This window comes from Eleginops maclovinus, chromosome 7, assembly GCF_036324505.1.
Source record: "Eleginops maclovinus isolate JMC-PN-2008 ecotype Puerto Natales chromosome 7, JC_Emac_rtc_rv5, whole genome shotgun sequence".
Lineage (NCBI taxonomy): Eukaryota > Metazoa > Chordata > Actinopteri > Perciformes > Eleginopidae > Eleginops > Eleginops maclovinus.
Genome location: NC_086355.1, coordinates 21752638 through 21824726, shown reverse-complemented (window position 1 = coordinate 21824726; position 72089 = coordinate 21752638).

Below are 72089 nucleotides of genomic sequence, written 5' to 3'. Positions count from 1 at the left end.
AAAAATAATTTATCTGCTTAATGGCTTTTGATGCCTTTGGCTTCCCCGGGCTTTTCTTGCCTGTCCACAAATCCTTTTGTAACTCTGACTTCACCTTTCCAGGAATGTCACAGCCCACAGCATTCCTGTCACTGTTCACTCTCTCCCAGCTTCATACTGGGAGGGATTCCCACACCTGATTTCACATGGCTTCAATTTGGCCCCTTCAGTGCGCTCTTTCCTTCACTCTTTGGCCTTAGTTCCCCTTAGCCCTTGGCAGGACGGACTCTTCACCTGTCCAGAAAGGGCAGAGAGAACTTTATCAGCAGGTTAGAACATATTTCTCAGTATAACCAGGCTGATAAGATCCAACATGGGTAATTTTAGAAGAAAAACACTCACCTCAAGCTAAATATTAGTCGAACCCCCTTCCAGTTACACGGATTGTAATTCCGTGATATATCAGATTAAACTAAAAAAGAAAACATGAGTGATCTTGAAATAGGAGATGAATAAAAAAAGAAGGCTGTGAGAGTGTTTTGAAACTTTGACAGAGTTGGCAAGTCCTATGTTTTTCCTCAGGCAGAAAGCAATCATTTTTAGGAGAATCGCATATGCCTTCCAAACTGTGTTGTGTGTGTGTGTGTGTGTGTGTGTGTGTGTGTGTGTGTGTGTGTGTGTGTGTGTGTGTGTGTGTGTGTGTGTGTGTGTGTGCATGTGTGTGTGCTGGAATCGGTCCACACACATATTGCCACCACAGATATCATGGATAAATATTTTGATTGTGCCATCAAAACCATATGTAATCAAACAATTGTGGCTTTTGTTGCATCCAGTCCCATTTACCAGCACGGGGTAAAATCCACAAATTTCCCTCAGGCCTGTGGGACACGTTCAGCAGTCTTCTATGAATTGCGTAGCTTTGGGCTTGATGACTGCTTAAGCAAATCCAGCTCTGCTCGAGTGATAATCCACACATGCAATGTGCAGTAAATTGTTACAAGCCACAAATTTTGATTGCTTTTCATTGTTTTGTCAGTTGAAGCTGAACCGGCCTGCTTTGTGGCCAGCAATGCTAACAAACACAACAGTGCAAGCAGCTGTGCAAGGAAAAGGCCAGTTTGTAGTCTGGGGAGAACATGAGGGATGCAAACATAACTTTGAATGTAATCATAGTCTTGGTAAAAATAAGATTGTAAAATGTGTGGTAGGGGATCATATACCCATGCAGTGTGTTATGCTTGGCGCCTCTTTATGGAGCTGGTTAACATTTTATTAAGTCACGCTGAAGCATTGTTGTTGTTTTGTTTGTTCCAAAGACACATGCACAATTATGCAAATGCAACCAGAGGATCATAAAGAAAGAAATACACATTCTAGCCAACAATTTCATATTTTTCTGCATGATATTTGGCAACAGTCACAAACAAGGTTGCACCAACAAAGGAAGTAAAAGAGTTAGCTGACAATGGTCTCTTCTCAAGTCCCACCCTTTTCGCTCTGCCACTGTTAACAGTCAAGCAAGATTGGTACCAGCAGAACAGCGGTCAAGTTATTCTTTTCCTGTTATACTTAGTCATGCTACATGTTTGGCTCATCTGTATTGAAAGAAACCACATTTTGAGGATGGTTTAAATATTTGGCTAGGGTAGCTTGATGTGTCGAATGCATTGTGTTTATTCCAAAAGCGGAAGAAACCTCAGGGAAAACAGAGGGATCCCTCTCCCAAGAGGAACAGACATGCAATCAATGTTGTTTTACATAATAAACAGCGTAATACAATTACAAAATTGACAATTCAAATGACACAGGGTTGAACAACAAAATAATGTTTGCTACATAAGAAAAACAAGACCAAAACACGGACACCTGAGTCTGTATAAAGCCAACATAACTATGGAATTACTTTATATTGTTCATCTTTAGTTATCTAGTATCTAAATGCTAGCTATCTGGCTAGCTAGCCAGCTAACTGGGATCAGCCGAATGCCAAATAACAACGTCAGACAGGTAAGCTTCGTCCTTATTTATGTGTTTACACTAAGGACACCTAGCAAAAAAATAGATGGATTTTGACATATTTTTTGGATGAAATTATTATCATTACACAAAATAAAACAAAATAAATGTTACATTATGTTTCTTTGTTAGGCAACCTGCTTGCCGAAAGTAGATGTGATGATTGGGATAAACATATAGATTGATGAAATATATCAATATATATATGAAAATACATCTTTAGTTTCACAATTGGCTTTGCTGCCTTATTGTGAAGAAATACAGTACTGTACTTAAGGATGCAAACATTGCATTTACATTAAAACATACAGTTTTTAAACATTGGTGAGTCCAGGAAGCAACTGTACTTTGTCCGATGCGGGGCTTCGCTACCCTGTAGCCGAAAGACAAGTACCCAACAGAGCATCTGACACCCTGAATACAATTCCAAATGTACCTTTACATTATTTTTGTCAAATTCAAATCAACTTGTTATGGCACTCGAGTAAAAGTTGAATGCTGTTGTATAACAGACTGAACAAACTATCTGAGATCCTACATCAGACATTTCCATACCATATGCATTGTATCAAACCAAACATCCAAAATATGGATGTCCCTGAACTCAGACATAAACGTCCTTCTTATAGCAAACACCTTACATCACCGTTCACAGTGAGCAGACATCATTTATTTTGTATGGGGAAAGCCCCATCAATATGGAGCAGTGAGGCCTGCAGCCATCTGCATATGATTACAGCTTGGGAACAACATTACAACAATGGTCACTTGGGCATGGCAAAAAAGCAGGGGAGAGCCCAGCAATGATCACACACAACAATTACTGGGGAACCAAATCCCCCGAGTCGGCTGTTTGTAGAAGTGAAACTCAGAGATTTGGCAAGCCAGAGATTGTGAGGCATCCAACAAGCAATTGAAGCCAACCAGCACACTCCCGATCAGATCAGCGCCATGTGTTGTGTCACACTGGGACCTTATCAAAGCCACAAACATTTTTCCTTATACTTTACATAATATTAGACGAAACACATGACAAGCTTTGCATGACCTAATGTTGTTTATCTTTTTTTTATTAATGGAAGAGTTTCTAAGAGTGTACTGTTCTTAAAGCTAACAGCCAGCTAAACTCATCTCTTCAACAAATCCCCCAAGGAAGAGGCAGGTCTTGTAGTTAGCAAGGTTTATTGAAAAGAAGGTAAAACTGAAATAAATACAAATACAGCAGGTAAGTGTAAATAATATCTAAACATCAGATAAGCACCAAATAATAAGGTAAGTATTACAAATATCTATACAGATAGATAGGACAGATAAGTAACTAAATGCTATACTTAGCTTAGCTTCCATGCTAATACGGTCAATGGTAAATCACACACAGGAATTGCTAACATTAGCTGAGTCACACATCATTTAGTACAATAACTGCATTACTGTGTCCACATGAATTAACTTATTTTCTCATGAAAAGTTCGCCTAAACTATGTATTTACTCATTAACTTCTTCTTTCTACAGGTTAATCAACACAAATGTACTTACTGGCAATGCCACCAAAATGGAAAGATAATGTTCAGAGGAGCTGAGCTGACATGTGACCTTCACCTTGAACAACTGAAAAATGACTACTCCCAGAACAGGAAGTGACATCATACCCCAATCTGAGAAATTAGTGTGTCAAAATAAAAGTCACTATCAAAAATATATTTCCTGTGACATCACACTCCCCGCCTGGCATCCCTAGATGCCACACCCCCTTAACCTAAACAGTCTCTGGAAGTTGCGTTGCAGTGACATAAAGCGTTGGTAGGCATACCGCTTGTTGTTAGCGAGGGCTTTCCTTGGAGTCCGAAACGGCAGTGGGGCTACCCAACTTCCGCTGTCATCCTTGACAAACTCTTTGTCCATCAGCTGCAGGAACGTGAGATCATCAATAGATGGCGCTAGATGATTGTCCTTGTCAGACCTTGAGAAGACTGTTGTGCCCAGGTGGTCCTCTTGTCGTACTGTAGCACATGACCAAGGGCTATCTTGTTTGAAGCTCTGACTCAAGTCTTCCTTGACTTTGACAACATTCAGGCAAGGATTCATGCAGCTTGGACGGCCATTTTCCATGAAGCATGTCTTGAATGTGTTCACTGTTTTCGGAGAGTGAGCTCCACTCAAACATACGTCGCCGACAATCACCCACCCAAGGTCGTGCTTCTGAGCGAAGGGTGCGCTCGATGGGCCATTGTATTGCTGACGCACTTTGTGGATCTGGAGTATGTCACTTCCTAACAGCAGCCAAATCTCTGCAGAGTCATCCAGAGCAGGTATCCTATCAGCAATGCGTTGCATGTGGCTGTGGTGGTATGCTGCCTCTGGAGTGGGAATTTCTGCTCTACTGTTAGGAACATTGTTGCACTCTATGAGAGTAGGAAGAGGAATGCTCAATTCTCCTGTAAGTGGTTCGACCACATAGCCATGGGCCCTCCTTCCTGTGACATTCGTGGCTCCTGCACATGTCGTGAGGATGTATGGCAGTGATGGCCCTTCAATGTGGAAAGCATCGAAGAACTCTGTCTTGGCTAAGGAAACGTTGCTTTGATCATCTAAGATCACGTACATCCTCTTCATCTTGTCACGATGACCTTGCAGATATACATTGGCTAGGCATATCTTTGAACAAGACTTGCCTTTGAAGCCCTGACCACACACCTGCGTGCACAGGGTCGTTGCAGTTGAGCTTGGTGCATTATCAGATTGCTCTGACACGTCCCTTGACTCCCCGCCATGATCTTTGGAGGGGCTCTGCCACTTAGGTCCCTTGGGAGTAGGCCCTGGATGCAGTGCGGCAAGGTGTTTCTCACTGTTGCATTCTGCACACTTAATGGCAACATCACAGTTCCTGGCCATGTGTGAGACTGACGCACAGCAGCGGAAACATACACCGTTGTCCTTCAGGAACTTCTTCCTGTCGTCGAGCATCATGGCTCTGAAGCTCTTGCATTTTCTAAGTGGATGGAATCTCTTGTGTATCGGGCAATGTACATTTGGGTCCTCTGTTTGGTTTGTTCCACTTTCTGTTGTTTCCTTGGAAACGTTTGTTTTGTGAACTGTAACTTGGTTTTTGTTATTGAGGTTTCCTGTCCTTTCCTTTGTCAAGGTAGGTGCTGCGGAGCTGCAGGTGTTGAAGCTCGGGTCATTTCTTGCCTTAGCCTCCCTTCTGATGAATTCAGAGAACACTAAAAACGGTCGAAATGCAACTTTTTTCTCTTCCTTATACCTTGATCCAAATGTCATCCATTTCTCTTGAAGATAGAATGGCAACTTTTCCACAATGGGGCCGACTCCTCTTGCTGTGTCCAGGTATATCAATCCCTGGAGGTAGCCATCTTGTTTTGCGGCTTCAAGTTCTAGCACCAAGTCTGCCAGCTCACTAAGCCTGTGGTTGTCCCGGTTGGAAATCTTGGGAAAGTTATCCAGTTTAGCAAAGAGCGCCTTCTCAATGGCCTCTGGAGCTCCATATCGTTCCTCCAGCCTGGTCCAAATCAGTCTGAGAGCAGCAGATGGGTGGCCGATACTAACCGATTTCATCCTGCGTGCTAACTGACTTGACTCAGGGCCTAACCATTTAATGAGAGGGTCAACTTCGTCGTTGGCTGAGATATCTAAGCCCTGTAACACACTAGTGAATGTTGCCTTCCAGCTGAGGTAGTTTTCAGGCTGGTCATCGAAGCGGCTCATTCCACTTGTTATCAGTTGACTCCTTATCAGAAACTTAGCCAGATCTGATATGTTGCCGTTTACATCCTGGCTGGGTGTATGGTGTGGGGTGTAAGAACTGACCCCTGGTTCTCTTTTGGGTTGAGGCTGGTTCACTCTTTGTGAGTATTGGTAGGACGAGGTGTTAAGCTGTGACCGACGTTGCTCTCGGTCGATCCGTTGTGATACAGGGGGCTGAATACGTGCGTGATGCGGTACAGGAGGCTGAATATGTGGCTGCTGTGGGCCGAAGCGTTGCTGTATCCCATTGTCTGGAAGGGTGCTCGGTTGTGCTGGAGTGGAAGCATTGTGCCCATGAATGTGTGTGGGTAGAGCAGGTAGTTGTGGTAATTGAGGGGTTAAATCCAATTCTTCTTCATAGTGGCTATCTTCTACATGATTGTGGTTAGCAACATATTCGCTGACTCTCTCTTGCACACTGTTCTTTGGGTAATGACTCAAAATCTGCGAAGCTGGCACGAGAGCTTACTTCACCAGCAGCGGCGTCTCTGTCTTGACGGAGTGCATCCAATTCAGCTTCAAGGCGAGCTTTCTCAATTTTTAGTTCCTTTTCTTTCCTGGTGTAGGCTGCTCTAGCCTTAGCTGCTTCAGCATTTGCTCGTGCCTGCGTAGCTGCCATGCTAATTGCTGAAGTCCGTGAGCCTTTGGTTCGGTGAGAGCCGAATACATGGGATCTTACCTCCAATGACTGTTCATCAGTGTCCTTTTGTTGCACTTCTTGCGCAGAAAGCTCTTGCTGACCTCTTTATCTTTCTCCATCTTCTGATGAGAGGCTGCCATTTTACTGTACTGTTCTTAAAGCTAACAGCCAGCTAAACTCATCTCTTCAACAAATCCCCCAAGGAAGAGGCAGGTCTTGTAGTTAGCAAGGTTTATTGAAAAGAAGGTAAAACTGAAATAAATACAAATACAGCAGGTAAGTGTAAATAATATCTAAACATCAGGTAAGTACCAAATAATAAGGTAAGTATTACAAATATCTATACAGATAGATAGGACAGATAAGTAACTAAATGCTATACTTAGCTTAGCTTCCATGCTAATACGGTCAATGGTAAATCACACACAGGAATTGCTAACATTAGCTGAGTCACACATCATTTAGTACAATAACTGCATTACTGTGTCCACATGAATTAACTTATTTTCTCATGAAAAGTTCGCCTAAACTATGTATTTACTCATTAACTTCTTCTTTCTACAGGTTAATCAACACAAATGTACTTACTGGCAATGCCACCAAAATGGAAAGATAATGTTCAGAGGAGCTGAGCTGACATGTGACCTTCACCTTGAACAACTGAAAAATGACTACTCCCAGAACAGGAAGTGACATCATACCCCAATCTGAGAAATTAGTGTGTCAAAATAAAAGTCACTATCAAAAATATATTTCCTGTGACATCACAAAGAGGTTTAGAAAAAGGTTTCAACTTCACTTACAGCTTGGCTTTGATGTGGATTCCAGTTGGTCAGGTGGTTTGTCTTGGATTGTTGTGAAATCCTGTACAAACATTTATGGTAAATGATTTAACATAATGACTTTGACAAATCCCAGAATCGTATCAAGTGACATTTGTCAAACTTTCAAGCGTTCCACTGGTCAAAGACACCAGTCCAATATCTAAAACTAAAGCATTGTCCTTTAGTTTCAGCTCAATACAAAGGCTAAGTACAGCTAATGCTGATAAAGCACAACTGAGGCTATTTAGAATATGACTAATGTTTGACCTTCTGTAAGGATTAATTGACAGGCAACACATTACTTGTTAAACGTACAAATGTAGGCTTACCTTTATAAATGCTCTTTTACCATTATGACAGAATACATAATTTATTACAATTTTTCATTGTATAAAAACAGCTGAAGATAGACTGGAAAGGGGGACAGAGATAGGACATGCCTTGAAGGGACGCTGTGGTGAGGCTTTGGCCTCTAGACACTATACATACTTGTCAAATCATGATTAAATGTTGCTGTTTTTTTTTCATTTGAATGTGAGCATTTTAAATTTTAACATAGAATATTAAGCACCATGGTGAAAACCTGCAACAGATTTTTTTGGAGGGTTTCTAGTGAAATCAAAAGACACACCCTGTCGAAAAACTGGAGGATAGTGGCAGGGTCTGGTAGATTGGAGTCTAGTCTAGTAAAGTCTAGTTGGGGTTAGCTGTAACTTTATCTTATCCTTTGCATTTCTATTGTTTTTATGAGGACACTTTGTTAATAAAAGTGCTACATAAATAAAGTGTAATGCTGTGTATTTATTGTTATTAGAAGGCTTTACTTCTATTGACTACATTTGCTGTTAACAATGATTCAACATCCACATAAATGGGGGTAAATGTTCCCTGTAGTGCTCCCATAAACTGCAGTGACAAATAATATATATTTATATGTGTCAGTACTTTATGACGAGACTGTTGGCCATGGTCAAGGAATGTAACAAATATCTACTGTTGTTCTGTTTACAGTATTTTGGTGTTATTGCCTATAATTTTAATTGTGAAATGCTGGTGAACCTTTATGTAAAGCCAGAGATTTTTCTAAAGTTATACATTAAAAACTCTATATCACACGGCTGATGACAGGCTCTGTGAGACGAGGCAGAGATGTTCAGATTTATTTATTATTTCATGGGAGTGCCGGATACTGTGGAAACCACCCTGGTAGAAGACACCTGAAGGCAAACATAAAAGGCTGTTCACTGCCGTATTAGGTTCCAGATTATAAAGTAATTAATCTTCATTATTTTTGTACTTATTAAGATGCATCATTCACGTCTTTCAAATTATTTTTGTTTGTTAGGGTCGTAGGCCTTTGCAACTACAGCATTGTACAGTGCATGCATGTTTCTTTGTGTGGGAATGATTATATTTGCGTGTAATGTGTGTCCCTTTCAGCATCGATGCACAGAAGCTTCTCACTCAGTAACAGATAGCCCGAGATCATCACTGGATATATGCCACTGAACCCATTAAAACAGAGTTGTGTAAGAGTGGCTTGGCACACAACAACACTCATTTGAACGGATAGGCAGGATTAAATGCCCCTATGCTTTAGTACAGTATATCTCTGAGCAGACAAAAACACCCCAATATAGCAAAAGAGAGACTTCCCTACTAATCCTGAAAGCACAGAGTTATCATACTTAAAAGTAAACATGTACACACGGCTCTTTTCCTGGGAAAAACAATAAAATCCTCTTAGAAAAGACATCCAAAATAAGAAAAAATTCAAATATAGCAGAAAAAAGGGAACATTGTAATGCTTTTCCAAATTGTAACTGCCTTCATGTGAACAGCTTAATCAGTGTAACAGCTCACGCTACAAGTGTTTTGCCAAGCAGGTCTAGTCTGGAACCGATTTAATGAGCGCTGTTGGAGATATGACTTAGGCAATATTATCACACCTGTTTCAATGTGTGATTTCACCCTCAGTGGAACAATTAAATTATACGACTGCTCATCTACAGATTAGAACTACAATTTTTACGAGACTCCAACTACCCAACTAATGTCTAGTACATCTGTGGCTAATTGAAGATGACCATATGACCATTTTTTTTTCAGTTTTAAGTTGTAGCTCTTACAGGGTCGACATTTGGAGTAACACGCTTCAGCTTCAGAAATGATGCATATATAAAAACACAATAAAAACAAAACAAATGCAGATAAGGACACAGCTTCATTCGCTTGACATGCGCACGCTTAAACGATACAAAACGCTTTCTGGTAATGGAAGTGTTTTGGGTCGTTGTAATGTGTTAGCTCGTCTCAGCCACCGTAGCAAAACCACACAAAAGTGCAAACAAAAAAGGGTAAATGAATAGGTTTTTCGGCTTGATACTTTACATGGCAATTGAAAATGAAAAAACTGTAATGAATATATGCTTCAATCCAATTTTATTTGCTCACTAAATGGACACACTCTGTACACTTTTGCTAATCGATTTTCCTCCAGATCTAGCATTAGGATTCTAGTAGAAGTAGAATAACAACTGTATTGGAACCTTTACTGACATCAAAGTTCAGAAGTACTATAAGCAAAATGCACTTCAACAAATCAACAAATAAAATGCACATGAATGCCTACTTTGAGTGGTGTTGATAACTGTCTTGATCGTTTAATTCTTAATAATGGCCAATAATTTAAAGATCTGTTTAGTATGTACAATCCTGAATTGGAAATAAAAGCCTTTTCCCTCATATGCTGGGATTAAAAAGTATTGTGTTTTTTTTGCGGTGTTTAATGATGATACAGTATCAAATGCTTAATATACACATACTGTATATGATATGTCTGTTCCAGCATTGTAAAACATGAGTATTTTTACCCTATTCAAAAATAACTTTCTTCCCTTTGTTTCTTCCTCCCTCTGATGGTTGTCTATACGGATAGTTTTACATTGTTTGACATTTCTCTAATCCTTGTGAAATGCTTCATGTCAGGGAAGCTGTGGGTACCTACCTGAGCCGGACTCTCACTGACACACACCTTGGCAGGGCAGAACAAGAGTCCATTCTGTTTCACTGCAGACCATGAAGTAAATACATGAGCGGTGAAACAGGAACGCTTCAGATGATGAATTGCTGTGAGTTCATTGAATACACTCTGACTTCATGTCTGAGTGAGTGATATTTCCTGAGAACTAAGCTTTTCAACTTGTCCTGGGGTTTGCAATTGCCACCCACAAATGCCACTTGAAACCCAAGCCAACCGTTTCTATTAAACAATGAGTCAGGGAATACAATGCAAACGTAATCCTGACACTGCTCATGAACCCATGAATTGAATGACTTTGTTATGGATGTTTCCAGATCATGTTGTATAATAACTGTCACCTATCACAGTCAAGGGATGTAAAGTAAATCCTAAAAGCTTAAGTATTAAACCGTATACATATTTTTCTGTTTCAGTATGTAACGATGACACTAAACATTTACAGGTAAACAATTATCTGGTCTCTGTATGGGTTCTGTATTTAACTATTTTAAATAAAACAGTTCTTCACTACTTCAAGCAGTAACAAGCTTTAAGGAGAATAAAAACTCATTTTCACTTTCATTCATACATTTTTACCCTCAGATTAGTTTTTTTTCTTCTGTGCAGTAAGTACAGCAGTACACATTCCTCTACAGATGCCATGTTTGTTTACAACTGTAGTCATGGAAACACCTCTCCTCTTGAGTAAGGATGTATTGCAAGAGGACAAATAATACAGTTTTTTGCATCTATCCCGTGGTAAACAAATTGTGGTCATTTTCATGTAACATAGACTCTTTGCTCCACTTGCTTCTGCAGGTTCTCGTCTTTTCTCTTTTGCAGCAAACACCACCATGAAGCCATCCGTATCCCTACAGTCGTTCTGAGCCACGGCGCTCCCTCGTAAAGGCGCTTTTCCATTTCCTCCTGTTCTATCCCTGTTCCACTTCTTTCCCATCCCTCACCCAACACCCCGTTGTTTTTTCTGTCCCTGCCACCCATTTCCTTTCTACACCCATCATTAATTCTATAACCACCAGCAATTTCCCCTTGGCTTCCGTGATTCCCCCTGCTCATCCACTTCCAACCGCACTACCTCTCCCTATTCTACCTTCCCTCGGGCATAAAACACTGGTGGGTAATCACATTGAACTTTTTCAGCTCTTCCAGCGATGGATTTGTGCTTCCGCACCGTCCTAAAAAGCATTCCACCCCCCCATCCCTTACCTCCAGGTGTTTTTGCTTTTTCACTGTACCGTAACACCATTTGCTTGGTCTTCTCCAACTGCAGGGCAGAGCCAGATGAGTACCTTTATACCATCTTTATCAAGCCTTGCAGTTTGGCCGCACCTTTTTCTACTCATATCACATCCTTTTTGCCACAAAATCTTCCTTGGCATGTTACTTTGGCCATAAACTCAACCATCCTTAGCGTTGTTACTGCTTCACTTCCTTGTCCTTTCTCCCCACCAACACATGCTTTGTGTTTTGAAGACATGGTTCTGCTGCACTTCCACCTTCCAACACACCCAAACCACCCACCCTTCTTCCGGTCTACATGCCTGCCGACCAATCCCCTAGGGTATGTCAGAAAAGGATGGTCCATTGTTCACCAAGGCAGCAGAATGGTTTGCAACAATTTAAACTTTACACGTTCTTGCTGTGTTGGAGCCCATACCAGATCCACTTGCCTCCATGTCCCCACAAAGCATGGCCTCTGGCTGCATTGATACTCAAAACATCTAGAAGTCTGCCCTTTAGGGTCATCCAAACCAGCAGTTTGTCCACTTCCTCATTCATGATTATGTTTTCGGTTTCACCCAGGCATCGAGATTGAAGACGTTTAAGAACATTTTAGATCCTCATCTATCTCTCCCCCGTGGCGCAACTACACCTTGACACAACAGCTTCATCCCCAGTTTGGAATTTCGAATGCACCATCTCACTTGCCATCCACCTCACGGACCAAACCGCAAGGTTTGCCAAGGCTGACATCCCCAACGCCTTACTAACCTGTCTCTTTCTGTTCTTCTTTTTTAAATCAAATCCTTGGCAACAGACTAGGATCCTCCTCCATCACTGGTCCTTCCATTTTCTGCCACAATATTTACCTGAACCCTTACCTCATTCAGCTAGTCATTGCTTCATGACAAGCTGTCCTAAACAATCTTGTCACTAAAATGATTTATCGTTCTACCCAGGATGGTTTAGTTTAAAAAACTACCATGCCACAAATGACCATCCATTTCCTTCTGCTAACCCAACATTTCTAACAAGCTTCATTACCCACGTCGCCCAATTTTCCCAATTCAGAACTTCCACTATCCAAATTAACCTTTGGGGTATCAACTTGTTCTATAAACTATGTTCAGGAGCTCCAGCCCTGTACAATTCTCAACATCAACTTTGACCTGTTGATCAAACTAACAAAATATGCCGCTCTCATTAAGACTCTTTGGTGGTGGATGAAGCATGAAGTTGATTCTCAACTTCCAGATTCCAGACACACTAGCCATACCATAATACTGTTCTGCCATTTTCTTCCTTCTTCTTTCTGACTCTTAGTTCCTCTTATCGTCCCCCTGTTGCCTTCCTCTCCTGAACACCTATTGTCCCATGAAAAAGATCCTCATCCTGTATTCCCACAAAACGACAATTACCCAACGTTTCCTGAATCCACTAACCATCCCAAATAAAAATACTTTCTATGTTGTTTGATCTCCGCCACTGAGCTTGACAATCCAGAGACCTGCTTCCAGTCTATTTACCACCTAGTTGACATAGAAAGGTTTCAATTGTCCTCTGACTGCAGTCTAACTCAGACGGACAGATATTCCACCTCTTTTGGACTATGACTTCATTCAAGAATGAATAATATAGGTAAGAAGGAGACATAGATACGCTAGGGCACTTTAAAGTGTAATGGCTTTTTTCCCACTGGTTATCACACTGAGTATGTTATATGAGCACAATTTTAGTACTTAACCATAACATTTAAAATGTTCCACTGAAAGAAAATATCCCAAAAAAACAAAGCCAAGATAAAACCCTAGTAAATTACAGTTGCTTAATCATAGAGTGGAATGCATTCTTTACCGATGATATGAATTAAAACATTAAAACAGGTACATCAGCTTTAAATGACTTAACCTTGCTTATAGTTGCAGATCTATCACTTTACAATACCTATAATTAACAGGGAGTGTTTCTTTATCTATAAAGAATAATATCACAATTACTGTGGTTCAAATCTGTGCAGTGTACAGAAATATACAAAATGGTAAACGGAAAAGACTGTTGTGGGGAAGGTGTTGCTTCTGTGAATTGTATAATGATGATCATCTGTTTAATAAACCCTTGATTGATTGTTGGGAAGTTTGAAGGGGATCATTTGAATCATACACTACAAAAACATTTTGTTTTCTTGGCACTGAATAGATTTTTAGATATTATGCTCATCATTTGTATTTTGAGCACACACCCTGCCACATATTTTACTGTTCAAAAGTGCTTTATTTTTTCTCATTCTAGCTGTGCTGCAGCATTGTCTGATACCAGAGCCCCCTCTGCTCCGATTGGTTAGCTGGCCGGCTTTATTGGGATGGGTCAACTGCTTAGAGATGTGTCGGAAATGTCGTGCCCCTCTAGCATATCATGTACAATGTGTTTGAGCGCTAGCCAATAGAACCACGTAGTGATGTCACTATGTTATGGAAGTAAACAAAGGAGTCTAATGGAGGCGTTTCAGGCGGGGTAGTGTTTTCCATCTACATGCACAAAACTCTATATAACACACTGCAGGATCGGAAACAACCCAACAAGTATAATAGCGCTTCTTAATCACAACCCCTGCTTGTAGTTACAGAAACTGTAGTGAAGAGGTCAGGAGCCAAAAAGTATACCTGGACCAGCACCTGCTAACGTTTTGACATAAAACATGGGTTGACTCTTTAACTGTGATAAAGGCATTCTTGACATCAAAACATTAGTTAGAGCACATTATTAACAGCTTTAACCATAGTCATTTGTTTAAGACCTAATACTCTGCACCGGGGTGCACCCTCTATTCCGACATGCCCCTATTCCGACATGCCTCTGTTCCGACACAATTTTAGTACCGCCATTCCGACAGTCTACCCAGGCGTGTCGGGGCATCATCTTTTTTTCATTTTTGTTTGTGTGTCTTTTTAACATATACTTTAGTAACATATTCAGTGTATTTTGTATAATATGATATAGCCTATTGTTGTAATGGATGCACTGACTGGTTGGCACTCAATTTCGTTGTTGTCCGATCGCCCTGCATCCGATCTGCAAGGGAGTCGCTCAAAGAAAGTTAAAGCTATGCAAGCCATCGAGGCTGCTCCCAATTCTGCGGAGCTGTAGACCGGAGCTGATGGGATGACGATGGAGAGACTTGGAGAAGCAGTGGCGCTTGACAGCTAGATTTTCCGCCAATACAAAATATGCATCTTAATTGACGTATAATTATAGTAATTCCATATTATAAAGTTTTGTATTATAGTTTTGCTGAAAATACAGTAATTTTATATGATTTAAAATGGGCTACAATATGCACGACAAGTACATTTTTTCCAATAATCTAAAGGAGGATTTTCCCCTATTAAACCAAAAGGTGTTGTTACACGCAAATGTCATGATCGTCTTTCCCCAGCAGCACGTCCCTGGGTTCAAATCACACAAGCCTGGTTTTGTGCGTCACAACAAGTAGATCCTGGCAAGGAGAACCGAAGTAGGTATGTGCAAAGAGAAGAATGGCACTATTGTGTGTGGCTAGTTGCAGAGCACAAGTTCTTGTTAACCTTTGGAATCTGGCACAGTATCAGGCTGGCAGCAACACAAGGGTTGGCACCTGCCTTTGATATGCCTGGACAAGGAGGAACGTGGACAACCTTGTGTCTCATGCACTTATCTACACACACACACACACACACACACACACAAACACACACACACACACACACACACACACACACACACACACACACACACACACACACACACACACACACACACACACACACACACACACACACACACACGCACACATACACATGTCTTAAACAATCAGTCTGTAATATGCGCTGCTAATTTGGAGACATGTAATGCAATGTAATATTCTATTTGCAACACTGTTGAGACTGTATGTAGCAGCCTTTTATAAAGGGGGCCCTATTTTTATTTTTGGGGTTTTTCCTTTCCTGTAGTGTGTTGTAAAGGTTTGTGTTCATTTTAATGTACCGTCAAATGGGAGTTTCTCTCACACACTCCCCCCTGCCTGAAACGCTTCAATTGGAGACCTTTGTTTACTTCCATAACATAGTGACATCATTATATAGCACCTCTATTGGCTAACGCTCCAACACATTGTACGTGATAGGTTAAGGGAAGTAACATCTATAAGCGCTTGACCAATCACAACAGAACCAGCCAGCTAACCAATCAGAGCAGACTGTTCTCTGGTTTCAGACAGAGGGGGAAAAGAGGTGCTGCAGCGCAGGCAGTATGAGAAACATAAAGAGCTTTTTGAACATTAAAGCATAGAGACATGTCATCGTAAGCACTAAATACAAATCTGAACCTGAAATCTGAATCATTACAAATTTCAAATTAATCATTTGTAACCAAACTTAAACAGTTGCAGTACTTCATGGAACATGGGAGTTGCAGGTCTATGTCTGTCTGTGTACTTCCATTGCTACGCAGGCCCATTATTAATGAAACCCCAACACTAATCGTCCAAAAGATGTTAAATCAAACTAACGGCTTGCGGAAATTACAGTTTTTTTCATTGTCTTCACTGTCTTTGGATAAAAAAGAAGCAATAGCTTCAGTTCCTTGTTGGAAAGAGCAAATTAGTACGGTTTCTTCTTAAGGTTGGCATTTCTGTAGCTGGTTGAAATAAGTTTGCTGCTGCCCCTGTCCACACCAGTTGAGTTGATGGATAGCGTCCACTGTAGGTATCAAGCTGAATTTGGATGAGAAGGCTACCTCATAAATACTGGAACTTTTAAAAACCATAATTCTCTCATCTCGATGCTGACGTCAACCACCATCAATGTGCATCTCTGCTATTTAAAATATTAAATATAAAAGTGTGACTAGAACCATTGTTAGTGCCACTCAAACATGACTATGAACATATTGTCTGTCTGTATCCCTCAATTATATTTATATATGTTTTCTTAGCCTGGAATAGGATTTCATGGTCTACTGAGTTAAAAGCGGTACCAGAGCCCCAAAGTGAATGTTTTTTCTGGAAGCCACAAGTGTCCAGTTTTGCTCATTTTATCATTTACTGACCTCACACAACCCCTCTGTTCTAATTGGTTAGCAACCTAAAAACGAGACTAATTCTCTACACAATGGTTGCACCCTTGCGGTCTTATAAGTGTTGCTTTTGCCTTGATATCACGCCAGTTCCCTTTATAAAACTTCCTTTGGCTCAATGCCAAACTCTCTCAAAGTGCCCTCTATTCCCCATGGCAGAATGCAGTACTGGCATATCCGAGAACTGCAGGTGTTCCCGCTGGTTGTAACCATGTCCTCACCCCCTTCCGCCTCTAAATGGGCACTTGCAGGAGGATTCACACACCCAGGGGGTCTGTATTAGAATAGTTGCACTTGGGCCAAAAATTGGACTCCGGGAAGGGGGTGTTCTCTATGTTGAGGCCAAAGACACAGCATTGTAGCAATGTGGCCATCATCTGGTAACAATGACACAGCAGAACCAATCGACATGAGTGGGAACTTCAACACAGCTGCCGCCACAAGTCCACAATGACACAGCATGGCACTCCTGAGGGGACATGATTACACTCATACAGGCTTTTCCTGAAAAACTGGGATGTGTTCTGCAATTATGTTGATGTACTTAAATATTTAGTTATTGCTTGCATAAAAAAGGGCCAAAGTTTCATTTTTCAGGGTTACTGATTTCCCTTTTTTTTGCCATCCATATGATTGTCTACCCAGTATTGTATTTATTGACTAGGAACTAAAGCCCTTTCAATTTAAAGTTACCAAATGCCTAAGACAAAAAACTAACTACTGTAAGTAACAGATTGAGGCAGGAGTAAACCATCATGTCCCATGTTCTGCAAGGTAAAACATTGTTGTCCAAGTACCCCGGTAGCTTTGAATAAGGCATAGATAACAGCTCCTGATCTCTGTCCATGTATACCAAATGTGTCTTTTCTAGTAGCGCCTTTTGTTAGGTGTCCTAAGTACATTTTGCTGCTGCACATGTCCACAGCTGTACATATCTTAGCCTCTATGACTGATTCATTTTAGCTGTTGGTAACAATTCAAGATCTGTACATCTTTTTCTGTCATATCTCAGATTTTTTAAATGTATCCAATTAAACTTGAATTACGTTATTATTGTGATGCTTCTGTTCTACGTACCGGTATTGTGCATGAGCCATGACATTTTCACAAAATTGAAGTTACATGTTGTAAGGTTTCTTACATTGATTTTGTCAGCCATCCCGGTTGCACTGTGCTGCATTACAAAAGATTTTAAATTAACCTTAAAAAAGAAAAGTGTTTGCAATGTGTTTGTTTGCTGTTAAGTGGGTTTAATTTTGCACCAGAGTGCACACCCAAAATGATGAGAATAATTTGTAATGGGGTGGTTGTGAGCTACTAAAGCACATGTACAGCTGATGTAAGTGTTTGGACATCTGTGGATTTAAAGGTTGTTTCACAGAGCTTGACACAAATATCCAAACTCGCATATGGAAGCAGTCTGACCCCTTAGCCCATCACGTACAGTGTGTAAGCCAAAATAAGCCTAATTGTTACATAGTGATGTACTTGACAAATGAAGGCTTTTCAGGTGGGAGAGAAACTCTCTCTGGAGGGAAAGTTGGTATTTTAGCCTTTGCAGACCGTTTACATGCACAAAAACCTATACAACAAATTACAAGAAAGGGAGAACCCAAACAAGCACAGTAGGGCCTCTTCAACGCACAGCTCTACTGGAGCTGCTAGTATTTGCATTTATCTCATATTGGGTAATCTGTGCCCAATGACACCAAATGTACTATCCCATTAAGGGAGACCTGGCATTCTTATGTCATGGAAAGAAATTCACTTTCTTTTTCCAAGACAATAAGTTAGTCAACAACAAAAGTAATTCATTAAAGTTAGAATTTTAAAAGCAGTAATGACAGTACATGAGATTGAAACTTAGCTACTTGTGTGATATGTGTACAGTACACATAGTGCATATTAAAACTTGAGTACAAAATGTATGTTAGCTTCCAAGACTGAACAAGCACTGCCAAGTGACAGTTGGCAAAGTCTTCATTCTGCAAAGGTTCATGTACCATCTTGACATAAAATGGAAGCCCCCCCTAAACCACCACCCACTCAACCACAAACAACCTAAGTGATGTGCTGACTGGCAGGCACTGTGTGCCCATTGATCATCATTTCTCGGTTTTCTATCCAGTTTTTCTCTGTCTCCCACGTAGAGGAACACGATACACACTAACGGAGATGCATGATGGATTAGTGTTGTTTCAGTTTTGCAGAATTACATACATGCATACCATACATTTCCATTATGGAATGACTTGAGCACACAAATGATTGACGGTAAATTTAGCATAGTCTCCATTTTTCTTTTCATTTGGAGAAAATCATGGAGATGAGTCGAGAAAAATTTCTCATGACTCAAGTTTTCCAGACAAAACTGTGCAAGCTCTAGCATTCACATCAGGGCAATTTGGACATTGTGTCTGTTCTGCTCAAGCTAAAACAAAATGAACAATAAAACCCCTTTTTCACCTTAGGCACAAACATTAGCAATGACTCATGTTACAAATCACATACAGTGTGGTATCATTAAAGGGGATACATCATGAGAAAAGTACTTCTTGGGTTCTTGTGCACATATCCTGGTTATCAGTAACTACCAACCCACATAATTTGAAATAAGGCAAACCAATCAGGTTTTTACAGGCTTCTTCTGCCAGAATACATCCAGATTTGACTACCCTTCCTATGTCACACGCAGGCACATGAGAAAACACTGCCCCCCCACATCTGAGTATATTCACTCACAGCTTGAGAACTACCTTTGCAATATTTCTTACAAGTCATTAAGAGCAAACTGGGCTTTTTCAGGAGGGAGCCTTAAAGACTGGCAATATGAGATAAATAATGTTTATTTGATGCATGTAAACATGTTCTGGTAGGCAGTGTTATGTGTAACGTGTTACAAAAGTAACTGAGTTACAGTAATGTATTACTTTTAGCTGTAACGCAGTAATATAACGCATTACTTCTGAAATTTGGGTAATATAATACCCGTTACAATTCTCAGTTACGCAGTTGCAACACATTTTAACCCCAAATGATGGGGTGTTCAGTTTCTAAGAAATCACAAACATTGCGAGACACCCCGACACCAGAGAAACAACTGTGCCGGTAGAATAATAACTCAGTAGTAAGCCTGTTTACTATTGGTTAAGAGGGCTGCAGAAACAGGCTCACAATGGAGAGCTGCAAGCTCGCAATGGAGTGCTGCAGGCTCGGATAAAAGAAAAGAGAAACACAGGAGTGCGCGCAGGACAAAGCAACAGAAGGTAACTTTCTCTGGGTCTGCTGCTTGAACCCCGAGAAGTTCACAGACTCGTGGCAGAGTGTTGAAGATCTGCAGCCTCTGTCCTCTGTGGAATCGCCGGCTTTTAGAAAGCTTGTCAGCCAAATCCCCGTTAACACACCAATGACCAGGTGAGCTAACGTTGAATAGAGACTCGTTCATATACAGCAGGTCACAGGGCCGTGCAGAGGCTCCACTAACATGTTATTAATAACACACAGAGACGTCATGTTACCGGTATCACATATTATTTAGCCCACTTAAACGGAGCACACGTTTAATTTCAGCATACTGCCATAGATAGCTTTAATTAATGAGCTGCAATAAACTACATTTTAGCATTTAAAGCCATACTTTTGTGATTATTTTTGGTGAAAGTAACTCAAAGTAACGGAAAAGTAGTGTAGCGAATTACAGTTCAGAGACAGTAATAATGTAATGTAACTTATTACTTTAAAAAGACAGTAATAAGTAATATGTACTGTATTACATTTTGGAAGTATCTTGCCCATCACTGCTGATAAGGACTCAAAATACAAGTATTAACCCCAAAAGAGTATGTTTCCTTGAAAGGGGTTTACAACAATGTCTTATAGTGTTAGAAAACTAAAGAGTGTATGATATACAGTCCCTAGTACAAGTCCAGCTCTAACAACACGGAGTTTCCCATAAATCTTGTTAAAGTATTTCTAACACAGGATTTCAGATGAACATTGTTAGCCCGATCTGATGACATCATCAGGGTAGTACTTCCCATGATGAGAAAATGTATCGTTATGGGTGAAAATAATGGAGGGCTCCAACATGATTTCCGTTGTGATAAAAATATGTTTTGAAATCATTTCTTCCATTCATAGACAACCATCATTTTATCAAACACCATTTCTTTTTTACACAAATGTGTTATGTCACATTTAATGTTAATAAGAGTAGATCAATAGGAAACATGAAATGTCTTTCAGTTGACAGTTGATTTGTTCTCTGGCAGGGACTGCTTGATACAAATTACACTAATAAGGCAATATCTGTATGTAAGAAATTGATATATTCTACTTTTCCATTTCTGGTATATAATTTCATGTCTACCAAAATATAAAAATGTAAAGATATTTAAGAATTTTCCTTGTCAGTTTTGTTTTTTTTAGGGGGAAGAAATGTAGAAATGTGAGCCCCATATGTGGAACATGTCTTTTTCTAGCATGTCATCTATTCACACTCTAAGTTCAAGTGGAGATCTGGACAGCATTGGTTGTCCACTGAATGACCCCAGTTGCTTCATTGACAGTGAAGCAAAACAGAGCACTCTTACTGTCACATCACTAAGAGTTACAGTATTAAACTGACCTCCCAAGAACACAAGCTCTGAGCTTTCTGGAAGGGAAATATGATGCTTTTACAAGACCCACATTGAAGCTTAATCCCAGAGGAGCATACTCCACCTCTTCTTTTGGTGAAATGGTGCCTCATTGTTGCTGCAGAGCATCACCTGAGCTGCCCTACAATTCTGAATGAGTAATAGCACCTAGTTGTGGCGAAGACCTGGATAATTGCAAAAAGAGGTTTGATTATTTTAAAAATAAATCAAGATGCATTAACTAAAGATGATAGGTAAACTATTGCACTACTTTGTGAGACAGCAATCAGATTGTAAAGAGAGAGAAGTCAAGTACACACTTGGTGTCTTGCTGCTGGTAGACAAATAAAACAAAACAACCAAACTGCCTTTTTTCAAAATGGATCACATCGGCAGAACTCTGGCAGGCTAACAGAAAATAATCATCTGTCAGTGTTTCCTATTTTATTTCGAAATGTGATAAACCTCTATGGTATGTCTTATCCTTGTGATTAGTTTTGTATGTATTTAAGACCTAGTTTTCTGTCAGTGTTTGTCAGATACCTGTCTGTAATTCAATGAAGATATCTGTTTTGTTTGCAAAACCTTCCTCTGTTCTACCTGGATTACCTACAAGTGAATATGTTATCTCAAGGGTCAAGCCTGCTCTGCCCTCACCTGACACAGATATTCTTCGCCAACAACTTTAACCGACCATGCATCAAGAGTCCAACACAAAAAGCATGCCGGGCAGGACTAATCCACCAAAACAGACAACAGAACCACTACCACTGAGGTTAGAGTACTTGAGTCCATAAACATAAAAACATGCATTAACTTATTATGGAGTATGCTAACATGTCAAAAGCTCATCCATTAATTGGTGAATATGCAATGTTCTGTGATGCCATATGGGAAAAAAGTGCCAGAATGGCAAAGAGCTGTTGTGAATTTCCTAGCAAATAGATCTAGAATGACATATGAAGCAATTTTTTGTTCACATTCCTCAAGGCTTTAAGGACAAACATAAAGAAATAGCTTTATTGTTGACTAGGCATGAAAGCATCATCTGAAAGAACAGGTACTACAAATATTTTTGTTATGACCTTTGACAACCAGAATAGTTTATTCATTGTTTAATAAAAATATTCCTTGTGATTTTGATGAGTCAATGGTAAGTCTTAGAACTGCTTTTGAGAACACACAACTGTACCATATTAAACTCTAAACATCTGTTTCTTTGATTTTGAAGGCCAAAATAAAAGCTTTGGCATGAGATCGTATTTAGTCAATTCTAGCTAATGATGCTTCACTGACACCAATGTATTCACTGCCTTCTACATGATGTCATGTTGGCTTGCCTTACTTGAGTATTCTTCCTTTTTACTCTATAAATAACTCCTCTAGGTCACATATGAGGAGACTAAAATAACAGTCATGTTTTGCTTTGCAAGTGATGAAACTTGTGGCTTACACTATGCCTAAAATATAGATTTCACAAGGGAAAACTATAAAAAGATTGTTTATTTGAAATAAAGAACTTGACCACTACCATCCTGTCCAGTCAATGGACGATAGAGAATCTGAATGGTAGTTTCAGTTCATTGGAAAGAAACTCAAACAAAGTGTGACTTGGTTGTATCATCATTGGCAGTTAGAGATAAAGGGATATGGAGAACATTTGATGCTATAATTCTTGTGGTTTATCTCCCTATTACAAACTGCTGAGTGTCACTTGCTCTCATGTTGATCTGGAAAAATGGTTGAGTCACTGTGCTGTGTTGTTAATGTACCTTGCTGTGCAGTTGCCTAATATAGAATGATCCCGAGGAATTCTGCATTTCAGCTATGTTTTCCACAGGTTAACGCATCCACACTTTTCCTTTTTGGACAAAGACAGTAGCACTAGCTTTTCCCCTCTCTTCTTCACACAAATATTGTACTGTGGCCGACAGGTGTGAGCGCGCTACAACTGCCCAAAACATTTCCATCAGTACAAACGCACTGCAGTTTCAAAGACTATGCAAATATAAAAACACAAATGTGTGCCTAAACACCTATGAAGAAACATCTTCACCAACTTGACGACACACGCACAGCATTTATGAAAAGTGCTGCATATGCAAAACGCTGCAAGAAGCTCCAAAAAAACGATAGCCAGGGGATACATAAAATTGATGGACACAACTTGGACCGGATTGCTTGTTGACATTCGCGGATTATAAATTGGCCAACTGTCACTGTTGGCAGAGTTAGTCTGTTACGTAAGTGTTTGGTTTTGGCAGTATATTTGAAGTGACTAGGCTAGCTAGCTAGCTAACAGCAGATCTGCAGTAGTCATTAATGTGATCACATTGTTAAATTAAGCCTATAAACCTTACATTTTGGGTTAATTTCCAGTGACAGTTGACAATTCATAATCCCTGAAAGTCAAAAAGTATTTTTTGCTGCGCTTTGTTTATGGAGCGCTTTTAGTAAACCCTGCGCACGTCAAGCTGATGACTTTTTTCTTTTTTTTTTTTTTAACAGATTTTTGATGACTTTTTTTCTAAATGATGCACGTGTTGTCAAGTTGCTGAAGATCTTTTTTCCTTTGGCATTTGGTACATTTGTCTTTCTATATTTTCAATTTTTTAAACCGCAGTGCGTTTCTCCTAATGGAAATGTGTTTGGGCCATTGTAACACTTTTGTACCTGTCGGCCAACATAATATTCAAATTACAAGAGCAATAAGTTAGTGTAGCAGCGTTTCTTTTGAGATAACAATAGTCAAAGGCAGAACTCTAATGAAATGTGCAAGAATTGAACAGATAAAAGCACAAAAAAAGCAAAGGAATGCACTTACAATAACAACTCAAGACAACGTTTTAATTTCAGACACAAAATGTTTGGTCTAGAAGAGAGCACAGTTGCAGTGTGCTGAAAACCCGACTTAGCAAGCGAGAGACACAGCATGTTAACAGTATGACAAGGTCCTGCACTCCTAAAGAAAGACTGTTGTTCCAGCGCAGACAGGTTCTTGGCTCGCCCACTTTGAACGACTGATTGGATTGTAGTCAAACGTTTGTTTTTTGGCATGCCTTGCAGGAAAATAGAACAATATTGGGCGCTGTCAAGTTGTCAGGCTATTCGATTACAATGGTGTGGATCAGATGTAAGAATAAGCTGCGTCATTCAAGTTTGCCTAACAAATATTGCAATTTCTTGAACAAGGTCAAATCTGATACATACACATATGTTAGGGTTGACATTGTGCATTTTCTAAGCCAACGAGCTAATGATGCAGCTGAAATGTTCTACACAACCCAAAGCACATCTTCACATCATGATGTGATACCGGTTTTCAAGCACAGTAAATATTCTCTTCCCTGAGTGTATGGGACCAAGGAGACGATGTACATGGTTTTAACAATACTGTTGCCTTTCAATATTTGCCATTTCGAACCGCGAGCTGGTTCAAATAATCTTTGCCTTGATTTGTTTTATCAGTACAGTTTTGAAGATTGTGTGCTTTTCTTTGCCATAAGTTGCGCGCCACTGTAGCTAATGTAAGCCTACTACTGATGCATCCCATATAATCTCAGATGCGACCCAAGGTATTTTGGTCTTGAACTGGGCCTGCAGATCAATATGACTTTTATATGGCTTTTTCATTGGACTATACACATTCATTTTGAAGTAAACATTAATAACACTGGATTTTACTGGACCAAGATATCAATATGGATATTTTCAGAGGTCCCTAAAATGTGTAGATACAGTATCTCTCGTAACTACTTGAATATGTAGATGCAAACTAAGCCTCTTGAACCCAAGTACACGGACCTCTTCAGACACTACTGAATATTTGACACTGGTTCTTTGAATTAATGCCTTATAATAATATCCAAGGTTAACACCATACCACTTAAAGTTTCTGGCTTTTATGTCCACCATTGTTTCCAATGAATTTGATTTAGAAAAGCTCAAAATCTATAGCTTTGCTGGCAGTGAAGACAGGAGACAGGTGCAGAGCAGCTAACCTTTGTGTTGAATCACAGCACAATTCCACATATTTTTTTGGCTCCTACCAGGTCATTTGGTGAAACTAAAATCCATATATCGTTTAAGACATAGATTTCGACATTGCGGGAAAAGCACAAGTGGCTTACTGGGACACTTAAACACAACAGAGCCTTTGTTAATATTATTAACAACACCTGTGTTTTTGCTGAAATCAAGAATAAAAAAGTCTGCAGTAAGAAAAAAGACTTGTTGCCATGTGGAGGTTTTTGTCATGTGGAGGTTTTTCCACTCCAGTATCATTCATATTTATATTTAATATATTCTTCAACCAAAGATGATAGGTAAATTATCAACACAAACTTGTTTTGTATGCATGAGCCTTCATATTGTGTCCAAATAGCTGGAAGCACAGGCTTTGAAATTAATAAAGGGTTCAAATGGCCAAAAATGTATAATATCTATATTTTACGTAAATATTTTTTATCATCATGTTTCATCAAAGACCATATTTCAATAAGACATATTCAGTTGTTGCTATGATACATTTTTCTGTTATGTGAAAATAATGACCTAATAATCCATCAGTGCTGACAGTGCTAAAGCACACTGTTCTGCCAGGCAGGGCAGTTGATGCATGCTACCTGGGAAAGAACCTGCAGGGAGTTTATGATGATCGGTATTGTTAGTTGTAGCCACAACATCACCCACTGACAAGTGATGAATCAGTCAAACAGATGAACAAGTAATTGTTAGTATATGAGCAGCTTGATTATGGGTGTTTCTTAGCATTTCGCTATGCCTCCAACATTGACACAGTAAATAGCCATGGGGTGTGGGCAAATGTACCACAAATGAACCCTGAATGAAGTAATGGCATACAAATTAGCTCACCCTATTAAAATGGTTTCAATCTAATAGACTTTTTTCATCCTCACACATGACACTTAAATTTCAGTTAGCATGTGATAGCGTTATGTTGAGCAGTGAAACATCAGTGTTAAGCGGCCTGAAAGTACATTTTCATTTCAATAAATTACATAGAGTGTTTGACGTCACTTTGAAATATAATTAACCCCAATCCATGGGTATTCTACAAGTGGTTGCATAGAAATCCACTACCCAATACGTCCTCCAAGCACACTCCAGATAGTGGCACAAAGCAGATCTACTATGTGTCTACAGCTGTCCAGGTGTCATGATCTTGGTTTTTGTATTTTCTGTTTCCCTGTTTTATTTTGTAAGAACTCTCTCCTTGTGTCTTGTCTGGTTTTACTTCCTGTCTTTTGTTATCCTGTTATCCTGTTATTTGTGATTGCCCCGCGCTGAATCTATCCACCTGTGTGTAATCACCATGCCACCCTTGTGTGTTTGCCTGCCCTCTCCTGCTGTGTCTTGTTAATGTGATTAGTTTCAGTATGTATAAATGCCTGTCTTCCCAGGTGTTCTTTGTTGGTTCATCATCAATGTTTCAGTGGTGTGGTTCTGCTTGTCAACGTGATGTCACCGTTTCTTGTACAAGATTCAAGATATTTATTGTCATATGCACAGTAAAACACAGTTAGACTGTACAATGAAAATCTGACTTTGCTAGTCCACCCCTACGCATAAAAAACAAAACAAAACAAAATAATATATATAACAATTAAAATATAAACAGCCAAAAGATAAAATTCAAAACTAAACTAACAAAGTATTTAGTAGCAGCAGTTTAAAAGATACTGAAATAGTTTTATTGCACATGTTTCACAGTGTACCAAATACGGCAGACGGCAAAGTGCACTATGCATTGTAGCTAGTGCAAATGGTGAGTGTTAGTGTCTGTGTGGCACTCACTGTTCAATATGTGTGTGTGTGTGTGTGTGTGGTGTGTGTGCGCGTGTGTGCGTGCTTGGGGGGATGGCATGTTCACAAGCCTGATGGCCTGTGAGTAGATACTGTTTGTCAGTCTTATGGTCCTGGATTTCCTGATGGCAGGAGAGTAAAGAATCTGTGCTGGGGGTGTGTACTGTCCCTGATGATGTTTAGTGCTCTCCTGGTGACCCTGGTGGTGTAAATGTCCTGAAGTGAGAGGAAGGCTGCTCCTGAGATGTACTGTGCAGTTTTTATCACACGCTGGAGTGCCTTCCTGTCCTGAGCAGTGCAGTTTCCATACCAGACTGTGATGGAACTGGTAAGGACGCTCTCAACTGTGCATCTGTAGAAGTTGCTGAGAATGTTGGATGGCATACCACATTTTCTCAGCCTCCCTAGGAAGTACAGTCACTGCTGGGATATTTTGATGTTCTGTTGTGTATGGTGAGACCAGGTGAGATCCTCGCTGATGTGGATTTCGAGAAATTTAAATGTTTTCACCCTGTCCACCTCTGTCTCACCTATGTACAGGATGCATTGCTGGTTTTCCTCCAAGGATTATTATGTGTGTTCCCTGTAGATTTAATGACTGTATTTCTTCATTCCATCCCTGTTTGTTCTTCGTTTGGAATGGCCCACTCCTTCAATTTTGTGTTTTTTGTACCAGCTTTTATCTTTCTGTTGTTTTTACGTCCTTCAATTTGGTTCTCCTTTAGGGTTCTACTGCCTTTTGACCCCTTGACAGCTGTTGAGCATCATCTCGGGAGCATAACCAAGGCCGGTGTCAAGTATGTTGTTTTCCTCCTTGATGTCAGTCAACTAGCTGCTTGATGTTGGATATACTATAAGACCCACTCACTTATTCACTTTCCTATTGTCAAGAAGTAACAAACGATTGCCAAGAATGAAGGGAGTTTGGAGTGAAATTTCAATGCCCATAGATTCCTAAAAATGTTAGCTTCAACTTGAACATCAGGAATCGTTTCAAATTAATTTAATTTAATGGATGTTGTCACAATCTACCCATTTTTAGTATTGTATTAGTATATTTAAAATAATGTATGTTTGAAAGGTCAATGTCAAGCTGTTATGCCAATCTCTGTGTACCTATGAGTCATGATGTTAGGGATATTCATCTGTCACCATACATATTTTATTGTGTGATAATAGACGGAAAAGCCATCTTTCCTTTATTTAACATTTTACCAGAGGAAAAAGATTACGCACCCCCATGAATGTCACCCATCAGCTATTAGTTGCCTCTTCAACCTGAGGTTTGTGGATCTATCATGACATTTATGGCCCATTCACTTTGAAAGCATAGACGGACACTTGGGGCATCCATCTGGCTTTGAGTTCCTTACTGCTTCAGCCCTTTGTTATGTGAACACAAACTGTACATAAACATAAGGTAAATGAAGGCAGATCATTACGAAACTTTCAGAGAAAAGGTTTCTAACATGTCAACATTGACTTTAAAAATATTATTTTTAGAAAAAAATGACATTTACGTTCCGATTCTGGTATTCAAATGGCCTTCGAAAAAAATCTAAAATGCTGAATGGATATTGACGAGTATAATAGTTGTGTAAAGGTCCAATAACATGTTAACATATTTTATTGTTTAAACAGGAACAACAAAATAATGTATTACTCGCCATCCAACTGGTACACCCTTCCACCCTTCGGTACTGTGCATGTGTTAACTTGTTAGCTACAAATCATGAGCTAATGAAGAAGCTGATCAGTTAGCCATGTCACCTTTTTCTCATAAATTGTGACTTTTATTTAGCAATTTATTAAAGTCATTGAAAATCCTTCCTAGATATGTTATTTATTAAATGATTTCCTGTTTAATGTTTAATTATTTATTTTTTTCCATTATGGCTGACTATTAAAGTAAGTAATCAACAAATGGGAGTCATTCTCTGTATGAATTACAAACAGTTTAACCTAAGCCCGGCCATACTACAATAAAATCAATCATATCAGAGGCATTACAATACACATACACAATAGGTAGTAAACAGATGTCCAAAAACAATAATGTACACAAATATGAAGGCAATCATCTTTACATTTTTTGGGTATTGATAGTCCTCGATATTGACCAATAACCAAGGCCGTCGTTGCAAATAGTACCAACACATCTCTACATAAAATTCAATAAAAAAAGGAGTCCAGTCACATCCATGGCCTTAACAAAGAGACTGAATGAGAGATGGAGAGAGGGAAAACAGTAAAGTAACATTCCACTCAACAGAGGGTAAACAGAGCAGCCAAGCTATTTTTATTAGTCAGTTCCATCTCTATGGAGACTTGGGGTGGGGATGAAACCTCCTTTATCGAAACCTGGCAAGTCCTGATCAGAAACCTGTAGGGATTTCCTCGTCTGAAAGGGGAGCTCCCATAATGACGGCAGACATCTCTGAAGCATGAGGTAATCAGTAAAGGGGAAAAAGGTCCCATTTATTTTATTTCATGCAGAGACGTTATTTGGTCAGAATTTATGATGAAAATCTCGTTTATGTTGTAAAGACATTTAGAATCAACTTTATATCACGGTAGACAAAGATAATGTTTTGTGTCAGATGTGTAGGTTGAGTTAATTTCCATTGCTGTAAGTACCCGAAACTAAAGGCAGGGCCCTCCCACTTAATCTGTAAGCTTTAGGAGAACAATAATACAGCTGAGTAGATCCAGCACCGCCTTCCATCACTCGTAGATCTGCAGCTTCACTATTAGCCATGACGAGGTGCCCAAAAAAAGCAAAACAAACATGTTTCTTCATAAAGACCAGCAAGATTAAGAGTTAAAAGTTTACTTTTAGAGCATGCGTGAATGATAGATGAGAAAGCTGTCAGATGAGGGGCCCCGGGATCACGGCCCCATTTGGATCAAGCTGAAAAGCTGTCCAACAATCAGTGCACGCTGTCTCTCAAACTTCACCACACAGGAATTTTGGAGTTCATCCCTTCTTCTGCTATAAAAAGTCATTCCACTGTGGTCCAAATGTGAGAGGAAAATGTGATGTATTTACAGTGCACATAAGGTTAAGCATATACTGTAGGGCTGAGCCGTGAACTCGGAAGATCCGGGTGAACTTTGCAGCACTGGGCATTGAACACATGTTTTCTTCTACACCAGAGCACATTCTTTATGGCATATCTTGAGTACAAAAATATAGAACCAACAAAATAGACATGTTAATCTAGCTCTTTATGCCTATTGTCATAAAGCCTGAGAGACTTAAGAGGCTGCTTTAAATAGACTGCAAGAGAAAAAACAACCCTTGGGGCATAAGTGACTCAAATAGCTCAAAACAAACATAGGTGTGTAGAAGCTTTATTTGGCAATAGACTAAATACCTTTTTAATTACTAAGGATGTGAATCTCCTTGTTAGAAAGTGGCATGTTTTACATACAGTAGGCACACCTAGGTTGAAGTAGTTTTCTTAATTTGCATATGTCATAAGCCTAAAACGTTTATTTAGCATGTAGGTAGAAAGGATATTGGGAAACAAAATCCAATATTATGCACCCTTACCAAAAATGATGCCAAATGCAATTATAATACAATGATAAACGCACACAAAAACAGACAAAAGGCAGTTTGCATAGGCTACTTATTTAAACTTAAAATGACAACTTTTCCTGAACCCTAACAAGACATGTTGTTTCTTTTTTAAACAAGTATTACACTGCAGGAGTTGTTGCGGGCACGATGACCCGTAAAAAGTCATAAAGACTTGTAGAAATTGTTTATTTTTGATTTTTGAACAAACAAAGTAGCTATTTGTAGTCTTTATGCTAAGCTAGGCTAACTGGCTCTTGGTTGAAGCCATATATTTACTGTAGGGTAGGGTTACCAGACGTCCCCGATTTCCGTGGACAGTCCCCATTTTCAGTGACCTGTCCCCGGCTGCTGCTGTCCCCGGTAATGTCCCCGGTTTTCACTGTTCACTGACTGAAATATCCGAAATTGGAATAAAGGGGGAAACAAAAACAAAAACTAAAATGCTGACCAAACGACACGTGTAGTTGCGCACCGTACTCGCACAGGCTAAAGCCAGCCAGAACAAGTGCCAAGAAGGCCCGTCTTTCTGGTCATCTGATTGGTGGAAAGCTGCACGGTAGAATATTTCTCTTCGGGAGAGCAACCCTGGCCAGATGCAGCTGCCAGCTACACGTAGCTAGTAGCCTAGTACGCGATGCTTTCATGGTATTCACTGCATTCATTCAGCCAGCACAGTACACACAGCAGAAACATCATTGATTGGATAGATAGGCGAACCAAAGGTGTTCTTGTAAGTGTTAGCGTTTAATCATCTATGTTAAATATTATTTCACGTTTAATGTATGTGCAGAGTTTACCACTGGCCACTAGGGGGTAGTATATTATTAATACTCAGTTAGGAGTCGGCCATATTGTTGTAAGTATCATAGACGTTCCGGTTACAGAAGTTAAACAGTAAGCAATACAGACGTTCCTGTTACAGAGTTTGGATTTTAAGCATGCTAACATAATTCATGTAAGTCCTTTATCTTATTTGGTTATCATTATCATTTATGTCATCTTATATCATCATTATTAAGTTCTTGCTGATATTTGTGTTAGACATGTGCATGAAGGAATTACTGATTGTAGCTCATATTGTTATTTTGTGAATTGCTGCAGGGCTTCTTCATCTTTGTCATTAAATAGGCCCAGCCCAGTTGTCCAGCAGTGGCTCAGTAAGTAGGGGCTTGGACTGGGAATCGTAGGGTCGCCGGTTCAAGTCCCCGAACAGATTTGAAATATGGAAAGTGGACGGCTACTTGGAGAGGTCCCAGTTCACCTCCTAGGCCCTGCTGTGGTGCCCTTGAGCAAGGCACCGGACACCTCCAATCCCCCCTCCCCTTTGCTCCCCGGGCGCCGCACAATAGCTGCCCACTGCTCCTAGTACTAGGATGGGTTAAATGCAGAGGACCAATTTCACTGTGTGTGCTCTGCTGTGTGCATGTATGTGACTAATAAAGAGGGTTTCATCCTCCGATTCTAAATAAGCAATCTGACATCGAGGAGTGTAATTCTTCATGAAGAAGCCATGGTTGTTGTTGGATGTTCTGTTCCTGGCTGCGCTTTCGTAACTTGAGATGTATCCGAAGCACTCGCCATTGCTCTGTTGACGAATCACGGACTTGTCCATCAGAACCCGCCAGCCCAAGTCCCAACTGCACATGGCCCGAAACTTGATCGGCCTAAAGTCGACGTTGGCGTGACGATAGAGGAATGGAACGTATTCACTCGTCGTTGGGATGTCTTTCGCACTGGCTCAGGCATAGGGGCTGCCCAGGCCCCTTTCCAGTTATTTCAGTGCGCTGGGCCTGATCTTGGAGACAGCCTGTTGAAAGCTAATCCCAACATCGCCTCTGGGCCCCTGGTGGATCTGATCGCTGCCATGCGTTCACTAGCTGTCATTCCAGTAGCCACATGTGTCCTGCGCACCGAGCTGCTTCAGTTTCACCAGGATCGGGATGAAGCATTCCGTGCCTTCACTGCCAGAGTGCGAGGAAAGGCGGAGACATGCGCCTACACAGCAGTATGCGAGTGTGGCAAGAATGTATACCGACCACATTATCCGTGATGTTCTAATCAATGGAATTTATGACTCTGATATTCGCCGCGAAACACTGGGAATACCTGACATTCTTACAAAACCAGTGAATGATGTAATTGCAGTCGTTGAGAATTGAGAAAATGGCCCGCAATGCTCTCCCATCATCCACTCTGTCAGCCATGTCGTCGTTCCAGCGCCTAAAGAAAGATATACGGCCAAACCCCACCCCGACCCCAGCCCCGACAGACAGGGCTAGACAAGCCTCGTGCCCGGACTGTAAAAGCACTTTTAGGGTCTTCACGGAGGGGTCTCGCGGATGGAATGTCAAGCCACACCAGATTTGCATTGACTGCTATAGGGCCCGCCGCCGGAAGAGCCGACCACAGCCATCGACCAATAGTCAGCAGGCTGCCGTGGAGTCAGTGCAGATCTCCCAGATATCATCTTTTCAATTCGGGGCACGCCCTGGCCGACGCTGCGGGGGCCGTCACCGCGCTCGGATGACACACAGCACTGTCCATCATCCCACACACATCAGGCTCGAGCACCACATTTTCTCCCGGGGTGAATGGAGGCGGGCCAAGCTAAAAGACCACCCCCGAGTCCCAATCACCATCTCAGGTGACAGGTCAGTCGGGCCGAGGGACAGCATCCACAACCGCTCGGTCAATGAGGTGCACATATCCGCCATTGCGGACACTGGCGCACAATCTGATCTTTGGTCTCTAGAGGAGTTCCTCGCCTGCGGGTTCTCGCGTGACGACCTGCGTCCCGTCAAACTTAGCCTGTCGGCCGCCAACCGCTCCCCCATAGCCATTGAGGGAGCATTCTTTGCTAGGCTCTCAACAGCCCCCAGCAACTGCAGTGTGACGTCCTGCCGCTCAATGGTGTACGTGAGCAGCTCAGTTCGGGCAATGTACCTCTCCTATGAGTCGTTGCTTAGCCTCGGCCTCTTGCCTACGGATTTCCCGTCAGGTAACAGTGGAGGTGGACCCAGAGACGAGCATGGCCCTGGCACTCGTGACACACCAGACAAGTCCTTGACTGTGAATGCTACGAGGTCCACCAACAGTGGCTGCACAGGCCAAAATAATCCACATGACGCTCCATGCTCATGCCCCCAGCGTTCAGCCCCTCCTCCACGTCCTCAGGCGTTACCGTTCCCCTGCACGCCGGAGAACAATGGTCGGATGAAAGAGTGGCTACTCGAGAGATACGCCTCATCTACATTCAACACTTGCCCTCATCGAGCCTTGCCTTGCATGGAGGGGCCACCCATCGAAATGCACGTGGATCCCGCAGCCACACCAAAAGCATGCCACACTGCGGCCATCGTGTCTCTGCACTGGCAGCAGAGAGTCTACGACGACCTCCTTCGGGATGAAACCCTTGGAGTCATTGAACGTGTGCCATACGGCGAACCGGTGAAATGGTGCCATCGCATGGTGGTCACTCGGAAGCACGACGGCTCCCCCCGCAGGACTGTGGACCTCTCGCCTCTTAACAAGTTCTGCCAACGTGAAACCTTCGCCACTGAATCCCCATTCCACCTCGCACGTCGCATCCCGAGGGACACCTGGAAAACTGTCACGGACGCCTGGAACGGCTACCATAGTGTGCCCCTGCGTGAGTCGGATCGACATCTAACCACCTTTATCACGCCCTTCGGCCGCTGGCGCTACACCAGGGCGCCACAAGGTTTCCTGTCATCGGGGGACGATTACAACCGCCGCTTTGACGCTGTCCTCTCGGACTTTGAGCGCAAAGAATGTTGTGTGGATGACACTATTCACTATGACACTGACCTAGAGCATCACTGGTGGAGGACCATCGACTTCATGGCATGTGTCGGCCGGTCAGGCATTGTGTTAAACCCAGATAAGTTTCAATTCGCAGAAAGGAGTGTTGATTTTGCTGGGTTCAGGGTGTCAGACGCTACCATAGAGCCACTCCCGAAGTACTTGGACGCCATCCGAGACTTCCCCACCCCGGACTCTACGACGGATATTAGAAGCTGGTTCGGCCTCGTCAACCAGGTGGCGAACTACGCCCAGTTGAGCGACACTATGGCGCCATTCAAGCCTTTCCTCAGCCCACGCTGCAAATTCTCATGGTCCCCGGAACTGGAGGAAGCCTTCCAAGCGTCCAAACAAGCTATAGTTGGGGTCTGTGAGGGTGTGGAGATCTTCGACATGCGTAGGCGCACCTGCCTCCGCCCTGACTGGTCCAGGCGTGGTATTGGCTACTTCCTGCTCCAGAAACATTGTAGCTGCACTTCAGGCATACCGGACTGTTGCCCAGGAGGATGGAGGATCACCCTCGCCGGCTCACGGTTCCTATCCTCGGCGGAGCAGCGCTATGCGGCCATCGAAGGGGAGGCCCTTGCCGTGGCCTGGGGCCTGGAGCAAACGCGGTACTTCACACAAGGATGTGACAACCTCGTAGTGGTCACCGACCATAAGCCCCTTGTAAAGATCTTTGGCGACCGTACGCTAGATGAGATAACAAACTCACGCCTGTTCAGACATAAGCAGCGCACCCTGCCATGGCGCTTTGACATCGTATACATGCCTGGCAAGAGCAACCATGCCGCTGATGCAACCTCCAGACATCCTTCCCCCTCGGGCTCTGTGAACGGCCTCTCTTTGGGATCACCAAGCGTGCCTGATGCCGTGGAGTCGGCACTGATGGCCTCCATCCGCGACGATGCACAAGAACTTGGAGCCATCTCATGGTCCCTTCTGGCGCAAGAGACGGCAGCTGACACATGCCTCGGCCACCTCCTGCACCTGATCGAGCACGAGGGCAGGGTGGATGTTAATGATCCTATCCTGGCGAGTCTGTCGCCAGCCTGTGAGTCCATCTACGCACAAGATGGCGTCCTCCTATATCACGACCGTGTTGTGGTTCCAGCGTCGCTCCGTGACAGAGTCCTCCGGCACCTCCATGCAGCTCACCAAGGAACCTCTGCGATGGAGCAGCACGCCCGTGCCATAGTCTTCTGGCCTGGAATGTCGAAGGACATCCGAGCCGCCAGGCAAGGATGCTCAGACTGTAACCGCAATGCTCCATCACAGGCAGCCACGCCCCCCCTACCATCCCCACCACCATCGACCCCATTCGAGGCGGTGTTTGCTGACTTCTTTGATTATGGAGGCCGCCACTACCTAGTTGTCGGAGATCGACTCTCGGGCTGGGTGGAGGTCCTAAGCTCCACAGCAGGCACTGATCTAGGAGGCTCAGCTGGCTTGGTCCGCCACCTCCGCACGTTCTTTGCCACCTTTGGCGTGCCGGAGGAACTTTCAAGCGACGGTGGTCCAGAGTTCAAAGCTAGTCATACAGAGGACTTCCTCTGCTTATGGCTCGTCAGACATCGCGTCTCCTCGGTCGGGTTCCCACAGTCGAATGGGAGAGCGGAGGTTGCAGTGAAGACTGCTAAGCGCCTTCTGATGTCTAACACTGGCCCAACTGGCAGTATTGATCATGATCGCTTTTTGCGCGCAATGTTACAGTTGCGCAACACGCCTGACCCCGACTGCAACCTCTCACCGGCACAGATCATTTTTGGTCGCCCCCTTCGAGATTCATTTTCTTTTGTCAACAGACTAGAAAAGTTCTCGAACCCACATATCCGGCCACTCTGGCGCCAGGCATGGGCGGCGAAGGAGGATGCCCTTCGGACCCGTATGTCCCACACCACTGAGTCTTTGAGGGCTCACTCAAGACCACTCCGCCCATTGGCACTTGGCAAGAAAGTTTTCCTCCAGAATCAGCAGGGCCCAAACCCTCACAAGTGGGACCGGTCGGGAGTCGTGGTGGAGTCGCTAAGTCACGATCAGTATCGGATTAAGGTTGACGGGTCGGGGCGCCTTACTTTGCGAAACCGGCGATTTCTTCGCAGCTACACTCCAGCCACCCCCTACGCCCGACAGCAGCCAGCTGTGCTGTTGCTGCCACCCGCGACCCTGGAACGCCAGACCCTGCCCGCACACCCGGGGCCTGTGACACCCCAGGGGTTCATTCCACGAGCAGCAGATGGGAACAGTGACACGGCTGTGACAACCTCCCCGCCTGCGCCCCCTGGTGAGGCAACCTCTGGTTTTGGGGCCCGAGATGTACCCGTCCCTGCAGGAGTCACCCCGGATGCGTCGCTTCCAGTGTCGCAATCACCGCCATCGCTGCCCCGCATTGACCGGCCATGCCGCCCGAGGAAGCCACCCAAACGCTACGAACCCGAGACGGGCCATTGGATGCAAGACTGAGTCCGTTAACCTATTCCCGTTCATAGCTTTACGGACTGGGGGGGATGCAGAGTTTACCACTGGCCACTAGGGGGTAGTATATTATTAATACTCAGTTAGGAGTCGGCCATATTGTTGTAAGTATCATAGACGTTCCGGTTACAGAAGTTAAACAGTAAGCAATACAGACGTTCCTGTTACAGAGTTTGGATTTTAAGCATGCTAACATAATTCATGTAAGTCCTTTATCTTATTTGGTTATCATTATCATTTATGTCATCTTATATCATCATTATTAAGTTCTTGCTGATATTTGTGTTAGACATGTGCATGAAGGAATTACTGATTGTAGCTCATATTGTTATTTTGTGAATTGCTGCAGGGCTTCTTCATCTTTGTCATTAAATAAGCAATCTGACATCGAGGAGTGTAATTCTTCAGTATGTGTATTTTACAAGGTGCCTGATAAAACAGATATGTGTGTCTGTCACAGCTATTGCTAACATCATTAGCAGTGATGCTACAAACAACTGTTTAGTAGGCTAACTCTATGGCACACAGTTTTATTATTATGACATTTCAGTGTCACTCTAGCTCCTTAGAGGTAGGTGGCAACGTGTCATTAAATAAAACCACTGGAAACTAGCACTCTCTGGCTGGCTGCCTTTATTTATTTAGAGTCAGGGACCATTCGCAATAAGACATTAATATTGTACATCAAGAGGAAATCTATTATGCCAGGTTGTAGCTGTTTGCTCCTTTGTGGCATTTTCCATTTAAAAGTCTTCCTCAAATCTTGTGAAAATCATATGGTGTAAGGAGGACGCCTTCATTTGGGTGAACTCTGTCTGGCTGATACCTGTGTAAGGCCTACAGCTGATTTTACGGATGTTCTAAAACCTCAGCTACTTTGTCATCAGAGAAAGAATAACTCATTGTTAATCAATTCCTTTGCAATTTAGGAGGAATAGGGTGAGAGAAACTGCTTTATGAACTGTAAGGGCAGTGTACCCGTTTTAGTTTTTCAAACTTAAAAACACTACATGTTTTGGAGATTTTTACACCTCTGAACCGAAAATGTCCCCGGATTTTGTTTCAGAAATCTGGTCACCTTACTGTAGGGACATGGGATTGGTATTAGTTGTCTCACCTCACTCTATATTAAACAATTTCTTTCAATTTTGTTTATTTAATCTCCAAAATATATGTATATATATCTTTATTTTATTATTTTTTTAATGGTCACAATACGGACTATTCATTGGATGCAATAACTTCCTCGTGTCTTGCTTTTACTATGAGACTCCAAAGACCCCATTTTTGTCAGAAGATATCAGAGCGCTATCACCTTCTCTTCGTAAGTATTGGCAAGAAGGCATATTTTGAAAATGCCACAGTATTTGTTTCCCAAAAATCTATTATATATACATCCCTCCACTGAATACTTAAAAAGTATCCTGATCTGACAGTTTTCCTTACCACAACTGCCCCATTGAGGCTCCAAAGACATATATGTAGACCCATCTCTGGCAGCATCATGCCTGGAAATAAATGATTACCAGCTCTGGTTGCAGCTCCACAGGCATTCCCCTCGTGTCCTGTTACCTTCCCATGTCAGTAGAATGCTAATATGCTCGTACAGCTTCATCGGACATGCAAGGAATGCCAGGGACACCAGCCCGAGCATGAGCAGGGTCCCCTTGTGGAATGTTTTCCTAGGTGTCATTTTCTCATTTCTTCCACTGTCTTTGAGTGCACAAGTTTAGGGAAGCTCAAGTACACTGAAATAGCATTACACAGTACACACTATGATGCCTTTGGCCTGAATCCAGTTGACCCACAGCAATGAAACCTTTATTGAGCCTCAGTTATAAATAAACAAAACGTAAATAAAGGATTGTTTGCGTCTGGCATTTTCTTTTTCGGAGATTAATTCAAATTCTAAGAGTGCCAACAGTTGTTCACGGAACATCAGTGTTGTTTAGAGTTTCTTTAGACCAACAGAACTATGAGTTGCCATACATTTTATGAAATGTGGTTAAAAGAAGCCTGAGGCCCGTCATCTCTAATTTGTTGTACTGGAAAGAAGGTTGGAACCATCAGCAGTTTTATTGCGCGTTTACAAGCTTTAGGCGCAGACTTACAAACCAATGACCATTACAAAATGTTAGTTTCCATGGTCATGTCAAAATATGTATTTCAAATGTTGGACAGAGCTGTAAAAACAGTTGCAGGGAATTGAGATTCAAATGGTTAATTCAGTATTTTTCATCCTGAGCCCTGTTTTACTGCTATGCCTTGTTTTTTTCTAAGAGTAAATCAATGTTAGAAATGATTTCTACATTGAGTGAGAGCAGACAGTATCTAATAAATGGACTACAATGTAATTGAAATTCTACCACTTCAATGAAAAGGGAGCCTAAGCTTGTTTTGATCTGTTGTTATTCCTAACCATTTTTTAATTTTTCTAAATAATTATTAGCATGCCACATTGCTTTCAAATAGTCTTTTTATTTGGCAAATACAGAGAGTGGTTTAATTATTGAATTCTAAAAACATAGTCTGCATCCTTTCCTAGGCTTTTGGGTTACAGACACCGCAGAGCAGATTTAGTTTAATTACTTTATTAACTACAGCTGATAAAATATTTTAGAGATGGTTTAAGTGTTAGCCAAGGAAACAGAAGATGGCCAACTAAAAATGAAAACCTTGTGTTTATTATTCCCGGCATTTTTGTTCCTTGTACAGCTTTATTCCCATGACCAAGGCCCTTTTTAACCACTGAAAGCTTTAATCGCCTCAAGTATTCTCATACTAACCTCAGAATCACAAAGCCATGGTTAGCACAAGAACATGTTAACACAAAAACCCTTACAGAAGTTCAATCATAGTATGAAAATATGCAGGATAAACACATTCAAAATAAATGATTCAAATTGATATTCCACTGTAAATATATCAACAGAACATCAGATACTGTAAAACTGAAATATAAGCCACAATGTTAGCTTTTACAACTATGATTGAAGTATATTGCAGCAACATTTTATAGCATTTGTTCTACCAATTACATTTAATCTATCCAGTGCCAGACAAAGTTCATATCTTGGAGTTGACTGACCTCCGCTATTGTCTTAAAAACTGCTGACTGTACTGGTCAGCATAACTCAACATGACGGTAAACACAGACATTGTTCTTTGTCCTGAAACAACATAATTAAAGTGAAACATGTTATTCAATCCTACTTAAAGGTAGGTCGATTTTAGGTGAAAGTAAGTGTAAACAGGGGAGGTTAATGTTAATGGATTTCAAAACTGTTCTGCTCCCTTCGCTACTACGTAAGGCCTCAAATGTAGGCCTGGAAATGTCTTCTTAGTGTGGATGGGTCAAATAAAAGTCAACTTAAAATTAGATTGAATATACAGTATATATCCCAATGTCATAAATTAAACATTTCTCTCAGCAGACTTTGGAATATTTACAGGTCAACAAAACATAAATGACAACATTATTTAAAGTAAAAGTACAGGATGGACAATCCATATCACAAAATAATAAAATATGTTTTAAAACAGATTCAGTAGTATGTTCATGAGAAGCCTGAGTTGTTTGGGTCCAAGTACCATAAATTCAGTTGTGTCTGTGTTTAACATTAGGAATTGCAGGTCATACACACTGTTGTTGTTGTTGTTGTTGTTGTTGTTGTTGTTGTTGTTGTTGTTTTTGTCCATAAGGCATTCTTAAAGTTGGTTTAATTGATTGGTTTTATCTAGCTTTATAGAGAGGTATAATTGCGTATCGTCAGCATATCGGTGAACGTTTTTTGGATTGCCAAAAAGAAGAAAAAGGGAACACAATAGACCCGAGACCTTTCGTTTAAATAGTTTTTAAACCAGCGAACAAATAGTTATTAAAACTGTTGTAGCTTACATAAGCGAATTAATGTAACTTACATATTTAACTCCAAATTGGAATCATGATATCTTGCACAAACATTACTGCACAGTTGTGCTAAACCTAACGAAACTGAAAGGATAAACCTTACAAAACTGTGACCTGTTCATAAAGATGGATATTCACCTGCAAGGGCTCCTGGTGGGTACATTGGATAATCTACAGTGTTGCACAGTGTTGTATTGCCATCTATACAAAAGAGAAAGACATCATATTTCTTCTCTGAACTCCAGATATTTGAAAATTCCTCAATGTGTCCAAAGCTATCTGGGAAATAGGGCACAGGATTTGTTTTGTGGCCTTTAAAGGAGAAAACTAATAGCTTCAATGTTAATATCAACAAGTCAGCTATCTAGTGCAGTGCAGGGACAGAAACCACAACATCTGGAAACTGTACTCAAAACAAACACATGAACCATGTCAGTGAATGCTTACATGATGGTTGCCAAGTTGCATTTTGCATTCACTTTAAATGTCAATTACCACAAATAATTACAGAAGTGTATCAAGTGTAGCTATATGATACTTGATTCTAAATGCATCACTGGTATTCCAAAGGATGATGCAGAAATAGATGCACTTGTATGACTTCTTTGCCATTGACCCTTGCATTTAGCAAGCCTCAGCTCTTTATTTATCAAGACCATGTCCTTGAGGCGGAGTGGATCGGGGGTGGGGGGCTTGGTAAGGAAAGTCTGACGGACTACAAAGACAAAGGTAAACCCTATTCGATTTTTCATCCAGGCAGTCTATGGCTTTTTGCCAAACTTGTCAAACCTGTATTTTGGGAAAGACAGTAACCCTTAAGTATCAGCAGATCTTTTTTTAAATGTATTGAAGTCAGTTCCCTGAAGCCTAAATTGAATTTACAAAGGTCTCAAATATTTTTCTTTCCTGCTGGCATAATATCAGTTGTAACTTTTTATTCGTGTAGTTGCAGGTGGTTATGAGACACAAGACATATAAAATACAAGTGAGACTGGTGCAACACGCAGGTTAATGCGCTCAGAGCTGTGGCAAACATTGTTGTTACTGCTAGCCACAGTAGTTAGGAATCCCATAATGAACAAGAACAATGAACATCTTAGCCAAACTCTGTTAAATGGATCAGAATATACATTTTATAACAGTTTTTTGTTTCCGATCTTGTTTCAGGTTACGATCACTGATTTGTTATATTTATCAGGAGTTACTGTTGTTGAGAAAAATAGGTTTTACATCAAAAATGTAAAATAAATCGATTTTATGATTGGAGGCTTTCTTTCCCAAATTATTTTTATAAAATGTTTTGGCCATTCAAATAATAATATGAATATGTTTTATTTTGAGCTTGTTCCAAAATATTCTAACCTATTTACATCATTTAAATTAATTTTACAAAACACTTTTCTAATAATACAAATCACACAACATTCATTACATGTTAAAACAGTTCAGAAAAGGTGAGTTTTTATTTAAAAATAGAAACATTGTTTGGTCTTGGATGAGTTAAAGGTTAAGGAGTCCCTGAGGGACCCAGGTTTGCTGCTTGGTCCTTTGAAGTGGATACAGGAAGTTGGCGTCAGAGGAACAGAGCCTGCAGGAAGTTGTATGGTCTTGGTAGCACGTCACTACAGTATGAAGAACTTTGTTTCTCTGCTGTCTTAACCATATGTTCATCCCATCCAGAATAGAGTCAGAGTGATTGCTGTCAAATGTAACGCTTAGGCTGCATATGGGTGGGAAGGGAAATAGTATTGAGTAAACAATGATAAAGCAGAACCTGAGAGTGGTTTTAGCAAGGGATTTGATATCAAGAATCATTTCATGAATTGTTGGCTTGCATCCATCATTTCATTTCAGTGAGGCTGTTGGTAAGAGTGGGTTTAGTTCCAGAGGCGATGGATTCAGTAGACATTTTGAGCTGGAAATCAGTGGCGTAGCAGTTGGAGTAGAGGCCATCACATTCAGAGCACCCTGATATCAGTAGAGACTGGATGTTATCCTTGCAAATATGAGTCATGCCCCACCATGTAAGTTTGACATTGAAGAGACCTTAAAAAAGGACCAATATTGAAGAAGTAAATACTGTCAACCAATCTACCACGAGACATGGCTGCAGAGGTTTTGTTGGCAATTGTCAGCGCAGATAGCGCAACACACTGGACCAAATGTATTTCATAAATTGCAGGAAAATCAGCACCCCTATTTTACAACCATGGTGCCCACTGCTTTCACACAAGCTGATAATATCAGTATATTGTAAAGAAACTAATGCATGGAGTATCCAAATATTTCTCTCAGTTAACAGACCAAACCACAGTGATTAGTGTGATTACATTTGACAGGTGGTGATAAATACGGCTCACAGGATGTAGCCTACATGTGACTTTGTCTCCTGCAGGCTTAGGTCCAAAAAAAACTTGGTAAAAGTTTAGGGAAAGGTCATGATTTGGGTTAAAATAAGTGCTTTGTAACTATTTTCTATTTTGGTATTTTACAACCAGAACCTTCTTTTCCCATGTTTTTGTATCGAAGTACAAAGTACAAAGGAGTGCAGATCTCGATCACAGGGCTGATACAGACTTGAAATTTCACTTTTGTTGACTTGGAGAGTTAAACTGAAAAGCTGTAGTATGGACAAGCTAGGCTAGCTAATCATTTTAAAAGCCTTTTTTTTTGTGTTAGATTTGTTGTAATTCTCTTGACATCCCAACAGAAAAAGAGTTATGAAATGTGGGATTTTTTGTTTGAATGTTGAATCTTGTTGTTGTGTTGCAAAATAATCGGGAAAGTGATTTCCTTACTGGCAAAAGTCAAAGAAGTTGGAACAGCTACTGCTCTGTGCAATAAAGTACAACACAGCTAATGATCCTCCATGTTTTTTCCAGATTATGACTTAAAGATCATAAACACAATAAAGCTGGGAAAAACGACATCCAAACCCAGGAGATAAAAACATCCGAGAAGCAAGTGAATGCACTAACAGTCTCTTCCTTAACAGTGGTCTGCACTCTGCTTTTGCTATTTTATTTATTTGTATTCAGACCTTTGGGGATCTTCATTTAAAAAAGTAATGACAAACATATCAATCCAAAAAAAGGCTATCATCAGATCTCCCTCTGTGTATTGTATGTGATTATATCCGAAAACAAGAAACAAACCAACAGAGAGAGAGAGCATGTTGAAAATTAATGAGTGCCAACTAATCCTTAGCTGAAGCATTGTCTGACCTGCTTTCATTTTACTATTTCTTCATATTGTTACCTTCCTTCCACTGTGAATTCCCCTCCCACCCACTTACTTACCTCCCTTCCTTCCTTCCTTCCTTCCTCCCTACCTTCCCCTCCCAATTAGAGATATTTACTTCCCAAATCCTAATCTCTAAAACATCGGCAGAGGTTTAGCCGTGGCTCCCTGGAGGCAGGTCTGCTCCTCCCAGCCCGGCTTTATCTCCTCTTCCTCGCTCTTTCTTTTGTTCTGCCTGATGAGGTCATGTTCGAACCATTCCTCCTTGGGACTTTGTGTGATACAAGCCCAAACAGAGGGGAGCCAAACCTCTGTTCACACATGAGATCGAGATAGTCGGGGGCATGTTTCCACACATTGCCCCTGGGACTCCGTCTACGAAGGTGTGTCTGCAAATGAGAGAAAAACTCACGAGACCTGATCATTAGCTTGTTATTATAATGACGCTAATGATAATGGAAATGTAATAAGTCTTTCATTAGACACTCTTTTGAAAACTCAGTTGTGTCATGAGAAAATAATCCCAAACATACCGTAAGGGCCTTAATTAAAGATGTACAGGACATGGTTATGTGGGGTTCTATTTAAAGGAATGCAGAAAGCCACGTAAAATATTTTGATAAGTGCTGCTTTTTAATTTGTTTCTGTTGATAGTTTTATTTTCTCACACAATGTCGTGAGGTGTTGCACATTCTTAGTAATTGCTATAGAGGTTTTGTGGATGAATCTTGGGGTTTAACCTTGGGGTGAATTACAACTCATATGGTACCAACTTTCTAAATGCTTCTTATGCAAGACAAACCCTCTTCAGTGTCTTACCAAAAAATAGAAAGCCATAAAGCCCCACGTTGATACAATCGAAATGTAACTAAATAGGTTAAATATAATTTCTCTTGACATACTATATAAGGACAGTCAGAACATCAAGCTTTCTCCACAGCATTAGACATTACAGCGGTAATCATTTGGAGAGTCAACAATTTTTGATAATCGTTCAACTATATATAATTGTTCAAGCTTTTCAAATTTGAGTATTTGCTGATTATCTTTTTGATTATTTTTATCTGTTGTAATGATGTATCTGCACTGAGTGCTTTTCTGACACTTTTAATACTTTAGGTAAAATATGGGACGTGCTCATATTGTAACATTTTTTCCACAATTCCCAGGTACTCTACTTTGCTTAGAATAAAGTAGAGGATGTAATTACTTGCTCCATCACTGATTATATGCTCACAGCTTTGGTGTTGATGCCAACTTTCTGATATAGAACTGGCAGTCTTATCTCCACACACAGCATATCCTTCCTCTAGGCTGTGATGCTGTACTTCATTTGGGATAAGGGTGCAACAACAGTTTACTGTACCAGCTCACAGTACACATTACCACACTCAGAGATTGCACAGCCATTGGTCTGTCTTGTTTATTATCTGTGTGTCTGTGCAGCTCTCTCTTCCTGTGATGCCAAACACAGCGATATGACGTAGATCTTCATCTTTCAAATCCTCAAAGGTCAGCAGGTCGACTGGCTTGGGTTGAGAAATTCTGCATAAAACAAGAAACAAAGATGTTGAATATTTGTTTTCAATCCTATTGGGTACCATTTACAAATGATGTGAAAAATGTTCAAATTAATACGTGTTTGTTTTCATACTGAGGCTGTAGACAGAAACATCCTGTGTTTTTTTTTGCATATATTATTTTAACAACAAACATATATCTATGATGATCATAATTGTAACATTACAATTACAACACAATATTACAATTATGATTTTAAATAATAATAATTAAAATAACTCTTGACTAAAATGGAATAAAAAGCAATAATATAATACTATTAAAAATAATAATATTTGATCATTTATTATTATTGTTGCATTTTTTTCTATTATTATTATGATCGTTAATACATAATAATAATAATAATAATAATAATAATAATAATAATAATAATAATAATAATAATAATAATAATAATAATAATAATAATAATAATAGACCTACGTTAATACATGTCATGTGAAAAAGTGTTTTTGCATATTTAGAAGTTTTTCGTTAAATGTATTCATCCTGGAAGAATATGTTTGCTTTCCTGCCACAACATTAAACCAACAAATACATCTGTGTCAATCAATGCAAATGTAAATAGAGCTAATAGGAGAAAAAGGAGCTCCAGTTTGAATTTAAAGGTTGTCTAATGTCTATGTGTGTTGTGACATGTACATAGCCTGCTTACCTCAGTTGGCAGGAGAAGGTGTGGAGATCAGTGCCTGAGGCTTACTGATCAGGTACAGCCTACCACACGTAGACACCATCCTTAAATAACCGCACAAACGTTTCCTCCACCCACTGCAGAATGGATGTTAAACCTTGATGTCAATTGCAACTCAAATTATTCCCTACATGTTGTTCTTGTATTTTCTATACAGTTAATCCTATGCAGTAGTATAAACTGTCCCACTAAAGACTAAATACAGTTATAAATCCGTACAAATCTATCTTTTGAACAACAATTTGTGTAAATATATTATCCCATTAGCATCCAAGCTAAGCTAACAACTTGCCCTGCGTGAAGTGACTACATTGTGAAGCCCATTTTTTATTTTTGATAATTAAATGTGACTTTGCGGTGTGACTGAATGCCCCAACTGATGAGAGACAACCAAGAACCTAAGGAAGTATTAGCTTCTCGTCAGAAAATCTACTTTGAGGTTAGACTGAAAGGGATGACTTTAAGCTCTGCAATATTGCATCTACAGGTAGGAGGCTTTTACGTAAGGGACCTGGGTCCGGATTCAAATACTCCCCAATATTGTTTAATTAAGGGTGAAAACTCTGTACCTTACTCAAGCACAGTTTGACCATCCATGCCCGGGTCCAAGCGGTCTTGAAAAGAGTTTATGAGTTATTGCGTATGGTTCGCATTAGTACTGTATCGTAAAATGTAAGTTGACTGAAATGGGAGTAGCGTTCGGTGGTAAGATTCCGTGTAGAGTTTTTCTTAATTTGAGCATATCAGAATCAAGTTCATGGCCAAATAATAGCCTTAATGTGCAGGTACCCCTTCACAGGAGCAGGGTCATTCTTGACATTTTCTCCGCAGTTTAAACATTCTGCTAAAGGGATTGCTTTTATATAAGGCTTCTTCAGCCAAGTGACAATTCAAAGTGATTTACCCAGGATTCACCCATTGACACACATTCAAAAAGAGCTACAGTAGGAAATAACATTCATACTTTCACACCGTTAGCAATGCCATTTGGAGTTCAGTATCTGGCCCAAGGACACTTGACTGCAGGGGCTAGGGATCCAACCACCAAACTCCTTGGACAATCATCTACTCCCTGAGCCACTGCTGCCTGTAGTTTTATGTAAATCGGCCTAAAGCTAAGGTCAACTCCATTGTATGGGCTCAGTCCTATAATTTGTGCACCTTTCTACACTCTAGCAACAAGAAATGTCACATAGATGATGACGCAAGTGTACTTAGCTAACCCCCAGGAGTATCTTTGTTTGATGCTCACACAGTAATCACTGTTGGCCCCATTAATGCCACCAGTTCACTTTTCAACATGACACACTGGCTTGTAACTTTGGAGCATACACCTATTAAAGCAGACTGCTCCCTTTTGTTGTACCCTTGTCCTCCACTCCCACGTCCCACAAGGCCACTCACAGGGACTCATAAACACTTGGTTACAGATGTAGTTCTTGAATGAAGTGCAGAGTCACTGCCTCTGAGTAATAGGTGTTTTTTTCTTTTCTCTGTGGCTGCCTATAACATTTCTTCAAGTCTTTACTGTGGTTTATTTGCAGTGTGTTTTTCCAACACAAGGAATTAGGAGAAACAGCCCATCTCTGCGACGCATGGCTGGCTCTAAATGTAAACTTAAGTATACAAAACAATGTATTTGCTCTGTTGACTTTATACGCAAGTCATAGCAGGTCATGAAGCTGTATAATATTATCTTGGCGTACAGATTTTGTTTCTATTTCTGAAGAGTTTATTCCTTTTTCAATTGCATTGGCATCTAGGCAAGCAAATCTTTATGAAAATGAGGTTCAAAGCCACTGATTGGCGGGAGTTATGTCAGCAGCAACAACTTTGAGTTTATATTACTTTACAGATGTAACTGTGGAAACAGCAGTTTTGTGTATCAGCCATAACACGTGTTGCTCGTTTTGTTTTGGTTTCCAGTCTTGGCCAATGAAACCCATCTCCACAGCTGAAGGTCTTGGCTGCAGAAAGAATAAAGACTTGATGTTGAGTGAGTAAAGTGCCTAACAGAAATGAGACACCAGAAGCCTCCAACCTCCACTCACCTTGAGCTGAAGATTTTTACGGATCCAAAAAGTTAAGCAGGCTCTTTGCTGTCTGCACGCTGACACTGTCTCCTATTAAGCTAGAGGGCTTTGTCACGCGGCCCCTGCTTGTTCTGGTTTATTTTTTGGAACCGACATTGGGAGTCTTGGAAGCAGTGAAAGATAAAAACTGCATGCCCCTGCCTGTCTCTGTGTAAGAGCAAATGCATGTTAGCAGTGCAACTCCATTTCACTTTAGGCGATCACCGTTTTCATATCACTGACACTTAACACATTAGTGAGATGTTGGAAGCGATTGGGAGATCAGGATGACTGCATTGGTGTTACACCTCCCTCAAATCTCTGATGTGGTGCTTGGCCAAGGGCTGAGACAGCGCCTGACACGTCATTCTGAAAGATGTTGTGTTGGCAGGTGGTCCACCATGGGTCAACAGAGATCTGGACTGTGATGCTGATATTGACTCCAAGAGACTTAACTGGGACTTCGCTGAGTTATCATACTAGCTAATATTTAACTGGATAGTTAAATATTTAAGAGACTCCTCATCCTCTCTCATTTGTCGGACCCAGCAACGTCTATTGTTTCCATGGATGTATAATAAGAACTGGATACAGCGTCGGAGGCAGGCCCTCGTTCATTCCTATGAGAGGTGCTCATTGGAAAACAACATTATTTATTTTCATGAGTTCTAATAGGATAGCTCTCCATTCTCTGTAACCGGAACCAGATTTGGAAATGCATTCTAGCCAGATGTTTAAGATGTCTTAATGCATCTGTTTATCCAATGCGATATTAGTTCCTTCCTACTGTCACTAGATCAGTAAGCACTCTGTGATAGATAGACACTCACAAGGTCTTTCCCCTATGATAACAGCCGCTAAAGTTACACTGCAACTGGACTAAAATTAGCTGTCATTCTCCCTGACTCGTTAAAGAGACTGGATAAATGCAGCTCCAGGGATTTCAACGCATACAGTTTGATCAGACAGAAGGCACATTGAGCTGGAGCATTATCTTTTCCCTGATCGGAATGATCTGAATGATCTGCATGAGTTAGAGAGCTGTATTGGTGAGTGAGCGGTGTGCATGATGGATTGTTAAAAGTGATCTTGAGTCCGTCAAACAAAACAATCCATATATTACAAATGTATCTAGAAGGAAAAAGCCCCACAAGTTCTTACCAGGACAAAAAGATCACATAATAAAACTCCCGTCCTCAGAAAACCTCTATTGGTTACCTTCTGCTTCAAAATAAAACTCAAAATCCAATTTGTTGGTTTACATAGCATATGCTAATATGGACATAGCATATTTCCCCAGTCAAATATTGGAAATCTACCTCTTGACTAACACTTTCTAAGTCTGGTGAAACGGCATTTGGTATTTATGCAACCAAAGAATGGAACTACCTGATCTAACAATTTCCCTGACATTGTGCAAATTTAAATCCAAACTAAAGTCCTTCTTGAAAACATAAGGCCCTATTACTCTTTTGGGGATGTCCCTTTCTTTTATTTATTTATTTTTCTAGTTGCCAAACAGCTTTATGTGCCTTACCTCCACTATATGAACTGAAGTAGGCTAGATTGCTGTTTGTAAATTGCATGTAGCCTTGAAAAATAGAGAGTGATTCCAATGTAGCAAATGGACACACACGTACTATAAATGTGTGTCTTAAATCTCATTTGGATTACGCTTGCAAGGCACCTCGAATGACAAATGTTAAAAGGGTCCGGAGAGACAAGGCTGGAAAGGGCTTGCTGAAAGATTGTTTTATCATGTTACATTAAAGGGTGCAATGAAATGAGCTGAGAAAAAAACTTAAGCTCGGAGCTCTGAAACAGGGGCGGGTTATTTGTCAGGTTGGCACTTCAGGGCAGACAGCTCATATCTCCATGTCAGCAGTGGCAGTGTTTGTTTTGCATACTGTCCGTATTAAATCGATGTGTCCAGCAGCCAGCTTTTCTTGACAATTAGTGACACGTAAGAATTTTCTTTGGCACCCCGTCAACTGGTTTGTTTTTGTAGCCTCGTATGAAAAGGCAAATCTTTTCTGTTTTCAATCCAAGAAAAAATGGGTTGGTGTGATAACACTGTAAGAGCAGGGCAGGCTTTTACCCTTTGTGTGAGTTAATCCCTACGCCAGCACAGTTGCTCCGTCCCACCGCTACATCAGTCGTAACTCAACACACCCAATAAAAAAAAGGCTCTGCTAATGTTTAAAGGGCGCTGTCTGGAGACAATGGTAATATAATACCAGCAGTAACATGGACGCTGGCATTGCTGGTGCCAGCGCGGATAAACTGCCTCATAACCACTGGGAAGAGTCAACTCAAGGACTGGCAAAGGGATGTGTCTTTTGACCATAGGGCGGAGGGTGGAAACCATGCAGGAATTTAAGTCAGTAAAGTGGCAAGATGGACAGCGGGATACTGTTTTAGGGCAGTGCCCCTGAGGAATCCAAGGGTGATGGTCAAGAAAAGAATGCAGGGTTGTGCCAAGGAGCCTCGGTGGCGGCGAAGGTTTCCACACCGCAGAGCTCGCCAGGCATGTACACAGATATGCCTCTTGGGGGTGGGGGTGACCTTTTAGCCTCTTGCTTGATCATATATTGAAAGGCCTGCCAAAGCCAAAGACTGACATGTCCGTCATGAGGTGCTGTAAACATTAATGACTCTGTCAGTTTCTGGGATTATGATTACACCAGCAGTGTAACACTATCACAAGACATTCACAACATTTGGCCTGCGTACACACACACACTAGTCCGGTCCAAATGTATTCATATTTTTTTTTCATTGTGTGGGCTATGACTTCAAAGTCATACTGAAACCAATCACAGTAAATGTCCACGGGGTGAAGGTTTTCCCTTGCTACTGCTACTGTATAACCAATCATTTAAAATGTAAAGTGTTTCACGTTTACTCTATGTGTAAGGTTGTTTGGTGTGGTGGTTTATTTCGTAGGACATCAATACCTTTTTAAAGAAAGCAATGTTTATAATCTGGGGAAAAAAAGGCGTAAAGAAGGTTTTTTTTTTTACCATATCCTCAGTTTCAATTTGTTCAAAGAGCTTAGTAAGGGTCCGGTACACTATAAAATATAGTTTTGACTATAGGTGTTTCGTACATGTAGCAATAACATTTTACCAACAAATTGACTTGAATTAATCAACTTCACTATCCAGTCAGCAAGATTTAGCTTTCAATTATATACAGTATACTGTTTCTGTAAAGGTTAACTGAGAGACTGAGCAAGCCACACATAAACAGTGTTTGAATAGGCGTTTCATTACTAGATATAACTGTTGATACCAGCTAATCCCACTACAACAGCCTACTGAACATCACTGCACTATGAACACTATCCATTACTGAGATTTTGCTATTGTTTAGTTAAACTGCGATAGCTTTTTTTGTGAATATAAACACAGTCAGTGACTACAAACATTTAACTGAACTAAAGGAAACAATCTAAACCAACAGAGTGATCTTATTTTCTACCTCTTGCTCTGACCTGGGGTTATCAAAAGGGTTGTGTATACTAACTATTGGGTACATTTAATCAATCAACTGTTGGAAAAGCAACCTAAGATAGAGACTTTTTCCGCCCTTAAACTGGATTGGGTCAGTAGGAAGCCAAAGAGTAGTTGCTAGTAAGGTGAAACTTTAAAAAAAAACTGGCCACAGATAACCCTCACTGCAATATGAGAAATGCAAAATGCATACTTTGACAAAACACGTCTCAAATTTTGACAGGCTTAAGGTTATAGTGACAGTTTGTGAGGTATGGAGGGGTTTTATTTTGTCATTTGTGTAAAATGCTGCAAATAAAACCACATTTCTGCTACCAAACCCTGGTTATTACTGTATGTTTGGAAGCAAATGGGGACACCGGGGCTTTATTTGTACTTGTTGAACCACCTGTGCCACACTGGTAACCATAAGCTTATACTTTAAAGCATGAATGAACAAGTTTAAATAAATTGATAAAAAAGATGTTGATGCAACACAATTACCTTATGCTAATAATTTGGTATTTGTTGGTTGAGCAAGCAGTTATTTGATCAAGTTTAAATAAGCTCTTTCACAAGAAGATCTGTATTGAAAAAACCCAGGTTCACACAGATGTTTGTGTGGAAAATATTGGCCGAAAATCACAGGAATAGCTGGGATGTAATTTCCCAGTATTCAACTCTACCCATCCACCCACTCAGCAGCTGATTGTGACAAAATCTTGCACCTTGCCAATACAATAGACTGTTGAGCTCCCCATATAACCATCTCTACAAAAAAGCAGTGCACCCCTGAAGACTTTTCAAGTCTTTTGGTATCTATTTTATCTCCTGTCAACCCTTTATTATTTATTACGTGCAGTAGGTCAGCAGATCGGATCTTGATCTCAGCTGAGTCATACGAAACAGGAATAATATGCTTTTTCTGTCATCCTGTCTCCACAGGCCTATTCAGAAAATACGTCAGAGGATGGGATGAGTGAGTTTACCCAAACACCCCTGCGCTAACACAGGATATCCCCGTGTGACCTTTGAGTCTTATCAAAATAGTCAAATGACGGTTGTTCACATGGACACAGTGTAATTGCTGTGTGACGTTATTGTTTCTAAAAGACAAATACAAATCTGAGCATCACAGGGCCCAGCTGAGCCTGGTTTGGCCTTTTTTGTGTTACCTTGTGATGGTCACATTATTAGTTCCTCATTCTCTGAGAAGAAATATAAGCTATGGTGCATTTCCCACCCTCTTAAAAGTGGATAAAAACGTTTTTGGAGGTATTATTCAAAAGGCATTTTTTCAGCCTATACACTGCTTTTAAAAAACCGTATGAATAAGAATGAATAAATACTGAAATCATTAGACCTCAAGCTATATTACCAAACATTTAGTGCATGTCCACATAGATATGTTAAGGGAGTGGTGCAGTGATGAGGTCTTTTTGTAGGCCAACCCGGAAGTAACCATGACTGGATCATGAGCTTCCTAACGGGCAGATCCCAGGCAGTGTGGATGGGGAACATCACATCCTCCACCTTGACCCTCAACACCCGAGCCCCTCAGGGTTGTGTGCTCAGCCCTCTCCTCTACTCCCTGTTCACGCACGACTGCGTGCCACACACAGCTCCAACACCATCATCAAGTTTGCTGACGACACGACCGTCATCGGCCTGATCACAGACGGCGACGAGACGGCGTACAGAGGGGGAGGTCAGAGCCCTGACATCTTGGTGCCAGGACAATAACCTCCATCTCAACGTCAGCAAAACAAAGGAGCTGATTGTGGAGTACAGGAAGAGGCAGAGAGAGGCACACACACCCATCACCATCGACGGGACTCCTGTGGAGAGAGTCAGCAGCTTCAGGTTCCTCGGGGTAAACATCAGTGAGGACCTGACATGGACACATCACACCAGGATCATATCCAAGACGGCTCGACAGCGACTCTTCTTCCTCCGCAGGCTGCGGAAGTTCAACATGGACTCCAGGATACTCTGCAACTTCTACAGGTGCACCATCGAGAGTATCCTGACTGGCTGCATCACCGCCTGGTATGGCAGTTGCACCGCCCTCAACCGTAAGACTCTACAGAGGGTGGTGAAAACTGCTCAGCACATCACCAGGACAGAGCTGCCATCCATGGAGGACCTCTACACCCAGCGGTGTAGGAAGAAGGCCGGTAGGATATTAAAGGACCCCCATCACCCCAGCAACAATCTGTTCTGTCTGCTGCCGTCTGGCAGACGGTACCGCAGCATCCGGACCAAGACCACCAGACTCAGAGACAGTTTTATACCACAGGCTATAAGACTGCTGAACTCCTGAGCTCGGTGAATGTCTACTCACATCTGTTTATAGTACACATATATATACATATTATAAACATCTGTTTATAGTACACACATACATATCTATATATTATACATATCTGCCATATACATCTGTTTATGCGTAATGTATGCATCTGTCCATACCTCCTCATTCAACAGTGTAAAGTATTTAAATACTTTCAATGTATTCCACATATGTATATATTTCACATCCTCAAATTTTTTTGTTTGTCTTTATTGTTGTTGTTGTAAATATTCTTCTCTCTTTTTGCAGTATTTTATTTATCTTATTTGCACCATGTATGTTGAGTTGTTGGAGGAGCATGGGACATAAGATTTTCATTGCCAACATATATGTTGTATATGCTGTGCATATGACCAATAAAACCTTGAAACTTGAAACCTTGAAACCATCACAAGGGCTACCTTGACCAAAAGCAATGGGATTTTTCCATTCTATTTTAGAACAATATTCCAGGAAATAAGTAGTTGTGTTCAGCAGGATAATCCCCACATATTTACACCATTGTTATGATTTGTTGTATCGTAAATGCAATTCAAAAAGTTAAAAGTTAACATTAGGCTATAAACAATCTATATCACGCTCAATGACTTCACGTCATCAATGAGTTGAACTTGTGTTTGCCGTGATACGTCTCATTTAGTCACTTTTAATCAGACATAGAAGCGTCACACATGCGTAATGTCACAGAACAACATTTAAAAATCTCTCCAGCTTGTGTCAACCCCTGACTTTATTTAAGGCATGTAGCCAAAACCACGGTCAAAAGAAATGTTGACGTCGAGACAAGGTTGTTTTCTATTGTAATCAAAGGTATAGAAAGGTCAGAACAAACACCAAGGTTATGTTGAATATCCAGATTCATTGAGATTATAATCTCGGTTTTATTTTTTCCCCATCAGAACTTTATTTTTTAGTATTGCCAATAATAAATACACACACAAAAAGGAGAATGAAATAAAAGAACATAAACAAACACGAAACATCTAAAAAATAACTTGAATTCCTCAGAAATCTTCACCCATCTAACTCACCCATAGATTTTTATTCCATCATCATAACCTTCCAAAACCATGACAACAAGAGCCAAAGAGAGCCTGTTAAATCTGTTGTAGAAAGCACACCTCAAAAAAGCCCACTGTATCAAAATCATAACCTAATTGAACATGCTGCCAGCCCCAACTTACGGCGCCCCCGATGGATGGATGTGCCCTTAGCATTCACCTATACCGCTTATGCCCAGGGCCGGCCCTGCATGCTGCCCACAACAACATATAATTTCTCCTAGAACTTTGGCACGTTGGGGCATGAGCAGAAGAGGTTAGTTAAGGTCCCATCCTCCACTCACATTTGTCCCATTTAGTGGGGATGATGGGGTGGATTTGCAAGCTTTATTTTGATGCATTGCTCTACGTTGTATTGTAATTGTCACATTTACAGAACACTCCGTTAGTCTGCATAGCTCTTTTTTCCAGAAGCTTAAGAGGCAATTCACCCATTTCCCTGCATCCCTGAGATATACATAGAACATGTTCACTTATACTCACTTTTATCTATCGGTAAGCAGCAGAACGATTTGAAGCAGTGAAAAGGGAAACATCCAGAAATCATGATTTGGTTTTGGCACCTATCTCATTCCCTTTTTACACCGTGGCCTTAACTTGCAATTGCAAAATGCCATATTGCATTACTAAACATCCTCAAATGTATAATCACAAGATAATTATATTGCATTACATCAAGACCAACCCAGTGTGTAATTGAAGCCGAACACGAACAGCTAAACAAGCTTTCCAATCCTTATCACAACAGTAATCCTGTAATTAGATTTACTGTATTCTGACACCATGAGATGTTTTCTTTTCATGTGTTACAGTGGTGGACAACCTTTGCGTGCACCTCACCCCTCCACTCTGGCGCACACACACATACACACACCACACACATACACACACCTTCTCTGCTCACTCCTGCGCCTTAATTCACAAGGTTAGAGCAACAAACTTTTAGTAAAGTAAACATCCCGAACACACAATCACTTCCTGCTCCTGTCCTGTGACTAAATTAACTAGAGATTTGTCTTTTGTGATTTCAGCAGTTTCCCACTGTGGGCGGCAGAAACACCCATAAACGCTACGCTCATTTTCCTTCACCATAAGAAAGCTCTTGATACTTCTGTTGGACAAATGTACTGTATCTGGTTTTGCTTTTAAACCAAATAATTGGAACACGGTTCATCTAGGCCTCCTACTGTGTATAACTACATGAGTATGCAATAAATTGGGAAACTGCATTGTTCTATGAAACCCTATCCTCTTTAGATACAGATGGCGTGAATAACCACACGAATCAGAGCAGTGGGGTAAACCACTAGATTCTCATCCATACAAGATGTTTTTATTGTTAGTGGGGGGAGGAGTAAATTGAACTTAGTCAAATATTAACGTGTCACTGACATATTTCAAGTCATGCAATTATTTTGAATTGCGTAGATTTCATAAAAGCACTGACAAGAATCCTGTAAAACTTCATGTCAGTTCTCAAGTCAGTGTTACTTATGTAGACCAAAGTCACAAATTTGCCTCAAAGGGTTTTAACTTTTGACAACTTCTATCCCTAGACCATTCATTTGGACGAGGAAAAAAATCCCCCAAAAAGCATTGAAGAATAAGTTAGGGTGGGTGTGGGGATTAACAGAAATAACATGAAGTCATGTTCAAGTAGACAGAAATAACAATTAAATTACAGTACAGAGAAAAAGATTGACAACATAGAGTGAGAGTGTTGCGTAAATTAGGTTTTTGTGGACCAGGAAGTTAAAGTGAGCATTGCACTGGTAGCCTCCATGTTATGGTGCATTAATGCAGAAAATAAGCTGTGTGGCAAACAAACATCAATGATACGCTCACATTTTTTTTCAATTTTCATCACAAAAAATGCCACTTTTATAACTTTACAGGGGCCTTATTAGGAGATTTTTTTTAGGTTTAACATTCAAAAAGCTCTTTATTTTTCTCATACTGCCTGTGCTGCAGCACCTCTTTTCACCCCCAGTCTGCTCTGATTGGGTAGCATGCCGGTTCTGTTATGAGTGGTCAACTACTTAGAGATGTCCCGCCCCTAAGCCTATCACATACAATGTGTTGGAGTAACGTAGTGATGTCACTGTTTTACGGGAGTAAACAAAAGAGTCCAATGGGGGCGTTTTGCAGACCATTCAGATGCACACAAAACCTATATAACACACTATAGGAAAGGGAAAACCCCCAAAAGTACCTTTACCATTTTAAAACATTTGAATTTACCTCATTAATGCTACACTCTTTCTCTGTTTATGCTCATGCAAGACATTCTAGGGAAGGCCCTAAAGGAAAGTGTGTTTGGGTATGCAAAGCAGCTTTTATGGTTTTTACATTACAGGGGAAAAAAGCAACAACAAGTTAACAGTATTTACCAGGAGCATACAACATGTGAGTACACATCACATAATGCAGACTTCTGGTTTGATTCTATGATTGATGATACTGAGACAAAAGTCACGCATAGGAAAATGATTTGCTTGGCCAGTACATTCATTTCAGAAAACTGCCGACACATCTGCTCACCTCTAATCCTATGTTTGTGTATTAAAAATTATTAATGTACCTTGAGTTATATGTCACATGCTGGAAGCTGTATACTTTGACAAGGGTTAATTCATCAATAGCTATAAACTCTGTGCAGAACATCAGTTGCCAGCTCTATATTGGATCTATGTTAAATGCGTATTCTCTGTCAAATAAGAAAATGCCTCGATTTCAACCAATAATGTAATAACATCTATCCACCAATCAAACTGCATCTTTTATCAATAGCCGTCACACACTTTGAAGGAACGTGTCTGGAAAAACTGGGAGAATAGAGATTGGGATTGGGTAATTTCGTATATAGGTGTGTCAGAATAATGAGCCACACCTGAACCAACTCCTCCTGATTGCTACATAAGAGGGCTGGACATGTCATTAGTCTCTGTCCTCCCCGCTATCAGGGTGAATACACGTTGTTTTTCTATAATCTGTATTTATCTGTGTCTACCTTGTTTTGTCTGGACTTTGAGCTGGTGTAAGACAGTTGCAAGAGAGATAACATCTTCATGTCACTCTGCTGCTAGAGGAGAGGTGGCCATGACAGCTGGAAAACAAACTAACCATAAGTTGAGTCAGAGTCAGACCTGCATGAGGAACAACAATTCAAACAGAAGAAGAGAAAAATTGGAGAGGCTAAGATAGTTAGGAGAAATGATGGGTGAATTGGGATGATAGAAGAAAGGTTTTGTTCTTGGAACAGCAGTTTCCCTGCGGACCCCGAGTTTGGCCGCTTCGCTCGAGATGACTTCATATAATGCACCTGAATACACAGATTTACACACAAGCCTGGCAGGAGCTTCTGAGCCGGAATATTCGACACACTGCCTCCTGACATCACTACAGCTGGTGTGAATTTAGTAGAACTCAGCCTAAGGCCACCTCTCAGCAACCAACCCCCCTTTGTACACACACACACACACACACACACACACACACACACACACACACACACACACACACACACACACACACACACACACACACACACACACACACACACACACACACACACAAACACCTACACACACCAACTCCCAGAAAGGGTTCCACCTCTCTCAAACTCTTTCTTTTTTTTTCACCTCTTTTTTTTTTGACCCTTGGAGGTTGAGCCGATTAGAACAGCTCCCGGCAGATTAGTGTGAAGGCTGATTTACTGTGAGCTATTTGATGTGATAAAAGATAGATCCTCCATCCAGATTTTATTCAATTGAAAAAGTGTTAAATGCTAATGGGACAAGGTTTGAAATGTAGCTCTGTGCAGCACATCAGTTGCATTGTCTGTATTGTAACTATGTTAAAATGCCTTTTTCCTATTGCTTAAAAGGAAATACACATACATTTGTTTTCTTCTTTCTCTTCTATCCAGTAAAATGGCAACATTATTTATCATTACCCTTTCATAAATACAATTTGTTATGACTAAAGCTTTACTTCTGAATTATTTCCTGATGAATCTTTTTTGTTTGCTTTTAATACAAACAACTCAAATACACATATGTAAATATTATATATATATATTATGTATTACTCCCATTTGAATAACACTTGTGGTAATGATATGAGGGAATACATCAGTCTTTACCTGTGAAAATCACCAAAGAGAGATTTCTCTCATTACAACCAGGCATTTAAAGGGACAGTCTACCCAAAAACCAAATTACTTACTTTCCCATCTTTCTTTTCTTGCTATTTTTCCAGATTGTGTTGGTTTAAGTTGTCAAGGGTTCAAGATTATGGCTGTAGATGTCTTTCTTCCATCCATTATAAGGAAACTAGATTGCACTCAAATTGTGAATCATAAATGGCCAAAATAGACACAACTTGAAAACTCAATACAATCCACACACCTTGGTCTGAGTTGCCTATTGTTGGAGAGTTTAGCCGTATAAATATGTTCTTTCCTTCCAATATAATGGGACTTGATGGAACTTAAGTTGTGGGGAATAAATAGTCAATCTAATTTCAATTTTAGAACTCAACAGGAATATCTTTTTCCAGAAATCTTTACCTAGTAACTCAAGATGATCCACAGACCTTTGTGTGACTTTCCAATGATAGAGATATCGGTTGTAAAGATGTCATCCTACTCTCAATTTATGGAAACTAGATACAATTGTAATTGTAGGGCATGAATTGCCAAAAGAAATACTTTTGAAAAGCAATTTCTTTTAACTAGAAATCACGAGCCAGTTACTCAAGATAATCGCCAAACATTGGTTTGAGCTGCCTATTGTTGGAGATTATGGCTATAGAGATGTCTTCCTTCTCTTCAATATAATGGAACGATTCAACTTGTAAAACATGAATAGCCAAAAATACATACATTTAAAGCACTTAACAGTAAGGTCTTATACTAGAAATCACGACATGGTAACCAAAGATAATAGACCTTGGTGTGAGATGCCTAATTTGTAGAGATGTCTTCCTTCTTTCCAATATAATGAAACTAGAAGGAATTAAAATTGTGGAGCATGAATTGCAAGAAATGCATGTGACTACATGCATACATACTGATGGCCGAATGGCTTTCTTGTTGCAGGTAAATTCAGCAGAAAGAAAATAGTTCTTCAAGGAGGATTATTTTGAGTAACTAGGTAATGACTCCTGGAAAGAGACATTGCAGCTGAGTTTTCCATGTGTAATTACTTGTCTCTTCAAGCATAACAAACCAAGTGCCATCTACTCGCATTATATTAGAGAGAATGCAGGCAACTCTACATCTGATATTGCCAAAACTGGGCAACACAAACCAGAACATTTTGGATAAAAAGCAATTCAGGTTAATTTGAATTGAACTCCCTTTTGAATTCATATTTAGTTTCCATGTTGCCTTACACAGCATCCTGAACTTATCGTGACTTGGACATGTTAACTACTGAAATCATTTCCTAAAAGATATTGGCAGGGCACATGTTTCTCATTTATAAACAAACTTTTTTTCCCTCTCCCTCCATCAGATGTTTCCACTGCAGGGAGGGATGGTTATAATGAGAGTTCCAGCGTTCAGCTATTTTTAAGGTTGGAGACTGGCTGTTACAGCGCAGGAGGTAGCACAGCCTTTGGGGTGGAAGAATATTCCACAGACCTGCACTCCAGACATTATGGGTCTGAAAATAACTGTCCTGCCTATCCCTCCCAATGCCCCCCCGCCCCAACCCCGGTAATCACAAAGTGCAGCCATCCATAAATGAATGTGGTATCTGCTTAAACTTTCATCTTACCAATATTAGGTGAACCCAAGTTCAAGTGTGTACGCCGAGAACAGGGAAAACAGATCTGATGTCTCAACACTCAACCCATTCTAAGAATCTTGGAATTGGATTTGTCCAATCATGCCTCACTAATGTGTGCTTACGACACAAAGAAGGTGTCAAGCGTCAATTAATAAAGTCTGCTACTGATACCAGGAAGTTGCTTTTCATTTTCTTCGTCTTCCAAGAAATTCCATTATCTCAGGGTAGGAGTGCAGGTAAGATCATGAGCAGCTGGCTCGTACCTTGTCTAAGTAACAGCAGTGAGGGTGTGGGTGGTGATGAAGGATATACTTTTTTTCTTACTTCCCGGCAGCGCAATCCAAGAGGCCCTAAACAATGAAATATGTTTGAAAGGATGGAGATGTGTCTGTTTACCATGCCTTTTAAGTATTCACCATCATGTATAATGCACATGTTTACCCTGAAAACAGTACAAACATTAAAGCCTTTACTCTGCAACACAGTTGCCTTTGAGATTTGCAGCATGTTGCACATCTCTTCACAAAGTTACTATCAGGCCCAGTTTACACTCAAGCTCAAATTGGAATCTTAGTAACACAATAGTGATGTTAGTAAGCAGGAAGCACAAAGGCAGAACTGTTGAAGGAACCAGAGTGTCTGCTGTGGTAAAGGATGGAGATAAAACCACCAAAAAGGAAAAAAGTGATTATATTAATTATTATTAGGTTTTGAGCTTTTAAGACGATGGTGTTTACCAGACAGGGATGATGTGCCGAAAACAAAGTGAGTTGCATTATGGGAGTTGTAGAATTCAACATGTCTTTCATATTAGACTCATTCACTTTGTAAGGATGCAACTGTGATTCTACATGAGTACGCCATCCATCCATCCATCCATCCAACCATCCAACCATCCATCCATCCATCCATCCATCCATCCATCCATCCATCCATCTTCTTCCGCTTATCTCGCAGAGGTAACAGCTCCAGCAGAGATTCCCAAACTTCTCTTTCCCTGGCCACAACTGACTCCTTTCAACACGAAGGAGCAGCGGTTCTACTCCGAGTCCCTCCCGGATGACTGAACTTCTCACCTTATCCCTAAGGGAGATGCCAGCCACCCTGCGGAGAAATCCCATTTTGGCCGCTTGTATCCGCGATCTCGTTCTTTCGGTCATGACCCATCCTTCATGACCATAGGTGAGGGTAGGAACGAACATGGCCCGGTAGATCAGAGAGCTTTGCCTTCTGGCTCAGCTCTCTTTTCGTCACAACTGTGCGGTAAAGCGACTGCAGTACCGCTCCCGCTGCTCCGATTCTCCGGCCCATCTCACGCTCCATTGTTCTCTCACTCGAGAACAAGACCCCGACATACTTGAACTCCTTCACTTGAATATGCATGAAACTGCATTATATCCATGCATTTCACATAGACTTTTTTCCTGATGAAACTATTTATTTTTCTAAATCATGCTTATTCATTCATTAAAAAAATGGCATGAATATGGTCCTGCAAATTAACCCACAAAATGAACCTAGCATGACAGAAAGTGTTGCAGTTTCCTAGTGCAATACTGAGGAACATTGTCTGAGCTCCATTTAAAACCAGTGACTTATATTCATGAAAAATATCTAAAAATAAATGGAAGTTAAACCCAATAGAATAATAATAATAATAATAATTATTATTAATTTAAAGACCGCCTATTGGATATTGCACTATTCTGCCCTTCAGTATATCACGTAGTGATGCATATAATGAAATATTGTAAGTGCCATACAAAATAATGATTTAAAGTCAGTACTTCCTCTCACATTTACATTTAATCAAACATAATGCATCTGGGAAGCTATTTAAACCATAATGTGTTAGGGACTGAGGACCATATGCCGCATTGCTCTCAATTGAGTCATCAACCTAATGGGTTAATGGTTAAATGTAAATCACAAAGACCTGAAACGGCACTTGAATGAGGCAGCTACAGTAAAGCTATAGAGTCTCACCAGCAGGCGTGGTCAGAACACTCACAAAGGATGATGGGAGAACATGAAACCAGCAGGGATCCGATACAGTCCCTTTGAATCCTTTCCAGCTGCCTTGTTGTGCCGATGGCCATCAGACGGAGTGCAACAAAGGCCTTGCTTCTGTGTTTCCTCGCTGGAAATGACACCTGCTGTTTCTCATTTCAGATGTCATTCATTTGCTGGATTGAGAAGCAAACCCACCCCATTACTCCGGCTCATTTCAGGGAAGCCTTGAGAGCTTGTTCCCAAAGGCCCTTATTTTTTGGTTCGACTGGAGGAAAAAGTTTCCTGGATGTTCTTGGAATCTATCTTTAACTTCCTTTTAAACCTACTGAAAACGTCAGTCAAATTAACCTGCACTCTGTGATGGTAGAGTCACTGAGAGTCAAAGGTTATTCATGTGGTTACCATGAAAGTTACTTAAAAAAGTGCTGCAGCTGTAAAAGGCCAAATGTCTCCTACAATTCTAATTAACTTTAAAAAACTGTCTTTCAAATGTTACACAAGCCAACAATGGCCGTTCAAGTGCAACTGTAAACTAGTCATCAAGAAGAGAATTACATGTTAAAGGGAAATTGGTGGCAGACTGAATTAAAAACCCTCCATCCTGGGATGAATCACATCACGTCTACATGGCTTCCTTAAGTGTGTTTAAATCATCACATAAACAACGTAACGGTACAATTACACGTCCGGCTTATTACCTTGAACACGAATCAACAAGCTGCATGTTCTGCCATCCCTGATGGGAAAGAGATTGTCCAATTTGTGCATGGAAGCGGGAATTTAAACAAACAGTGATTGACCAGAAACCCACTGCCCTTGAAATGTGTTTAGCATTTAATGTTATTCTCAGTGATATCTTCCGCCTGTAACTGGGCCCGGTGTAGAAGCAACTCAAGACTGTGTTCCATTTTATGTATCCTTGCATTATTGACCAGGATGTAGAATATATAACATTACAGGTCATTTAGTTGATGATTTTATTAAAAGTGACTTACCTACACTTCAATACCATGAATTTGCCTGGGTATTGCAACACTGACCTTCTGATTGGTAAATGCCAATTTTTTTCCTAAGCCACAGCCACTCAACATGTAGACAAAATGTATTTCAATTTGTTTCATATCCTCTTATTAAAACATACAATCAATGTGATCAGAGTCCTTTTCTAGTACATATAAAGATTACATTACAACAATGCTATTGTACTCTTGGCATGCTCACAACGACAAAGCTATCATGCTGACGTTTTTCAATGTTTACCACATTCAGAATCTTAGCTTAAAATGCTAGCTTTATTAGCTTTCTAAGATAGATTTGTTAGCCCTAAACACTGTGAGCAGGTGCGTTTGCTGCGATGTCAGGGTTAGGCTTAGCTGGAACTGAACCGTCCTCTCCACTCACATTTCTACTAACTTACAGTGACAAAAAGCATTCTTTATAGCTGCAGGGGCCAAAGCAGCTTAAAGAAAGGGAATCATTAAGTCCAGATCCACACGGCCTGCGTTCATTGCGTAACATCTTGCTTTTTATTTCTGTGTCCAAGTTAACAGGCTAGAAAAGCCAAAAAGCCCACGTTAGCGGCCTTGAATCTCCGAAAAAAGGCGCAGCTGACACGCAGCCTAGTGGAGCTCCTTTCAGAGATTTGAGGTTTTGCTCTTTTTCTATGTGCTGCGTGCTGTTAACAACAAAAAACATATATGTACAATATCATGTCAAAGAAATATACATATTTGCATTTCTTGGTTCCATTTCAAAATAAAAGCCCTAACGTCTGTGGTCAAAATCACATTATTGTTATTATTAAGGTCAGGGATCATCAGAGTGATTAGGATGCACCCTCTTCACAGCATGTAGTTGTGTACAAAGTGTCATGAAAAACTGTTGCTAAGATATTTTATATTTTATAGGAAAGTGGTGAACCCAGCGACCAAACAAGACGCCATTGCCATTCCTAGAGCAACTGTGGTAGTGTTGCAGAAAAAACACACCTCTAGGAATCCATGTTTTTTTCTCTCTCCTCCATACTGTTGAAAATCTGTATTCTTGATGAAGTGAAAAAGTTGCAGGTCAACCCCAAATTTCCACGGTGAGATTAACAAGACTCCAAAGCAATCCCCTTTCACTCCTGTCCTGGCTTCACTGCTCTGGCCTCGGGTCAAATTTAACAGTGAACCTAAAACCCTCCTCATTACCTAACAGGCTTTACACAACTTGGCACCACCTTATATCAGTGAATTGCTGATCCTTTGTATCTCCAATAGAACCCTGAGGTCCTCGGAGCAATGTCTCCCAGTTGCAATGCACTCAAAGATGTTGAACCCAATTGACCACGTTTTCACAGTGGGTCACAAGGTGCAAACTCTGAGGGTTGCAAAATCTATTTAGGACATCATTTTTGAGTGAACATTTTATTGATTTTGGTTACATTCATATTGCTTTTTTCCCCTCTTGGGCCTTTTCTATGGCTATTTTATATCCTTCTCCGTTTGTGTGATAGGGTTAGGTTTTGTTTACTATGAAAGTACAAACATTGTGGTTTATTCATTATTATCCACGTGAGTATGAGACAAGATGCTACTCAAATGATGGCATTCACTTTAAAATAAAGAATAAAGTGATTTACTTAAAATCATTTCCTTGCTTATTGTCAAGAAGACGCAGGTTTCATGTTCAGAGTGTACACATGTGCAACAGATCTGCTCTTGGGCAGGAAGCTGGAGGAAATTTGATGAGGAGAGGAGAGGGAGATGCTTACATCATTGGAAAAGGAAGCTGCGGTGTGAAGCTGTTTAACAATTTCATAATTTCATAAACAGACAAGATAATCCTTTACAGCGCGAGGCAATCAGGAAACAAACCAACCGTGCATCCTTGAGCCAAAGGAATGTCAGATAAACACAGGTGGTTTTCATTCCAAGCGTCCAGCTGAGCAGAAAAACAAAAGTATTTTTAATTATTGTATATTGTTAAGTCACAAATGTACCTGACATAAAAACATACCAGATATACAATGGACTCAATGAAGGGAAATGGTTATCAAATAAAGTGGTATTTCCAGTCCACTATTTGCGGGTTTAGTATAGCAATGCATTAGCGGTAGGTAGCAAAATAACTGGCCTGGCATTGAAAGTGAATTTAAAATATATTGAGCGGGGCACAGAAGGTCTCTCTATTAAAACAGGAAACCAAACAATGGAGCTCTGAAATGAGAGACGGCTTTGCTTACCGGTTGCTATAGAGACAGAGGAAGCAACCTCCGCTAAGCAGGAGGCCACGGTGGCACGGACGCACATTTAGGAGCCACTGGCTGTTTGTGTTGATAAAGGAATTGCTTATCATAACACGCTATTAATCTGACTTTACAATACACGTTTCCTTTTACACAATTTCCTTATTTTTGAGGGTTGCTGGTGATATATGCAGCCTTCAAAATGACTTTTGCAGAAGCCGAGATGTCTTGACAACAACCCGGTTCCTTCCCGTGAAAACATAAAATGAACAAGTCTCCGAAGAGTCACATAGCAATCGCTTTGACTTTTCTTTGGCAGGTGAACGTATCGGGATGAGGAGTGGAACATTGGTTGATTAAAGCCACAACCAGGGCAGCGCTCTTGTGCAGTGATGGAGCGAGCAGCTGGGTGATACCATGGAAATGAATCTTGGAAGTGATGAACTGGACTCCACTGAATATATCACAAGTGTTTTCTTAGATGAGCATCTGTTGAGAATTCCAGTGACACTTAAGAATATGGATATCATTAAATGTTCAAGTCTAATGGAGAGCAGTTGTGCTTGAAACGCCACCTAGGTGCAATAAATAATGAAAAAGGAATATTACAGCAGGGCCCCAATTTTTACTTGTGCTCATTTTCAATTCAGCACTTGCAGTCCTAGATTTAGAAGTATTTTTTCTGTAATTGAATTTTCCCCAGTGTAATGCTTAGGAGAGAAATGACGTGGTATTTATGTTTCTTTTAATGGATTTCTTGCAGTAACTATATATGTGACTCTCGCTCTATTTAGAATGTTTGCTGTCACTATATTAGCAGGAGATAGGTATATAGGCTCATTTTATGAGAAAGGCTTTCTTAAACGTAATAATCATATCATTTTTAAATACCTCCTACTTAGAAAACTCTTGGATAATTAGCATACTGTACACTGGTGGAATTTTGGATGTACGTGTTCAGTCCATGTTTTTATCATTACATTTTCCAGAGTGCGCTGCTTGGTAGAGGACTGACATGGTAATGTTGCTTCTTTTAAAGGATTTTTTTCCTCACTTTTCTGTATGTTATATTGTAGTGTCACTCTAAAGTAGTGCTTTCTATTTAATTTTTGACTCTTTTTTTATCACTCAGAAAGTGTAATCGAGGTAGGTGGGCCTGTTGCCTTACTGTATTAATTCCATTTATTTTACTTTTATCCTACTTACATAAACATAAGCATTGGGGGTATTTTAGGACTCACTGACTGTCATATGCCATACGTGCTCCAGTAATAAAACATACATATATACCAGCTTTTTAGTTGGCAGTACATAAACAATCGGTAAGCAAATAAAATGTCATTAAAGCTCCAAAAGTCGTTTTGGACACGCCAATTTTTGAAAACCATACACGTATACCTGTCCTGATTTATATTGTGTTTCCACTTGAAAGTCGAGAAGTATCTGTTTTACAGGTGACCTGTATATTAATGGAAACTTTGCCTCATTTTAACATTAACCAGCTGTTAACATTATTACTATGTTTTAGATTTAAATGTGTTACTATATCAGGAAGCATGTGCCTAACTTTGAAATTATGAATGCCCAAAAGTCCCCAAAGGCAATAAATAAGTAAATGTGATCCTTCTACTTTCAGGCTGACTCCCTTTCCTTTCTTTATCAGATCCTGCTAAGCTCTGGTGAAGACATCAGGACCTAAACAGGCATGTTTGAAAATGTATGAAAAGACAACATTTAATTGCAGCAAAGCTGATTGGACATACTGGTTGCTGCATGTTCACAAGTCACCATCACCATAGCAACCACACAATGTCTGCAGTACGACGGATATACAGATGCTGTGTTGTAGGCCACACTGTAACACATGTTGTTATAAGCTCATAACATTTAGTGTGTTCCCTGTCACCTTTGTAATGGGCCATGTCAATTTGCTCATAAAAAACTCAACCTGATTGGTCCCAACTTCCTTCCTTCCTTCCTTCCTTCCTTCCTTCCTTCCTTCCTTCCTTCCTTCCTTCCTTCCTTCCTTCCTTCCTTCCTTCCTTCCTTCCTTCCTTCCTTCCTTCCTTCCTTCCTTCCTTCCTTCCTTCAGTCTCATGTCGAAGCCAGTTTCCCCTTGGAATAACGCTTCCCCATATGTTTCCCATAGCTCTTGGATTTTGCTAAAGTTGGTTGTAGCAATGGTAATTAGTAATGCTAACGGCTAAGGTTGGGTTACAGGAAAGCTCATGAGTGGGGAAACAGATTTGGACCCAACACGGATGTTGTTCTACAATAACAAAACTGCCTGTGACTTCCAGGAAATATCACTTAGTTGTGGTCGGCAAGGCTTTCTAGGAAAACACGAACAGGGAATGTGATACATAAAGGAGTTATTTTTGAAGACTTGCAACTTTGGAATGCATTCACTGAATTTGTATGAGTTGAGGAAGAGTGTATTTCCTTCTTAATGGGTAGATATAATATTTAAATGTATGCAGTGGCATATTTAGAGGTGGGAATGTTTGCTTGGTCATGTCTGTCTGTTTGCAGCTAATATTGCACACTGAACCCATCAGCCTAAGTTTTTTTGAGCTCATTTATGACTATATGCTTATGGACTCATGGTTGTGGTGATTTGTTTTATACCTTCCAGTTGGGGTGCCAAAATGATCAACAGCTGTTTCAGTAGCAAAACACATTTTTTGAAAACAAGTCTTGGCTAAGCAATTGCAGGCTATTTTGTCATTGCTGAAAAACGAAACATGCTGAGAAAAGTGTGGTCTCATTTTGAATAAGACCATCTGCAAAATAATTAAATACTGATATGTTATGATCCACTGAAAGCACGATACGGGATAATCAAATCCTTGTTTTTGTTCTGTGTCTGCTCCACTATACTGACAGGTATCCACAGTTGACAGTTGAATCCCAAAGTAAAAGTCATTACATTGGTGATAACAAAGACCCCATGTGAAAACATGAGACATTTTCCATGTCCAACACAGAAATTGGACACAGAACATAGCTTTTACGGTGCACTGACATTAAAAACGCATCAGAATGGACAAGAGGAATCTATTCTAATAAGAACAATTGAAACTTGTGTCCTTTAAAATCAAAGGCCTTTCAATTTTGCTGTTTATTTGTCTTTGTCAAATAGAAAAAACATATCTCACCATCACAATACAAGCAAACCTGCTCTCAATCATGACATAATACACATATCCCTGTTTGGCCTTTCGAGTTAAGCCAAGCCAAATTTTGGACTTCGTTGTACTTCAATTTCAGTAAGCATCATTTCCACAAATAGACCTAATTAGGAAGTTCTCTGACCAAAACGATAAGATTTCTTGTAATGCTCCCCAGCCACAGTGAGGATCCCAGCGCTGCACCTGGCAGTGTTTCACGTTAGTTTAGTTACACAAATCTCTGTTCCTGCTCCAACTTAATTAGATGGAGTCTGAATTTCTGTGATTAAAAAGCCTTTGCTAGGATTGCCAACTTACATCATTAAAGTAATTTGTAGCAGAGGGGTCTTTCGAGGGATTGGGATGGATTTATAACTATCAAAGTTTCACATAGTTGGAAAGACATGGATAATTATTTTTTGAAATCTTACAATACATAACAGTCTACAGCTAACACAGTGATCTGTTCATATTCCAATCAAGTTACATCAAGTATAACATGTTGCTTTTGTGTCTCCTGTAGTGTGTTATATTGGTTTTTGTGCATGTAAATGCTCTGCAAAGGCTACAATCCCTGTGTTTGCCTCCATTAAACTCCTTTGTTTACTTCCAGAACAAAATAACATAACTATGTGACACTTGGGCTACTAGTGGCATACACATTTTACGTGATAGTCTAAGAGGCGGGACATCTCTGAGCAGTTGACCAATCACAGCTTAATCCGGTTTATCCACTTAAAGAACATTAAAGCATGTAAAACATGTCACAGTAGAGGCACAAAATACATATATGAGCCTGACCATTGGCATATTAAGGCCCCTTGAACATAACCACTGATGTGCCATAGTATGGTAGTTTTACAATAACGTTTTCGATTAAAAAAGAACAATTTTAACTAATAAAAAAAGAACACTTTAAATTACTCATGTAGAGATTTGTGCAAAAATATTTTAGCATATTTCTGTTAATTATATACACTATAAATATTTAATTTAGTTTCTCAGAGTGTCTTTCTCACACACACTTGCATGCACATGCACATGCACTCACACACAACAGAAAGTTCATTTCATTTGCATACTTTATTTGCATACTACAGTTGCATTGCATTAGTTAGTTTCATGCACAGCTGGTACCACATTAGCATTTCCCATCATGCCGCACACAAGCATCCTTTCAGCGACAATGGCAACAGGCGATACCTCAAACTGAATGCAGCCAAGTGAGACTAATACAGGAACACAATAGCACATCACCAACAGTAACAACTTTATAAAAGGAAGCCCCCTGATTGGTTGCACTCAACAGAAAACCTTGTTCTCCCATTTTATCATCGGAAATCCCCCGCTGAGCATGACAACAACATGTTCCACCAGGAAAAGCAAAACAAATCAAAATAAAAGAAGACAAAAAACAAACTGTCACAATAACAATCATTTTTTGGATGTGGTCCCAAAAACTGTTATCAGGCTCCCAGTTTTCACACACTTAAGCTCCAGCCAGCCAGGCCCCGTCACTCGCCATCTTGTCCTGAGTGCTGAGAGGCCCGTGCTTCTGGTTTCCAAAATAAGTCATCAACAGGAGCCTCTCTGTGGGACAACACAAAGGGAGGCTGATAGGAGCCCAGAGCTCTCACATTATGGCCCCCAAACAGCTGAAGACAACCGCAACAGGCTGAAGCTCTGCTGGACTATAGCTTTTGAATAGGGATATTGGAGTCTTAAAGCGCTTCTTACCATGAAAAAGCCTTTAAATGCTCAGCATCAGGCCAAAACAAGTACAGTACGTTTTGTTCCCAAAAATTCCCCCCAAATACCCCCACCCACCCTTCTCCTACTCATGTCATTGGATGTGAAGCAAACTGGGATTAACGGCATACCCTATCTGAGGTCAGTAATTTAAAGTCTTCTTTGGATGGCTTACTTTTTCCCAAATACTTTGGATAAAGTTGGTTACAATTGTAGCCACAAGTGTTTTTTAGACCTGAAAATGTTCCAAAATGGGACTTGTTTATGCGCTCCATAGTTTAAACATTTAAAATGACTAATCTTAAAATTATTAATCTACGCTGAATTCTAATGCACTTGTTATGAAGTCCTGTATGAGATGTAGTAATTAAATGCCAAATTGTCACATATTAGAACAATCAAAAGTTCACAGGTAATAGATATCAGAGCTGAAACAAAATCAAATGTTTTTGATAGAAATAGCTTTTTGTAATTTGTCATAGTTCTAAAATTCCAGACCGTCGTCCAGTAAATATTGTACATGGAAGTTATTGGATGTGAAACTGGGGGATTCCCAAAAAAAACCTTCCGTTTGCTAATCTTCATAGGCGGGGTGATCAACCATACATTTGCATTTTAGTAAGCATCCTTAAAGTATTTTGTCCAGTAAAGCTCCCAAATACTGTTCCGGGAAAGCATAAATTCCATCTTTGGCTGGAATTATTGAGTATAGATTGGGCTCATTGTACCCCATTTTGGCCATTTAGGAATAAGCACTCACTTCAACTGCCATTTTTGCCAAATT